Raw genomic sequence first — 72,089 nt, 5'->3', positions numbered from 1 at the left:
TCACTTCACGGTAGAGAGTAGTCAGGATCTGTTGCAATGCCACACGTCAAAATACCCCAGAGGTGAAGACAGCAGCTGGATGTCACCCTTCATACAGATACCACATTATAAACAGGAAAGGTAATGGATACGCTTACCCAAAGGTGTGGACCCACACACCTTGGTGGTGAGTCATTCAGACATCAAATTGCGATAGACAGCAATTCCTCCATCCAGGTGATGTAAACCTCAGCTATGCCAATACACCATCCAATCTCGGGGTATCCAATCCGGGACGTTTTTTCGGCTCCAAGGTGGTAAAAAGGACAATCACAACCCAAATAGGTGCGTAAAAAATGCAAACATAAAAAGAGGGAAAAAAACAAAAAGCCTCTTCATAGAGCAGATTAATCCGATAGGAAATGTTTTATTAAAACAAATTTAAAAAAACAAGATACATGTATGTACAAACCCTCAATGAAGAAGGGTACAAAAATACAGATATCAATAAAAAAAAGCGTAGAAAGTCTGCAGGCTATGTACCCGACATGTTTCGCAATAAACTTGCTTCAACTGGGGCATAACCTGCTGTGAAATCCCACGCTCATATATACTGCTCTATCATCACCTCAAAATTAACATCAGCTGCTGTTCAAAGACTGGGGTGGCAAAACTAATACAAAAAAGTTACTCCTACACACCTTTGCTGACACTGACAGGGATAAGCCAATCAATGAAGGGGCAGTATCACATCTAGCCTCTGTCCCTCCCATTCAAAACCAATCTACCGACCAATCAAGGGGGGATGGACATGGACCCAATAAAATCGGGCATAAGGGGAGGGGTGGAGCGAACCCCCAGTCAAAACCGCCCACCACTCTACTATCACAGGGGTACATAGAGGCAGACATCATAACAATCATTTCCGCCTCTAATCTAATCTACATGGCAGAACACGTCTCTCCTCCTCACATAGGGGAGAATCGGCGGTCAGCGTGAGGATGTCTACGTCCGAGTTGCCACAGCGTTGCCCTATACAGGCATCAGATATCGTGACACCTACGAACATCACTGCGTCACGCGCATTACATCATCACGCATCGCCTTACGAAAGGCGATGCGCTTCAAGCCTCCCTGTGAATCATTCTCTACCAATGGAGTGACTGACTCGCTCCTGGGAAGCTAGACAACACAGGGGAAAGAAATATATATATAAAACCATAGCATAATACACCATGGTTTCGAATATCTAACAATAGTACTCAACCTCCCCTCTAGTGGCCAAAGAAGGAAAAGCACCTGTCTTTGAACATACCAGCCAGTGCATATACAAAAAAGAAAGGAAACAACCTGAAAAAACTAAACACTAAAAAAATAAAAATAAAAAAATATTTTTTCCTCATTAATAAATAGTATTCACCACTCCTATATCAGCAGATAGGGAATATATAACCTAAATAATTTCATATATATAATTGCTGTAAATTATACTGACCCAAGACCAAAAAAAATTATTTCAAAGTATATCCAACAAGCCATGAAATAGCCCCCAATACCTAATATCCCTTACTTCTATGATTTATTAATAAAGGCGTTTATGTCCAAATCAAGATTCAACCCAAACGAAAAAATAACATTTTAACTGATAAATCCAAAAAGTTTTCAATTGGGAAACACCCCTTACTTTAGATTCGCCCCTCCAATGTGGAGAAAACGCATCAATAACTTGAAATTTAGTCCCAAAGGGATTTTTATTATGACAGTGTAAATAATGTTTAGGGACACTGTGATTGGTCAATCAATCAATTTTTTACGCACCTATTTGGGGTGTGATTGTCCTTTTTACCACCTTGGAACCGAAAAAACATCCCGGATTGGATACCCCGAGATTGGATGGTGTATTGGCATAGCTGAGGTTTACATCACCTGGATGGAGGAATTGCTGTCTATCGCAATTTGATGTCTGAATGACTCACCACCAAGGTGTGTGGGTCCACACCTTCGGGTAAGCGTATCCATTACCTTTCCTGTTTATAACGTGGTATCTGTATGAAGGGTGACATCCAGCTGCTGTCTTCACCTCTGGGGTATTTTGACGTGTGGCATTGCAACAGATCCTGACTACTCTCTACCGTGAAGTGATCATCTAGGATTATAGAGACTATTGGGTCTTGGTATAGTCCCAGGCCACTTGGTACATCCATTATTTGAACTTTTTTTGTTTTTTCATGTCACGAGTCACAAAGACTTTTTCATACTTGTGTAGTTATACTAAGTGCACTTGCCTTTATTTGGTGTAGCTTGGCTACGCTATCTATTACATTTATATTTTTTGTGTCTTATAATAACACTTGTTATTCACCTGGCTTCAATGGCAAGTATGCACCTATACGTTAATGGATGCAGAAAAAGGTTGTATCATTGATTTTCAAGTTGAGCAACTAGAACCAGGTCGGTCCTCAGTGTCTCTTGAAAAGTTGGCATTTGTTGAGGCCTTGGAGCGTGTTTTAGGGGATCAATTTAAAGTCAAAATTATAGCAATCGACAGACATGTCTCCATCAGAAAAACAATAAAGGAGCAATATCCTAAAATAAAGCACGAATTTGACATATGGCCAAATCTATTGGAGCAAAACTTGTTGCTGTTAGTAAAAAAAAAGTAATTGTAGAGAACTTGCAAGCTGGGTTCCTTTAGCAAAAAATCATTTGCGGTGGTCATTCAGTACTTGCCAAGATAATGCAATGCTACTTATAGAAAAATGGCTTTCCATGAGTTATCATGCAGCAAATGTCCATGAATCGACAGGAAATTGTCTATACCATCACTGTTCTCATCCACCACTAACAAATGATGAAGAAAGGTAATATGAGTGGCTAAAACATGGATCTCCATCTCTACATAACCTTAATGCCATAATACAAGATTCAAGACTCCTAAAGGACCTTGATCATCTTTCTGGTTTTTACATACTGGAGAAGTGGAAGTATTTCATGGTATGGTTTTAAAATATCGATCCAAGCCCCATCACTTCTATATGGATGCCATGGTTGCAAGAACACAACTGGCTGCCATGGTCCATAAACATAACATTAGACTGCAATCAGTTGTTAGGAAAAAAAAAAAATCACAACCCAAGGGGTCCTTGCTTTACCGCTATGGCTTCAGCAAGGCAAAAAAAGACTGGGTTGTCAGAAAATTATATGAACCTACGTCTCAGGAATTCATGAAAGACATCATCTGTGATGTTATTGACCTTGCTGCAGGAATAAAACATTTCCATGGAAATCTAGACAGGACACTGTGCAAACATTGCTGTCTTTCCACGGCCTAAAAAAAAAGATCTAATCTCCAAGTATCTCGCTTGCTTTACTTAAAAAAACTATTTATTTAGAAAATATTTGTAAAGTCCCATATACACTATCAGATTTTCTGCTGATTTTTTTCCCTTCAGATTTACCAAAACAATATAATATGAGGTCAAACCTTAGGAGTTTCAATTTGTATGCAATCAGGCAGGCCCTTGTACTACATGGTTTTGATAAATCTCAAGACAAAAATCTGCAGAAAAACTGATAAAAATGAATTACATTTTTAAATTTTAAATTTAAATTTTGTTTAAATAAATAAAAAAAGTGGTTGAATTTTTATTTGTTAAACATTTCCTTATTTTAATTGTTTCAATAGTGTTGAAATTAAATGTAATTTAAAGTGAATAATTTATAGAATATTTCTATATTCAGTCTTGCTTCCTCATAGGGTTAAATAAGTTCTCTGTACAGGGGCTACAAATAAGATGGGGGGGGGGGGGGGGCAGGGATGGGCAAACACTGTGCACTCTCACATTTACTACAAGTCAATTGTTTTATCGTTTTTTAAATTAGTATATCAGATCAAGCAATGTGCATAAATGCAGCTGCCCATCATGCTTTCTTGATCCAAATTATGCATATTGATACCAGTGGCAGCCATTGGCTCACGTTGCTGTCAATCAAATGCTATGACACATGATTAGGGCTATGCAGCTAGCACACAAGGCTGCCCCCCTGTAAAGCATCTCAGCATGTTTGGCAACCACCAAAAAGGAGTAGAATTAAGAGACCCCAAAAAAATATTATTAGGGACAATGCAAAATTTGAATATAGATCAATACATCAAGCTGCTTGTAATGGGGACACCAAGCTAAGTCACACCTCTCTGTGTCCACTCAAACACAAAGTTGCGATCCAGCCCTGCCCCATCTCTCCCTTCATTGGCTAAATGCCTTTCATTGACAATAACATTAGCCAATGGTGACGCTGCTGTGTCTCAGACTATCGTGAAGGAGAATCTCAGATGGCTGAGACACTAGTGGACATCGCTGGACAGAGAGGGACCTCAGGTAAGTATTAGGGGGCTGAGGGTTGTCTGCTGCACACAGAATTCTTTTGTCAGGGAAGAAACCGGAGAAGAACTGGTAGATATGCCAATATCCATTATGGGAGTGCAAACCCGCCCATGCACATTAGCAATTGGCACGTAACGGCGAATGCACGTTAGAGACAGCTAACGTGCGTACGCAAAACATGCTAGTTACTAGTGTTTTGCTGGCCTATATAAGGACTCTAATTGCTCTCATAAATCACTGGATTATCATCAGCTCTGTATCCTGTGTTCCTGTGTTTCTTACTCCTGTTTGATTACCTGTTACCAACCTGGTTTACCCTGACCTGCTCTGGCTTCTCTCCTGGCTCTGAACCCGGTTTGTTTTGCGGACCTGATCTTGCCTGTTCCAGATTGGCTTCCTGTGTTTGACCCCGGCTTGATCACAACTACTACTCCTGCCTCTGTTGATGACTGCCTTCTTGTGCTTGACCCTCTGCCTGGCTAAGATTTGCCAGTACCTCCAGGGAAACATTGGCTGAGACCACCTTCTCTGCTCCTGGGTGTCCACTTCTGGAACCATCAGACAGCTTCACTGGCAGGCAACCCGTGCATCTCTGGGCATAGCAACTCCAGAGGTACTCTGCACTCAGGCGCAAGGGGGGAGCCCTCTTGTCACCTCAGCATCCAGCCTGGTACGTGGCAGCTTTTTATCTTAGTGCACACACTGCATTAAGATTAAAATCATTCTGCCTTTACAACCTATTTAAAAACTTGAAATTATGTCAAACTCACTTTATCCTTTTTTTTTATAATCAACATTTTTTTTTATAAAAGACCATAGAAATTATAGAAAGAATACACCCCCCCCCCCCCCCCAACTAAAAATTAAAACTCAACAGCCACAAATACTTATGTAGCACTGCCTACTAATGCAATGTTAATGTGAATACAATGTAAACCTATGGACAATGTTATTCGTTAGTATTTGGCGCCATCTAGTGACCAAAACTGGAAATGGACTTTAGTTATTTTCCTTTTCATGGTGTTGGAAAGATAACAGGAAGTGACTGTGTTTACTTTTGTTATTTGACCTTATCTACCCAGAATGCCAGGTGACCTACCCATGATCACCCTCTACTGAACTGCATGCTGGGTAGGTTATAAATTGGCCCGCGCGGCCATTTTCTTTCTCTTCTGGACACATGGCCTACCTGTGAGGACCTGTGAGGAGGTCTCCAGAGAACTGCAGCCTGCAGAGCAGCAATCTAAAGCCATGGGAGGACTTCACACCACAGCGTGCTGGGACAGCAGTGTGGTCGGATTGGGAAGGATCCAGAGGCACCCTGACGAAGATAACTGAGAGCTCCTGGTGACCTTGTGAAGCTGAACAGCGTGACGGCGTGGCCGCAGAAAATGGACTGAGACCAGCAGAGTGAAGCTGACTTATTCTTCAGACCCAGTTTGGTATGAGGGCTGTTGCCCACAGTTTCTTACGCACTTGCATACACCTAGACTTTAACACAGTGTTGCTGGGACTTGTAGTCCCACGGAGGAGAATCTAATAGACAGACTAAGTTTAAGCAGGCCTCAAGCCTATTCATCACAATACTATTAGCACTGTGTTACACCAGAGGCAATTACAAGTGTATCACACTACAGAACAGTTATTATATTCATCTCACGTTAACCTTTGTTGTTCCACTGTTGGATTACTGTTGGATTACAATTGTTACAACAACTATAGCTAGCAGAAGAAAAGAAGATCAAAGACTGCATCCTTTATTGCAAGGCCTTGCACCTTATTAAAGTAAGGGGAGCTCCCTAGGTGATTGAGTTGTAATTCATTATTGATCCTGCATTTCTATAGCTACTAGGGTGTGCTGGAAGTGGGAAGGTGCCCAGAGTAAGGTGTAGTCCCTCTGAGCACTAGTTCCAATTGGAGCCGCATTCTAAGGGGTCATGTAAGACAACTGTACAGGTATAATCAGAGGTATAATCTGTTGTGTATACTTACTGTGCTGTTACATTATGTTTATGTGACAGTGCAAATATTGTACTTACCATTTTACTTTACTCAATACAAGTTCCAGTAAATATATGTTTCTGGTCAAGTACTTTCGTGTGGAGTGTTGTTCCTTTTTCTCCAGCAGGTGGAGACATTGGATACCCAGGTGAAAACAGGTATACTGTTATTATATTGTATATTGTGGGGTTGTCTTTCACCATTAGCTCCACACCAACATTGTACCACAGCTGTGTAAAGGGGACTGAGCCAAGTCAGTGGGGGTTCACTAGCAGAGTACAGGCCCAAACAAATTCAGCAGCTCCTTCGGGGGTCAGTGCTACACTTAGAACACCGACCTGTCCATGGATCATGCAATGTCATTAACCCATGCAAAATTTTCAAAAGACTCTCAAATGCTGCCGTTGGCATTTTTTGTAATATTAACTGGCAGGGAAGCCTTGCTTTTTCACACCATTTATCTACTGCGTGTGTGCAAATTACACAGTGCTCTGGAAATGGCCCGGTGGAGGGTGGCTGAACTTCTGGGGTGATCACACTGCATCAAATTTGCCCTGAAGTGGTGATGGGTAACTTTCAAAAACCGGCAAACGCTACCCCACATCCCAAACATGCTCAATGTTGGTTGATTGGCTGGTGATAAACTTCTTCATACCTACTTAGAACAGAAAAAAAGGTTTATAGCACACCAAGTACTTTTTAAAGAGTAACTTCACTTTTGTTGAGAAAAAAAACATTCCCCTCTGGGTGATCTATGTACATTGTGGCTAACTTTGCCTGTGTCATCTTGGGACATTCTATAACACCGGCTGCAGTAAGCCTGTTTTTCTCTAGTGCTCAGCCTCGACACTGTATCAACATCTTCTGAATGCAGAGCAAGCAGAGACCACAGCTGAGAGCAAGGGATCATGGGATATGTGGTCTGAGGAGCCAGGATTTGCACTGGGTCCAGACTGCTGTAGACTACAAGTTCCAGCTGACAGGGAGGGAGAGAAGAATGCTGGGTGAGGACATAAATGGCCTGGTCCGAGGAGGAGTCTTTCTCTTGGGACTATGGCCTTCAGCTGAGAGAAAGAACAGGGCTGCTCTGGGGGATTTTTACAGAGAATCACAGTGCTCTAAATTGAAAAGGAAAGGCAATTTTTAATAGCTTTGTATTACAATATGGCTTGTGACAAAAATGTATATGCTATATTATTATTTTTTTCATTTGCTATTTTTTTTCCCATGAAAAAGGAATTATCCTTTAGAACTTTTTTATTGGTACCTATTTTTATAGCCAGGAGTTACCCCACCAAACCCCCAGCATGAGGAAAATTGACTATCTCGGCACCCAAGAAGTTGCACAAATTATGTAATAAAAAGGTTTTTACATTTTATTGATACAAAAATAGATAAAAAAAAGGGATACACTCATTACATGCAAAGCAAGATAGTTCAAGCCGTGATTTGTCATAATTGTGATGATTATGGCTTGCAGCTCATGAAAACCCCAAATCCACAATCTCAGAAAATTAGAATATTACATGCAATCAATAAAACAAGGATTGTACATAGATAAATATCAGACCTCTGAAAAGTATAAGCATGCATATGTACTCAGTACTTAGTTTGGGCCCCTTTTGCAGCAATTACTGCCTAAATGCCACGTGACGTGACATGGAAGCTGTCAGCCTGTGGCACTGCTGAGGTGTTATGGAAGACCAGGATGCTTCAATAGCGGCATTCAGCTCTTCTGCATTGTTTGGTATCATGTCTCATCTTTCTCTTGGCAATGCCCCATAGATTCTCTATGGGGTTCAGGTCAGGCAACTTTTCTGGCCAATCAAGCACAGTAATCCCACGGTCGTTGAACCAGGTTTTGGTGCTTTTGGCAGTGTGGGCAGGTGCCAAGTCCTGCTGGAAAATTAAGTCAGCATCCCCATGGAGCTCATCTGCAGAAGGAAGCATGAAGTGCTCCAAAATCTCCTGATAGATGGCTGCGTTGACCCTGGACTTAATGAAGCACAGTGGACCAACACTAGCAAATTACATGGCTCCCCAAATCAACACAGAGTGTGGTAACTTCACACTGGACTTCAAGCATCTTGCAGTGTGTGCCTCTCCATTCTTCCTCCATACTCTGGGTCCTTGTTTTCCAAATAAGATGCACAATTTGCTCTCATCAGAAAAAAGGACTTTAGACCACTGAGCAACAGACCATGTCTGTTTTTCTTTAGCCCAGGTAAGACGGTTCTGACGTTTGTTGTTCAGGAGTGGCTTGACAAGAGGAATACAACATTTGAAGCCCATGCCCATAATCTGTGTGTGGTGGCTGTTGATGCACTGACTTCAGCCTCAGTCCACTCCTTGTGAAAGTCCCCAACACTTTTGAATGGCCCTTTCCTGACAATCCTCTCCAGGCTGTGGTCATTCCTGCTGTTTGTGTACCTTTTTATTTCACACTTTTCCCTTCCACATAACTTTCTATTAATTTGCTTTGATACAGCACTTTGGGAACATCCAACTTCTTTTGCAATTACCTTTTTGAGGCTTTGCCTACTTATGAAGGGTGTCAATGATGGTTTTCTGCACAACTGTCAGGTCAGCAGTCTTTCCCATGATTGTGATTTCTACTGAACCAGACTGAGAGACCATTTAAAGGCTCAGAAACCCTTTGCAGGTGTTGATGTCATAAATAGCTGATTAGAGTGGGACACTTTGAGCCTAAGATATTGCACTTTTTCATGATATTCTAATTTTCTGAGATTGTGGATTTGGGGTTTTCATGAACTGTAAGCCATAATCATCACAATTATGACAAATCACTGCTTGAACTCTCTTGCTTTGCTTGCAATGATTCTATCTCATGTATTAGTTTCATCTTTTAAGTTGCATTAGTGAAATAAATTAACTTTTGCACATTATTCAAATTTTTCGAGTATCACCTGTAACAGCAAAATGGTCTTATAGATCAACCTGGAGGAAGGGGTATTTGCCCACAGCCACTGTGCACCTCACCAGAGTAGATAACCACATTAAGGTAGTTCTTGCAGTATATTAAGGATATCCTGTACCTTGCAATCCACTGGCCTGTGCCCCGGCTTTTCAAATTCGCCCTGAGACCCCAATGGTGGCAAAAATTCCCACAAGTTGGCAGCCTCTATTTTGTCCTAACCTTTTTGAGGCATACGCTCATTTATTGGTACTTATATTGAACCCAATAGAGTGCAGTACAATATATGTAATAGGAAGACCATGCCAATGTATCCTAAATCGATAAAACATGGCAATCTTGTCAGTGTCTAAGCTAATATGCTAGAAGTTTACTCCAATACACAGATGGTATTCAGTTAGTGTGGCCTCAACTGGGGGACATGTTTATGCCTACAACGAATTGCAACATCTTGCATTACTTTTCTGTCATTTGTATTGTAAAGCAAAATAAAGTAAAAGAAAAAACAGCAATTTTGTAAATAAAAGCAAAACATGTCTTACTAATGAATATAAGACAATTTCCTATCAACATGCAGAGCTGTATAGTGCTGTGATTTATAATGGAAGAGGGGAAGGTCCACTTTAATGATCCCATTAGCAGGTGGGTAAAGGTTAAAGAAATAACAGTGTCTTATAATTCATGAGAATGTATTGTATTCCCAAAACAAAAACAACATGGAAGGAAGAATTAACCACGGAATCTTTTATACATATTTTCCAAACCATTCACTTTAGCCACATAAAATTACTGACTGCTTATGCCAAGCATGAGTCATAAAGTGTGCAGGTCATATTGTGATACATCCTGACTGGAATTCAGTTGTGTCATATAGGACGCTCGTAGAAAGTTTTCATTCCTTCACAGTTTATATAGTGATTCTGAAAATTACAAAAGGCTATTTCTACAGAAAATATAAATAGAGGGGGGAATTCTTAATATCTTCCTAAAATAGAAATGGTGTACTTTTTGTGAACAATAGTTAAACTGTTTCTGAATTAAGTGCTTCTTACACTTCATATACAGTACATGAAAACACAGTTGGGCATTTGTTAACATTTGCAACACATTTCTGGTAGTGTGGATGTAGTCTCCAACCTTGCTCCAAATTCATGAAAACCGTGCAATATTTTAACGCAGTAGTAAAGTCTGCTTTGCTTTTTTTACCTACAGCTAAGCTTATAATAAAACTTACCTGTAGGTAATATCTTCTAAATGTGAACCGTTTAGGAGATGCTCGCTCTTTTGGCAGCCAGTGACATCACCAGCGCATGCACTCTAAAGGAACGGCATAGTCGTGTCATTCCTTCAGAGCACTGTGCCATGTGCATGACGTCATCACAGCTCGGCCACTCAAGCTGTCACAGCCCGCAAACCCGGAAGAAAGACCAGGTAAAGATGGAAGTCCTGTCAGCGGTGACAGCTCACCGCTGGAGGGCTTTGTTCTAAGGTAAGTATTTCATTATGTCATTGCCTTGCAGAGGATTTTTTTTTTAAATGCTGCAGTTTACTACCGCTTTAACCACTTAAACCCTGTAAGGTTACCCCCCTTCATGACCGGGCCATTTTTTGTAATACGGCACTGCGCTACTTTAACTGACAATTCAGTCATGTGACGCTGTACCCAAATACAATGTACCATATTTTTCGCACCATAAGACGCACCTGACCATAAGACACACCTAGGAAAACAAGAAAAAAAAGATTCTGAACCAAATAATGTCCTAAAATTTTAATATTATACTAACTACTACTATAGGTGGGTGGTGGAGACACAGTAATACCATCCCCCTATCAAATCAGCTCAGCTACACTTTAGCTGGGTGGTGGTGGTGGACACAACAACCCCCCCCCCTTCCCAGATCAGCTCAGGGTCGCAAATATCCCTTCAGCCTCTTCTATCACAACAGTTCAGGTGACTGGGCGGTGGATACCATGCCAGCCCACACCTCCCACCCCCTTTTAACCAGCTCACCTTAGGCAGTGAAGGACACTGCCATTACAATCCACAACCTCCTCTGGCTTTCTGGTTGGCTTGCTGGCTGGCTGCCTTGCATGTATGTTTGCAGCGCCACTGACACCCCCCATGTTTTGGCACCCAGGGCAGACCGCCTCCCCCTGCTCCCCCTTGGTATGCCCCTGCAATGATCCGCCTCACATTCTGGCCTCTCTCCTCCACAGAGAAGCTAAGTGCCAATATTCTGATGAGGCAGCGGCAACAGGGGGGAGGGGGGTTCGGTGCCTGGTCAGTATTCCCTCCATAAGACGCAGGGACATTTTCCCTTACTTTTTGGGAGGAAAAAAGTGCGTCTTATGGTGCAAAACATACAGTATGTTATTTTTTTCCCACAAATAGAACTTTCTTTGGGTGGTATTTCATCACCTCTGGGGTTTTTATCTTTTGCGCTATGAACAAAAAAAGACAGACAATTAAAAAAAAAAAAAACAATATTTTTTACATTCTGCTATAAAACATATGCAATAAAAAAATGTAAAAAAAATAATAATTTATTCATAAATTTAGGCTTATACAGTGGTGTGAAAAAGTGTTTGCCCCCTTCCTCATTTCCTGTTCCTTTGCATGTTTGTCACACTTAAGTGTTTCGGGAACATCAAACCAATTTAAACAATAGTCAAGGACAACACAAGTAAACACAAAATGCAATTTGTAAATGAAGGTGTTTATTATTAAAGGTGAAAAAAAATCCAAACCATCATGGCCCTGTGTGAAAAAGTGATTGCCCCCCTTGTTAAAACATACTATAACTGTGGTTGTCCACACCTGAGTTCAATTTCTCTAGCCACATCCAGGCCTGATTATTGCCACACCTGTTCACAATCAAGGCATCACTTAAATAGGAGCTGCTTGACACAGTAAGGTCCACCAGAAGATCCTTAAAAGCTACAAATCATGCCGAGACCCAAAGAAATTCAGGAACAATTGAGAAAGAAAGTAATTGAGATCTATCAGTCTGGAAAGGGTTATAAAGCCATTTCCAAAGCTTTGGGAATCCAGCGAACCACAGTGAGAGCCATTATCCACAAATGGCGAAGACATGGAACAGTGGTGAACCTTCCCAGGAGTGGCCGGCCGCCCAAAATTACCCCAAGAGCGCAGCGACGACTCATCCAAGAGGTCACAAAAGACCCCACAACAACTTCCAAGGAACTGCAGGCCTCACTTGCCTCAGTTAAGGTCAGCGTTCATGCCTCCACCATCAGGAAAAGACTGGGCAAAAATGGCCTGCATGGCAGAGTTCCAAGGAGAAAACCACTGCTGAGCAAAAAGAACATCAAAGCTCGTCTCAATTTCTCCACAACACATCTTGATGATCCCCAAGACTTTTGGGACAACATTCTGTGGACCGATGAGACAAAAGTGGAACTCTTTGGAAGGTGTGTGTCCAAGTATATCTGGCGTAGAAGGAACACTGCATTTCATAAAAAGAACATTATACCAACAGTAAAATATGGTGGTGGTAGTGTGATGGTCTGGGGCTGTTTTGCTGCTTCAGGACCTGGAAGACTTGCCGTGATAAAAGGAACTATGAATTCTGCTGTCTACCAAGAGATCCTGAAGGAGAATGTCCGACCATCTGTTCGTGTACTCAAGCTGAAACGAACTTGGGTTCTGCAGCAGGACAATGATCCTAAACACACCAGCAAGTCCACCACCGAATGGCTGAAGAAAAACAAAATGAAGACTTTGGAGTGGCCTAGCCAAAGTCCTGACCTGAATCCTATTGAGATGTTGTGGTATGACCTTAAAAAGGCCGTTCATGCTCGAAAACCCTCTAATGTAACTGAATTAGGACAATTCTGCAAAGATGAGTGGGCCAAAATTCCTCCAGGACGCTGTAAAAGCCTCATTGCACGTTATCGCAAACGCTTGGTTGCAGTTGTTGCTGCTAAGGGTGGCCCAACCAGTTATTAGGTTTAGGGGGCAATCACTTTTTCACACAGGGCCATGATGGTTTGGATTTTTTTTCACCTTTAATAATAAACACCTTCATTTACAAATTGCATTTTGTGTTTACTTGTGTTGTCCTTGACTATTGTTTAAATTGGTTTGATGTTCCGAAACACTTAAGTGTGACAAACATGCAAAGGAACAGGAAATGAGGAAGGGGGCAAACACTTTTTCACACCACTGTATGTATTCTGCTATGTATTTTTGTCAAAAAATAAAAATAAAAAATAAAAATTTGCGTATATTGATTGTGCAAAAGTTATAGCATCTGCAAACTATGGGATAGATTTATGGAATTATTTTTTCTTTTTACAGCCAATTTCAGTGGGACTGCAACATTGAGGCAGACCAATCGGACACTAAGTGACACTTTTTGGGGACCAGTGACATTAATACAGTGATCAGTGCTAAAAAAAAGCAATCTCACTGAACTAATGACACTGGCAGGGAAGGAGTTAACATCAGGGGCGATCAAAGGGTTAAGTGTGCGCCTATGGAGTGCTTTCTAACTGTGTGGGGGATGGCTTAACAGAAACACAAGATCTCTATCTTCCTCTCTAAAATAACAGTGGTCTGCCTTGTTTACATAGGCAGGCCACCGTTCTGCCTCTCCTGTCAACGATCTGCGGGTCCCAGCAGACATCACACCCATCAGACCTGCTGATTGGCTCCCGCTGTGTCCAATTACAGCAGGAGTGGGTCGCTGGTGATGGCCGTGTGCGCCCCAGACTCTGTTCACGAAATCACGTACAGGTATGGGGGTTTCACACCGGAGGGCTGCCCTGCCCCAGTGGGGGTGGTCCTTAAGTGGTTAATTATTATTGACACATGTGACAGATTCAAGTAGTTCTGACACTTTTACTGTATAGTGCTATTGTTGTATTTGTATTGACAAATTCCGCCATGTTGGTTATAAGGAAAAGCGGAGGTAAAATCTGTGACAAAATGTATCTTTAACCACTTGCCGCCCGCCCTATAGCAAATAGACGGCGGCAAAGTGGTTGCATAATCCTGACTGGACTTCATATGACGTGATCAGGATTATGAGCCGCTTCGCGCCCCCGGGGGCGCGCATTGCGACGATCGTTGTTGCGGGGCGTCAGTCTGACACCCGGCAACTACGATCTCTGTAAAGAGTCTCCGACGGAGACTCTTTACCACGTGATCAGCCGTGTCCAGTCACGGCTGATCACAGTGTAAATAGGAAAAGCCGGTGATCGGCTTTTCCTCACTCGCGTCTGTCAGACGCGAGTAGAGGAGAGCCGATCGGCTTCTCATCTGACGGGGGGTCTGTGCTGATCGATTATCAGCACAGCCCCCCCGAGGATGCCCACACTGGACCACCAGGGATGCCACCAGACCACCAGGGATGCCAAGGACAAGGTATGCCACCCTAGACCACCAGGGATTCCAGTCAGTGCCACAATGGATGCCAATCAGTGCCCATAATGGATGCCAATCAGTGCCCACAATGGGCATCACTGATTGGCATGCATTATTGATTGGCACTGATTGGCATCCATTAGTACAATATATTATAATACAATGCCGCCTATCAGTTCCCATCTGTGCCGCCTATCAGTGCCTACCCATGCCCACCTGTGCCGCCTACCCATGCCCACCTGTGCCGCCTACCCATGCCCATCTGTGCCACCTAACCCATGCCCACCTGTGCCACCTATCCATGCCAATCCGTGCCAATCCGTGCCACCTATCAGTGCCCATCCGTGTCGCCCATCAGTGCCACCCATCAGTGCCGCCTATCAGTGCCACATATCGGTGTCCATCAATGCCACCTCATCAGTGCCACTTCATTGGTGCCACCTCATCGGTGCCCATCAGTGCTGCCTTATCATTGCCCATCAGTGTAACCCCATCAGTGCCCATCAGTGAAGGAGAAAACTTACTTATTTGCAACGTTTTGAAACTGAAACAAAAAAAAAACATTTTTTTTTCAAAATTTTCGTTATTTTTTTATTTGTTTAGCAAAAAATAAAAACCGCAGAGGTGATCAAATACCCCCAAAAGAAAGCTCTATTTGTGGGAAAAAAATGATAAAAATGTTATTTGGGTACAGTGTAGCATGACCGCGCAATTGTCATTCAAAGTGCGACAGCGCTGAAAGCTCAAAATTGGTCTGGGCAGGAAGGTGTTTAAGTGCCCGGTATTGAAGTGGTTAAGCACTTCTGGAACTGATATTTACATTTCCATTACTTTCCTAACTTCTGCAAACATCTTATCTGCCTGTAAAACTCTGAAGAGGGAATGCTTGCGACAGTTCTGTTATAAATGGATTCATATATACCTTACGAGATGTACATGAATCCATCACCAGTTCCACCATTTGTCACACTACTACAAAACAGATTTCCATGCCACTTTTTGACAATTTTAATAATTATTTATTAAAGTGGCATTAAACCCAAAAGAAAACATTTTATATTGCAGCTTACCATTTCTTAGATGTGATGGCTGCATTCATTTTCTTTTTTAGGCTTTCTTTCTTCTACTTTCATCTAATGATCTAGCCAGTAAGTCTGTTGTTTTTCAAAAGAACAAGCACTTCAGCAGAGTGTATTGGTTATGAAGATAAGACAAACAATTTGCCACTAGTAGGGGTGTTTACAATGATCAGCTTTCATTTATTTATGTAACAACTTTATCCCAAACTGACAAAACTGCTGTAACTGCTTATAACGTGTTAGCTGGTGTGTGGCTTCAATTTGTTATTGTATTTAAATCTGTTAGTATATCTACTACCGTGTTTGCCCAAAAATAAGCCTGGGCCTTATATTCATTTTGGCAACAAAAGAGACAATAGGGATAATTTTCAGGATAGATCTTATCATGCCATGTGCTGTCCGTGTCTTGCAAGAAAGAATGTATCAGGATCAGGAAGAGAGTATGTCTATGTGGTGAAGTTACAAGGCAAAGCTATTTGTATTCCATGGTGTCCCTGAATAGGTTTATATCAGGTGGGATGGAGCAGAGAGAGTGAAAGTTGAAGCATGCACCAAGGTCCCCATTGTTGGACAAATAGTGTTAGGATGTGGTTGTATGTGAAGAGTTTACCATCTGAGGACCTGAGGTAAAGTGTGTGACATGAAAGTTACCTTTCATGTACATGTTCATGAAACAGGTACCTTACCTGTTAAACGGGGCAGAAAAATTGGGACTTTGGTTTTGGTGGAGCCAGAACATTGTAACCCCTCACAGTTGTATCCTGTTGGGCGCAGAAACGGCCCTGCTTAACTATTTTTTCAAAAATAGTAATTACATGCCCCTGTTAAACAGGGGCAGAAAATGTGGGCCTTTGGTGGTGGTGCCACAACACTAACCCGTCACAGATACCCTTGTTGGGCGTAGGAACGGGCCCTGCTGTGAAATATTAGATCAAAAATTGTAATGACATGCCCTTTGTTAAACAGGGGCAGAAAAAATGGGCCTTGGGGGGTGGTGGTGTTGCCACAACACTATAACCCCTCACAGATACTCTTCTTGTTGGGTGCAGGAACAGGCCCTGCTGTGAAATATTAGATCAAAAATTGTAATTACATGCCCCTGTTAAACAGGGGCAGAAAAATGGGCCTTGGGTGGTGGTGGTTGTGCCCTAAACCAAAAATATTGTTGGAAGCTAGCAACATCAAGATTGAGGAGGAATAGGATAGTCAGCACAGGCAGTCTTCAAGGGATCCCAGATCCATAGAAAATTCAATTGGTTACATTAGCATCAAGATTAGCATCAGGTGCCTGATAGCTGCTGATCCAAGACTGATTAATTTTTATGAATGTGAGCCTATCAACGTGAATCTGTGGACAGGCACACTCTTTGATCAGTTACAAACCCTCCAGCAGCACTGAATGTTTGTTCAGAAAGCATGCTGGATGCAGGACAGGCCAGTTGCTCAATTGCATATTGAGCAAGTTCTGGCCAGTGGTCCATCCTCAAGACCCAGTAACCCAGTGGATGCTCTGCTGGAAAGGTCTCCATGTCTGCTCTTGCCCCTAGATATTCCTGCACCATATAATGCAGATGCTGGCAATGGTTGCTTGGACCAATCAGACCTGGGCGCTGAGGACTGAAAAATAGTTTACTGGTATCAGTCAGCCGGCCACCTTCTCCACCGCTCTTCCTCTGACTGAACAAAGCCACAGAAACACGTTGTCTAGCACCAGGAAACGGTAACCTCCCAGGGTCTGGAAAAGCATTACACAAACCTTTCTTCAAAGCCTCCTGAAGATATTTCATCCTCTGCTCCCTCTGCAAAGGCAGGATGAGTTCTGCAACTTTACCCTTGTAACGTGGATCAAGAAGGGTTGCCAGGCTTTGCAGAATCAGGGAGGCCATGCAGTGTAAGTTTGAAGAGGCATTCGATTCTGAGTCCTCTGGGTCACTAAGGATCACATTATCCATAACTACCTCCTTCCAGCCACATACAACTCCTTGGGTTTCTGGGGATTGAAAACCATGCCTTAAAGACTGCTGCTGAATGTTATACTTTACATCCATGCTGACACAATCCTCCTCCTCTTCTTCCTTTGTGTTTGGCGGGCCTGCAGGAATGCTATCTGGATCAAAGGGGCACTGAGACTGCCTCAAGTGCACTGTCCATTATTCCACGAAGCATGTGCTCCAGCAGGAAGACTAGAGGGACAGTGTCACTGATGCATGCATTGTCGCTGCTCACCATCCTTGTGACCTCCACAAATGGTAACAAGCCAGTGCATGCATCCTTGATCAGTAGCCACTGGCGCTTTGAAAAGAAGCCAAGCTCCCCTGACCCTGTCCTGGTGCCACACTCACACAGGTACTCATTAATGGCCCTCTGCTGTGTGTACAGCCACTGCAGCATTGCCAACATTGAGTTCCACCTAGTGGGCATGTCACAAATGAGGCGGTTGGTGGGCAGGTTGCATTCCCTTTGAATGTCAGCCAGACGAGCTGGCATTGTATGACCATAGGAGAATGAACACCTCCACCACAACTGAATCCTGCTGCATCAATGACAGAGCTATACCTACAGCCGAAGGTATCGCTGTAGGTATAGCTCTGTCATTGATGCAGCAGGATTCAGTTATGGTGGAGGTGTTCACTCTCCTTCAGGAGATTGCAATTTAGCGGGTGATACTTTGGTCTGGCCATTTGATCTAAGTGTCCAGTATATACTATCTTTTGCAATATTCAGCAATACCTTTGGTACTTTATCTGTGGTTAAAGACGCACTCGATTGTGAAGGGTATATACAAAGTGACTCTCAGCCATCAACATTTCCACAGCATCTTTTGCTTGCTTACCAGCAAGCTGAAAAATATTTATACTTAGAGTTTTTCAAATCCTACGCCCGAATCGCTCATGAAGAAGCGCTAAACTAGCGCGGAACATGCCGAGCTAACTAAAAATACGGACCCACATACCTGACACCACTCTCTGGGACTCTGAATATTTTTCTACTACTGGAGACCAAACCAATGGCTTTGTATTGTTAACTATTGTATTATATACTTTACTGGAGAATATCAGTGGTCAGGCAATATGGGTCAAGCAACACTATCTGTTATTCAAATAATTGCTGTACTTATGTGACTGTTTTATGTGTGTGACATTTTTGATAATTAAATAATAAAATATTTCTAATACTTTTAGATTGAATACTCATGTGCCGCATAAAGTCCACCCAATATTAGTCTTTTTTCCTTATGTAACCCATATCGGGATGCTGGCACATTAATACTGGTATGTACGTAGTGTCACCCTACGATACATACTATCTCCTCTAGACACTTCCTCATTCTCAAGGCCAAAACATTGCCTTCCACGTGTCGGTAGAGACCTGGAATGGCCTTCCGTGAAAAGAAATGGTGTTTTGGAACCTGCGACTGAGGTAAAGCACATTTCACAAATTCATGAAAGGGGCAGAGTTTACCAGCTGAATAGGCAGCAGTTGCAGTGCTAGCAATTTGGCCAAGCTAGCATTTAGACGCTGAGCATGTAGATGGCTGTGACTGAATTTCTATTTACGGTTCAGCAACTGGATAGGGAAATTTGCCTGCTAAAATCAATTGGTGGTGTACTGCTAGCAGATTGGCTACACTTGGGACACCTATTGCTATACCTTCATTCCTCTCAGTGCAGGTTTTTGAGAGGACTGGAGGTATAGTAGGGTTGGAGATCCCAGATGAGGAACAAGGAGAAGTCTACCTTTTTCTTTGATGTGGGTCTTTCAAGTGCTGTTGCCAATGGACTGCATTGCAGGTCATTATATGTCTGGTCAAGCATGTGGTGCCCAAGTGGCAGCTGTTTTTGGCCATGCTTGATCCGCTTCAGACATAAGTTGCAAACAGTAACAGTGCAATCTGTTACACAGGTGTCTAAAAAGGCCCACACCAAGGAACTTTTAAAAGTCAGCGGGAAGTCAGCAGTGACTTGCACCTGCTGATCTCTGCGGTGTGATGCAATAGGGTGGATGCCCTTAAGCTGCCCCCTAGAGGACATCCTGCCTCATTGGATTTGTGCCTCCTCCTCCTCCCTTCTCTCAGGAACCCAAGTACAGTCAGTGACCTCATCATTCCCTTCCTCCTTGTCACTGGAGAAAACTTGGTAGTATGCTGCAGCTGGGGGAACATGACTGCCATTTTCTTGTCCTTCTGTGGCACCCCTCTCTCTAGGCTTATGTTACTCCCTTTCTCAACCTGGGAACCAACATTGGAGCCTTCCAATCGCTGCACATTCTCCAGCAGCATGTACCCGACACTGTGGTCGAATAATTCTTGAGACTCCTTCGTGCATGATGGTGGGGCTATGGAAGGAGTGACTGTGAAGGAGCCGGTGGAATAGGCTGCTTTGGCAGCTGCGTTGGAAGGCAAACTACAGAGTGACAGAGGATGAAGAGGAGGAGGACGGCATTATCCCCTCCACCAACTCTTCTGCATTTTGTGGCTCAATAACACATCCAGCAGCAGCAATAAAGGACAAATGTGCCCCACGGCCACCTTCAGAGGATGCACATGTCCACAGCCACCACTGTTGACTATAGACACAGAGGCTGCTTGCCTTCTATTAGTGGCCTGTGAGTGTCTGCCTCTCCTTGGTGGCCTTCCGGACATTAAGTATTTTTTGTTTTGCAACACCACACTACACTGTATTATATACTGTGTTCACCACCTTACATGTATTAGAATATATACACCATTGAATGCACTGTATGAATGGGCTACACTGAATACAGAGTATATATACTGTATATACACCCCTCCCATTTTTATTATATTTTTTCATGTGAAAACACTGAAGAAATTACACTTTTCTACAATCTAAAGTAGTGAGTGTACATATTGTATTACAGTGTAAATTCGCCATCCCCTCAAAATAACTCAACACACAGCCATTAATGTCTAAACTGCTGCCAACAAAAGTGAGTACACCCCTAAGTGAATATGTCCATTTTGCGTGGCCTCCATTATTTTCCAGCATTGCCTTAACCCTCTTGGGCATGGAGTTCACCAGATCTTCACAGGTTGCCACTGGAGTCCTCTTCCACTCCTCCATGATGACATCACAAAGCTGGTGGATGTTAGAGACCTTGCGCTCCTCTACCTTCCATTTGAAGATGCCCCGCAGATGTCTGGAGACATGCTGGGACCAGTCTACTTTAGCTTCTTTAGCAAGGAAGTGGTCATCTTGGAGGTGTGTTTGGGGCCATTATCATGTTGGAATGCTGCCCTGTGACCCAGTCTCCGAAGGGAGGGGATCATGCTCAGCTTCAGTATGTCACATTACATGTTAGAATTCATGGTTCCTTCAATGAACTGTAGCTCCCCAGTGTCGGCAGCACTCATGCAGCCCCAGACCATGGCACTTCCACCACCATGTTTGACTGTAGGCAAGACACACTTGTCTTTGCACTCCTCACTCAGTTGCCGCCACACACGCTTGACACTATCTGAACCAAATACGTTTATCTTGTTCTCATCAGACCGCAGGACATGGCTCCAGTAATCCATGTCCTTAGTCTGCTTGTCTTCAGCAAACTGTTTGTGGGCTTTCTTGTGCATCATCTTTAGAAGAGGCTTCCTTCTACGATGACAGCCATGCAGACAAATTTGATGCCGTATGCAGCGTATAGTCTGAGCACTGACAGGCTGACCCCCCACCCCTTCAACCTCTGCAGCAATGCTGGCAGCACTCATACATCTATTTCCCAAAAGTCAACCTCTGGATATGATGCTGAGCAAGGGCACTCAACTTCTTTGGTCGACCATGGTAAGGCCTGTTCTGAGTGGAACCTGTCTTGGTAAACCACTGTATGGTCTTGGCCACCATGCTGCAGCTCAGTGTCAAGGTATTGGCAACCTTTTATATCTTAAGCCATCTTTATGTAGAGCCTCAGAGAGTTCTTTGCCATGGGGTGCCATGTTGAACTTCCAGTGACCAGTATGAGAGAGTGAGAGCAATAACACCAAATTGAACACACCTACTCCACATTCACACCTGAGACCTTGTAACACTAATGAGTCACATGACACCAGGGAGTGGAAATGGCTAATTGACCTAATTTGGACTTTTTCACTTAGGGGTGTACTCACTTTTGTTGCCAGTGGTTTAGACATTAATGGCTGTGTGTTGAGTAATTTTGAGGGGATGGCGAATTTACACTGTAATACAATATGTACACTCACTACTTTAGATTGTAGAAAAGTGTAATTTCTTCAGTGTTGTCACATGAAAAGTTATAATAAAATTTTTCACAAAAATGCGAGGGGTGTATTCACTTTTGTTTACTGTATATACAAGACTGCATACACATATATATATATATATATATATATATATATATATATATATACACTGCCTGAAGTGTATTACAAACCGTACACACTGTATTAGATACTGTGTACACCACTAGAAGTGTAGTAGAAACTGTGCACTCTGTATTAGATAATGTGTACACCACCTGAAGTGTTTTAGAAACAGAACACCACCTAATGCACTGAAGATATAGGCTACACTGGATGCAGAGTATGCTTGGGACAGATATTGATAAAACAAGATACATTTTATTGCATTTTACAACAACATATTTAAAACATACAATTTAAAAAAACTCTGTCAAATCTGAAAAAAGGGATACAACTTAGAGGAGTGGTGATAACAACATGCTTGACATGTTTCGCAGACAGTACTCCGCTTCTTCAGGAGCTTTGTTTGCATGTATATGATGTTTATAGGACAGAGATCATTTATAATACTACAAAATAGAAGAAAAAATACATAATTAAGCATAATAACAAGAAAAAAACACATTTAAGTCCATTAAATTGGCAAAGCAACCATAAAGTAAGTTTGGCAGTGTGAAAGGGGTCTAAAGCATCCTGAAAAAAATATGTAATTCTTGACAACACAGCAACAGAACATTATTTTATGTTCCTCACCATTTCCAAAGCCAAGAATACAAATGCAACACTACTCAAACAAATGCATTTGGGATCAGGAGCTGCGTTTGACCTGCTTTGCCTGCAGCATGATTGGATCTCAATAAGAACTACTGCATCCAAAGAAAACTGTTATCCATGTTACATATTTGAAATAAATAGCAATCTATATGAGCCCTTAAAGAGAATGTAAAGGTTTGTGTTTTTTCACCTTAATGCATGCTATGCGTTAAGGTGAAAAAACACCTGTCAGTGACCGGCCCCCCAGCCCCCCCATTTTACTTACCTAAACCCTCGAACTTGTCCCACGGGGACGTGACGTCTCTCTGCTAGGGGGTTCTCGACTGTTGGTTGGATAGATTGATAGCAGCGCAGCCATTGGCTCCTGCTGCTGTCAATCAAATCCAATGACGCGGCCACCGGGGGCGGGGCCGAGTCCTGCATTCGGCGTCTATGAACGCCAAATTCTGGACTCGGGAGCATGCCCGCAAGTTGATCTGATGTGGGGAGGAGTCGAGAGAGCCACCAAGGGACCCCAGAAGAGCAAGATCAGGGCCAAAACAAGCTGCACAGTGGAGGAAAGTATGATATGTTTGTTATTTAAAAAAAAAAAAACACAAAGCCTTAGTGTCCCTTTAAGCATCATGTAAAAAATTATTTACAGGTTCTAACTTTGATGGGTGATAGATAATTTAGCCCAGTAGGTGTCAGTGTTTAGCTGTTTTTGGAATCTTTAGTCTATCCAGTACTTTCAAGAAAAAGGATACTTGCTGTGAACTGTCTTCAGTCATAGACACTGCCAGCAACTCCTTATTTTTGTCAAATTCCTCTCCTTTAACTTTCCAAAGTCTACAGCTATTGCAACACACTGATTTTTTCCACTACCATATTTAACCTCAGAGTAACCTCACAAAATCCAAAGACATTTTGTTTGAAATTATGCAAACTTCGAAAGTGTGTCATTATTTGTTATATAAAACCTAGCAACTAAAGAATTTAAGTTGCACCTTTAATAATGTAAATAAACATAACTAAGTTTAGATTGTAAGGCATTTTTGGAGGAATAGTTCATTGAGGTCTGAAGTATTAGGGTTCGTGTACACAGGCTCTTCCGTGTCTGAATTGTTTTTCTTTCCCATACATGTAAAAAAAAAAAAAAAAGGCAAAGTACCCAAAAGCAACTTAAAGTGATATTAACTCAAAATCAAAAATCGATTATATTGCAGTTTTCCAACCATTGGATGTGGTGGTTGTATTTGTTTTCTTATTTTAGACTTTTTTCCCACAGGGGCACAGCAGGCAGCAGCATTGTCTGTTTGGGGGAGGGCAGTGTTAGATGTACTCACAGAATTAGATATACTTTCAGCAAGGTATTTTATACAGTTCCACATAGTGATCTAAAACAAAAGTTGTACATGCTAGGACTTAACCCTTGGGTAGTTCAGTTAATATGTAGTTGGCTAAAGGACGGATACCAGAGTGTGGTTGTAAATGGGATTCATTCAGAACAGAAACCAGTCACTAGTGGTGTACCACAAGGCTCTGTACTAGGTCCTGTTCTATTTCATCTATATGTAAGTGATATAACTAAAGGTTTGTTGGGCAAGGTATGTCTTGTCGCTGATGATTGATACACAGGTGTGTAATAGGGTTGATATCCCTGGAGGTGTCTGTAACATGGAACATGATTTCAAAACCAATCTTAAAAACTATTATTTTACTGAAAGGGTAGTTGATGATTGGAATAAACAGAGGTAGTAAGGCAGTCAACAGTAAATGGCTTCAAACATGCTTGGTATAAGCATAGATCTATAGTCAGGCAACAAGGTTAATGGAAAAAAAATAAAAAAATAAAAAACAAAAAACACAAAACAAAAAACAGAGAAAATAAAATCGGCAGACTCGATGGACTCCTCAGTCTCTTTCTGCCATCGCTTTTCTATGTCTCTATGTTACTGTTTAAGATTCTTTCTTTAGTAATTTCCAGGTATTTACTCTGCTGGAAATGTTGTCACCGTGACCTTTTTTAACCTGCAATTTTTTTTCATTATTTTTTATTTCATTATTTTGAATGTTTACAAATCTATTTATGTCTAAAAACTAGTTTTCTTATTGTAATACTAAAAGTGGCATTTTTTGCTGAATCAGGTTCCAGAGCTTGACTTTGACAAACTGAAAAATCACATTGCACTTCTGGGTTCCATTGCAGTGGTATTGCCAAATAAAATGAAAGCAATATTGTAAGAACTTTATCCACAAAAGATCAGACCATGCCTGACTCATGAGCTGGGATAGCAGCAGGGGCAGTATACTTTGATTTAGGCCCGGTTCACACCGCTGCGGGGGGAGATCCGGATGTGATTCGCACAGCAAATCACATCCGATCTCCGTAGCGATGCGAGTTCAGCCATACAGATAGTATGGCTGAATTCGCATCGCTCCTGCAGCAAACTCGCACGGGGCCCTTTTTTGGGTCCGCAACAGAATCGGATCGCATGGGGGTTCACACCATGCGATCCTATTCCTGTGCGAGTCGGAAGATCGCACTGCGATATGCCGACGGATCTGGGGGTGTCATTAACATAACATTGACACCCCCAGCCGTCCGCATAGGGCAGTGTGAACTGCCGGCGGGAGGTGTGCGATGCGGGTAAACGCCGCGGATTCGCGGCGTTCCCGCATCGCTATAGTGTGAACCCGGCCTAAAGGCCAATCCTTTACAAATAATACTAAAGTAAACTACACCTGTGCCTCTCCCAAAGTCTGTTCTTGTTATCCAGTCTATTGTTCTCACTTTGCACTGTAACTAAATACTGTTGCTTCTTTAGTTTGAAAAGTGTGATGTCATTGTTTTTAAAAGCACAGGTCTTATTAATATTCTGATCTGTCCAAAACTCTACCGTACTTAAAACATGCCTAGGTCTGCTTTAAAGCAAACCTGTTTGAAGGGAATATGTAGGTTAGCAGTGCTTTCCTCTCCTACAAAATCTGCTGATTGCCTGGTTTCCATGCTGATTAAATAGCTAAAGCACTTCTCGAGCTGATGGTCTGAAACAAGTAGGTATCAGGAGATCCGATCTTCCTCTGATGTCATGTACTCTATGTTTGTTCTAAGTTAGAGTATTAAAGACACAAACACCCAAACAGCTAATATTATCAAAAGGAGGCCAAAAATGGCACCTTACATGTCTCTCTCTCTCTCACTCTGCAAGTTTACCATTGTAAATTAATTTGCACTTTTCCAACAAATTGTGTCTTCAGAGAGTGTCTTCCACTTGACTTAAAGTAAGTCTGGAAAGATTATCGTAATTGTATATTTTTTAACTTAACCAAGGATAGCAAAGCCGATCTCTAGGCCAATTACCGACCCAACCCACTCCATTTAATTCTCCGCCTAATTTTTATTTATCTGCCTGCAAATCGCAAATGCTTTCCTGATTTGTTAGTTACTTGATGCTCTGGGTTCTGAGCCTTGTTTATTGTGGACTGTGGGGTCCTTCTTCTAGAGCCCACATTTCTGCTTGGTGATGGGGCACTTCCTGTTCCACTGGCCTGGTCCTGAAGACAACGGCAGCGGTGTGAGGATATCATAACAAGAAGCAGAAATAAGCCTTACATGAACTTTCAGGATGAATTGCTCAAAGAGGTAAACATACAGCGCCTTGAAAAAGTATTCATACCCCTTGACATTTTCCACATTTTGTTGTGTTACAACCAAAAACGTAAACATATTTTATTGGGATTTGATGTGATAGACCCACACAAAGTGGCACATAATTGTGACGTGGAAGGAAAATGATAAATAGTTTTCAAAAACATTTATTTTACAAATAAATATCTGAAAAGTGCAGCATACATTTGTATTCAGCCCCCCTGTGTCAATACTTTATAGAACCACCTTTTGTTGAAATTACAGCTGCAAGTCTTTTTGGGGATGTCTCTACCAGCGTTGCACATCTAGAGAGTGACATTTTTGCCAATTCTTCTGCAAAATAGCTCAAGCTCTGTCAGGTTGGATGAAGAACATCCGTGAACAGCAATTTTCAAGTCTTGCCACAGATTTTCAATTGGATTTAGGTCTGGACTTTGACTGGGCCAGTCTAACACATGAATATGCTTTGATCTAAACCATTCCATTGTAGCTCTGGCTGTATGTTTAGGGTAATTTTCCTACTGGAAGGCGAACTGCTGCCTCGATCTCTAACAGGTTTTCTTCTAAGATTGCCCTGTATTTGGTTCCATCCATCTTCCCATCAACTCTGACCAGCTTCCCTGTCCCTGCTGAAGAAAAGCATCCCCACAACATGATGCTGCCACCACCATTGGGGATGGTGTGTTTAGGGTGATGTGTAGTGTTAGTTTTCTGCCACACATAGTGTTTTGCTTTTAGGCCAAAGAGTTCAATGTTGGTCTCATCTGACCAGAGCACCTTCTTCCACATGTTTGCTGTGTCCCCCGCATGGCTTCTCACAAACTGCAAACTTCCTATTGCATTCTTTCAGCAATGGCTTTCTTCTTGCCACTCTTCCATAAAGGCCAGATTTGCGGAGTGCCAGACTAATAGTTGTCCTGTGGACAGATTCTCCCACTTGAGCTGTGGATCTCTGCAGCTCCTCCATAGTTACCATGAGCCTCTTGGCTGCTTTTCTAATTAATTCTCTCCTTGCCCAGCCTGTCACTTTAGGTGGATGGCCATGTATTGGTAGGTTTGCAGTTGTGTTATACTCTTTCTATTTTCAGATGATGGATTGAACAGTGTTCCGTGAGATGTTCAAAAGCTTGGGATTTTTTTAAAATCCAGTCCTGCTTTAAAATTCTCCACAACAGTATTGCTGACCTGTCTGGTGTTGTCCTTGGCCTTCATGATGTTGTTTATTCACTAAGGTTATCTAACAAACCTCTGAGGCTTCACAGAACAGCTGTATTTATACTGAAATTAAACTACACACGGGTGGACTCTATTTACTAATTAGGTGACTTCTGAAGGCAATTGATTCCAGTAGATTTTTGTTAGGGGTATCAGAGTAAAGGGGGCTGAGTACAAATGCACAATGCACAGATATTTAGTTGTAAAAAAGTTTGAAAACCATTTATAATTTTCCTTCCACCTTACAATTATGTGCCACTTTGCGTTGGTCTATGACATAAAATCCCCCAAAAATACATTTTACGTTTTTGGTTGTAATGTGACAAAAGGGTTATGAATACTTTATCAAGGCACTATGCACTTTAAGGATTAATTGCTCAAAAGAGGTATAACAAAACGTGTTTTGATGGTATATTTAGTAGACCAAAAGGAAGCAAAAAAATTCCAAGCTAGGTTTTACATACACTTTAAGGATGACTTGCTTCACAGGGGTTTATTTACTAAAACTGGAAAGTGCACAATCTGGTGCAGCTGTGTATGGTAGCCAATCAGCTTCTAACTTCCGCTTGTTCAAGTAAGTTTTGATAAAAAAAAAACTGGAAGCTGATTGGTTTCTATGCAGACCTGCATCCGATTTTGCACTCTCCAGTTTTGGTAAATCAACCCCATAGTTCCTAAAACTACAGAGGTTAATAGGGACTTTCAAAGCTCAATTATTGTTAAAATTATATAAATATGTGAATGTCAATAGCCTGACCACAGGTTCACTTGAACTTGAACTCAGGTCAAATGACTTTGTCTAGGTTGAGATAATTTCCTTATTCTAGTCCCCCCAGTGATCAGACTGTAACGCTGTAACTCTGTAGCAAATCACATGATAATAGGCAGCAACAGGGAAAAAAAATATATAATGATTTATTAGTCTAAACTGTTTCTACTGAACATATGTGTTGCTAAATTTAGTGGTGGGTGTAGAGAGTAAATATCAATTTATTACTACATAAATGATGAAATAAGCAGCATACAATCAATATAGTATACTAAAATAAAAAATACACAGAAGTGGAAGAAATAGGCAGCTTAGAGAACACTCATATCTAGCACCTAATTTTTTTCTGCTTCTCTTTCCTAGAATTTGGGACAGGAAGAACAACAGCATTAATAAATCAGACAAAAATTCCACAGACTGTTAAATATCAGACTCCACTGTGCATTTTATTTGACTTTTGCCAAGATATTCCAATAACAGTATATGAACATTTCCACTGAGCAAAGTGCGAGGACAGGGAAAAATGACTATTCCCGACTCCAGACGTCACCATCTGCTGTAAATGGGGAACATGCATTTCACACACATTTGTCTTTCATTTACAATCCTTTCTTTTGCGTATACAAGAGCTGTCTCAGAGGTGCATTACATCTCAGTGATAATTAAACAATGGCACATCGCTCTAACAACCCAAATCTATTGCATTTGCTAGCTATAACTCAAATTTTGTTAGTTCCATTATTATTAGTCACATTTTGGGTGCAGACAGTACTTCAAATGATAATGGAAGAAGTCAGAATTAGCAGAGAAGAAGGGCTCTGAGGTTCGAAACCAAGAATTCAAATGGTGGCATTGGTCTAGCACCCACACATGCTCAGTCAGCAGCAACCAATTTCTGCCTGCAGCAGGAGTATGTTGAAAGCATCCAATCAGCTTCTTTAATGCCCATCTTTGCAAGCATTGAACTTCATTTTCTCGGCTCGTCATAGTGTTGTATGTCACCACATTCTTGACGGTCGAAAGTTCAGCGAACTTTCATGTGACAGTGTGTATGCAAGCCAAGCTTGAGCGGAATTCCGTTGGAAAAAACAAGTTTTTCTGCAATATTTACCTGTTTGTGTTACATTATTTGTCACAGTAGTATCCATCAGTACATAGTGTGTGCTGTCACAGGTTCTTTATCTGTACCTCTGTCTCAGAGGTGTAGCTTGAAGCTTGTGTTCCCCAATTCAAAAGTTGACTTGGGGCCCCCCACCCACACCACCCACCGCTTTCACTGCATGCTTGCCCCATCACCCTGTGTAGGTGAAACAGGAAACTCTGCGGGCTCGGGAAAGGCCTGGATGGACCCCTGCCTGGCTGTCCCGGGCCCTCTGAGTTTACGGAATGACCTAAACACTGTGGCAGTAGAGCGGAGGACGGGTTCAGTAGGGCAGTGGAGAGTGTCAATAGGGCAGAGGGCGGTGTCAGTAGGGCAGTAGACTTTTTTGATATTTTTTTAAACTTTCTTTGTATTATTGTTTACAAATAAATGTTTTGTTATTTTAACAGCCCTGTTCTGGGGTTTGGATAAATATCAGGGGTCTAAAGAGACCTCTGATGTCTCATGTTTGAGACAATAAGAGGGACTTAGGACAGAAATTCCCCAGTCCCTTTCTCTGCAGCCCCAACTGCACTGGACAGTGAATTAAAAGCAAAAAACCTTAATGTAGTAATTGCTCAAGACCAACCTACCCTGGGTGAACAGTAAGATTAACAATATGCATATAAGGATCAATCCCACTGTGATGGAGTAGCAGAATCGTAAGGCAGATAATTCCGGCAGTCATTATTCGTCAGTGCATGGGACTGATCCAGTCAAGGCACAACTGAATAAGCACTGCAGGTTCCCAAACCTCTTAGGGAAGAGGAACACTGGCAAAGGACCAATAGAAACAAGACACAAAATCAAGAAGCAAAACAAGAAGCAAAACCATACTGAAGTGAAATTTTACTGACAGGACACCACAAAATAAAAAACTGCACCAATTTTTACTGACACAGCAAATTATATTTACTGACAGAGTCATTTTTTTACTAACACTTTAAAAAACGACATAAGCTGTCCATTTTCAGTGCAAAACAGTGCAAATGTCAATATTTTTGCTATTAGCATTGTGTTTAAGGTATAACTAAAGGCAAAAAACATATATCTCCATTCACCCAGCACAGAGTTCCCCCTTACATCAGAGTCTGCAGGGTTCACCTTTACAGTGCAAGGGAGAACTCTGCGGACTCTGGTGTAAAAGGGAACACTGTGGACGCTGATGTAATGGAAAACTCTGAGGGTTCTGACAGTAAAGACTCTGATGTAAAGTGGAACTCTGAGGACACTGCCTTAAAGAGGGACATTGGGAACTCTAAATGGGGGGGTATCTGGTGACCATTCCTGCAGCAGCTGAGTGCTTGCAGGAGGTGAAGGGGAGAAGCAGGCTTTCAGTTGCTGCAGGAACATGATTGGGTCAGTAAATGCCACCGCCGTCCCTCCTATCCCTGTTCCTTTTGCTGCCCGGGCCCCCTAGAGCATGAGTGGGGTTGCTGCTGTGATCCCTGTGACCCCTGCGACCCCTATTTCTACTCCCACGAGTCTGTCTAAAAAGGGAGTTACCAATAATGAAGGCAAACGACAGAAATTGGTGTAGCCCAGTCTAAAATCACTACCAACTCAAATTCCTATATCTATTTCTATATCCCATCTGCCTTTTTTTATTAAAGTAGAGCTTCAGTCATTTGTGTGTTTATTAAAAGTCAGCAGCTACAAAATGTATAGCTGCTGAATTTTAATAAACACACACTCACCAGTCCCAGGATCCAGCGTTGTGGTTGTCCAAACCATCGTATCTCTCCCTCTCCTCTCCTGGGTGCCGGCATTTTAACGGTGGGCACACAGCATTGAGAGCTTGAGGCTTCATAGCCAGGTGAGCCCCGCACATGCACAAGTCCTGCTGCTCCTGCTTAATGATTGGGCAATCTTCTGGGACCTGTGATGTGTCTCATAAGACTGCATGGAGGGGGGGAGAGAAAACATACTGCTTGGATTGCCTAGGCGATACAAACGAAAGTGTGTGTGGGTACCTATCAAAAATAAAGGTTCCTGCTCCCCCTCCAAAAAAACAACATGCCAAATGTGGCAGGGGAGGGGGGGAAGAGTGTTTAAAGTAGAACTTCTCATTTTGTGTGGAGCTCCACTTTAATTCCTATATATTCCTGTATATATGCAAAACCTGAGTGTATGTGGCCCTTGTTTTTCCAGCAAAAGGTTTGAGATGCTAGAGATATGGAATCTAAAGAGTGACAATTAGAAGCTGGTGTTTATGAAGAAAACACACTAGGTTTAGGTTTGGGTACAGTATCTCAAAAAAAGTGAGTACACCCCTTTTTGTAAATATTTTATTATATCTTTTCATATGCATATGACAACACTGAAGAAATTACACTTTGCTACAATGTAAAGTAGTGAGTGTACAGCTTGTATAACAGTTTAAATTTAATGTCCCCTCAAAATAACTCAACACACAGCCATTAATGTCTAATTGGCAACAAAAGTGAGTACACCCCTAAGTGAAAATGTCCAAATTGGTCCCAAAGTGTCAATATTTTGTGTGACCACCATTATTTGCCAGCACTGCCTTAACCCTCTTGGGCATGGAGTTCCCCAGAGCTTCACAAGTTGCCACTGGAGTCCTCTTCCACTCCTCGATGACGACATCACAGAGCTGGTGGATGTTAGAGACGTTACGATCTTCCACCTACCATTTGAGGATACTCCACAGATGCTCAATATGGTTTTGGTCTGGAGGCATGCTTGGCCAGTCCATCACCTTTTACCCTCAGCTTCTTTAGCAAGGCAGTGGTCACCTTGAAGGTTTGTTTTGGGTCGTTATCATGTTGTGTTGTGGAAAATTTGATTGTATAACATTTTATTCTAGGATGTGTGTTTTATAGATTGTCATCTGTCTCCCTGTGTCTGGTTTAATCGAGGAGTGCTCTAGCAGAGCGCACTTGGGTCAAATCGAGACCAGTGGTAAAAACGTCAGTATGGAAACCATCTCATCGGATTTGAGACGTGTTCTCTGTGTCTGTGGATGTTTGTTGGTTTGTAGGTACCAAGCGCAATGCGCTGGGCTTCTTGCCTTCAAATGAATATGGGCATTAGAGAAGCGAAGTCTACATAGCAAAATAGACATATTATTTTATCTGTGTGTGGCTACGTTATCCCTTTTTTGGATACATATCTGCTTTAATAAGAGGACATTGGTATCTGCCTTGTTAATATACTAGTACCGTATGTCAACAACACCAGTAGCAATGTCCCCGCAGATTGTCTCAAGCTTTTAAGAACCATCAGAATGAGCTCACTCCATACTGTTTACTTTGAAAACACTATGGTCTGTGCTCCATGCTGACTAAAAGGGGGTGTGTGCACTTCCTCTTGTGAATGCCCTGCACTTCCTGTTTGTCAGTCTTTGGGAGATAATAAAAGACGATGTTGAGCCCCCGGGGGGGGGGGGGGGGCATAAGCATGGAACTGAGAACGTAGGTAGGATGGTCGTGTCTGTTCATTGGGATATTTGGGATGGATGGGTTGGAAGGTAAGCTAAAGTATTATATCATTAAGATGGAAATGGGTGCTTATATGAGCACAGCAGCAGATGTGGCTGTGTGCATAGCATACAGCCAAATTGCTATTACAGTTGGAATACTGCCCTGCGGCCCAGTCTCCAAAGGGAGGGGATCATGCTCTGCTTCAGTATGTCACAGTACATGTTTGCATTCATGATTCCCTCAATAAACTGTAGTTTCCCAGTGCAAGCAACACTCATGCGGCCCCAGACCATGACATTCCCACCACCATGCTTGACTGTAGGCAAGACACGCTTGTCTTTGTACTTCTTACCTGGTTGCCTTCACACATGCTTAACACTATCTGAACCAATTAAGTTTCTCATCAGACCACGGGACATGGCTCCAGTATCCATGTCCTTAGTCTGCTTGTCTTCAGGAAACTGTTTGGCTTTCTTGTGCATCATCTTTAGAAGAGGCTTCCTTCTGGGGCGACAGCCATGCAGACCAATTTTATGCAATATGCGGTATATAGTGTGAGCACTGACAGGCTGGCCCCCCACCCCTTTAACCTCTGCAGCAATGCTGGCAGCACTCATAAGTCTATTTACCTCTGGATATGACACTGAGCATGTGCACTCAACTTCTTTTGTCGACCCTGACAAGGTCCTGTTAAACCACTGTATGGTCTTGGCCACCAGGCTGCAACTCAATTTTAGTTTCTTTTTTTTCAGATCCTCAGAAAGTTCTTTGCCATGAGGTGCCATGTTGAACTTCCAGTGACCAGTATGAGAGAATGAGAGCGATAACACCCTATTTAACACACCTGCCCCCCATTCACACCTAAGACCTTGTAACATTAATGTGTCACATGACACCGGTGAGGGAAAAAGGCTAATTGGGTCCAATTTGGACATTTTCACTTAGGGGTGTACTCACTTTTGTTGCCAGTGGTTTAGACATTAATGGTTGTGTGTTGCGTTATTTTGAGGGGACAGCAACTTTAAACTGTTATACAAGCCGTACACTCACTACTGTACATTGTTGTCAAATGAAAATATTTACAAAAACGTGAGGGGGGGGGGGGTAATCACTTTTGTGAGATACTGTATATGTTGCTCCAGGGTTGTAGCCATTGAGCTTGCTCTAATGATACCTGATGGTCTAGATAGTAGACAGAAACAAATTTCAATCTGTCAGCACAAGGCAAAACCTGTGCATAAAGTAAAGGCTGAGGCATAACTTGAAGCTGGCAGCAAGCAACCATAGATGGGTAACTGACTAAAGTCAGAGAAGGTGGCAAATTAATAGACTGGACAAGATAAGAAACAGAATGTCAATATTCTCTGTATAAACTATCACCAAAGGACTAGAAGGAAAATATTTGCTCACTGTCTAAATACACTGGACAGAATTCATTTTTGGAGCTTGGTAATGCAGTCCCTGAAATACTACTGGATACAATGGGCATTTGCCTAATAAGAAAATACCTGATCAGGTTAAGAAGCATTCAATACCTCCAGACAACCATAAAGAGAGAGAACCACTGGTTTGAGGTAAATGGAATCCAGATATTTCCATTTTCATAGTATCTGTTTATAGTTGCATCTAAAAACTAGTCTAATAATACTGTCTCTTTTGTCATAACCTTGTACTTCTTACTAAAGCCTGCTTTCAAGATAAATGTGGCTGTATCTGAAGACAGAGTGTAACATCTGTCCTGCATTAGAGGGGTAAGTGACTGTGGTCATCCTAGGACTGAAAGTGTTTTAATGGCAGGATCAGGTGTAAATAAAGAGTCTAAGGACTGGTAAGCTCTAAGATCTAACAATTTTTGAGAAGTTTAGATGTGCTTAAATATGAGACAACAGTAGCATTTTTTTTTTTTAATGTCTATAGTATCAAGTCTGTCCCAGAAGTGACATTTTGCAGTTCTTTCTAGTCAAAATGCTTTAGATTACATGGCAATTTTACATTTTAAATCTGTAAAAGGGGATTCTGGGAGGTCCAGTTTGCAATTTGATCATGGTACCTATCATTTAGCACTGAAAAGATCAAGTGATGGTATTTTTTTTTAGTTCTGGGAGGAAGCGGTTGGAATGCAGCCTGAGAAAATCAAGGTTAGGGACCTTAAAGATCCAGGGCCAAGCACAGCTCACTGCTGTCACAGAAAAGATTAGAATAAGCAGTTGTACCAACAAATATGCATTCATTAAATGTCAAGAACACTTTGTTCCTTTGATAAAGAAAATTAAAGTTTGCACTTTCAAATGAATAAGATAATACATCACTGGTTTCATTAATACATTAGGAATAGTAATTTGAGCTGAAACATGACAGACAATATGTTTAATGCCCCATACACATGATCGTAAATTCCGCCAGCAGAAGTCAGATGAGAGCTTTTGGACGGAAAATGCGATCGTGTGTTTGCTCCATCTGACTTTTGCTGGTGAAATTTTGACCAGTAAAAGATTGAGAGCATGTTCTCAAAATCGTCTGTAAAAATTTGACTCACAAAATTCCTACGCATGCTTGGAAACAATTTGACGCATGCTCGGAAGCATTGAACTTAATTTTCTCGGCTAGTCATAGTGTTGTAAGTCACCGCGTTCTTGATGGTCGAAAGTTCAGAGAACTTTTGTGTTACTGTGTGTATGCAAGACAAAATTCCAATCGTGTGTACATGGCATAATACATTTGTTACAAGTATATATATATATATATATATATATATATATATATATAAAATCAGGAATCATTTGCCACTTTAACACCAAGAAACACCGGAAGATGGGCCGTATTTACAGAACACTTTTGCTATCTGTATTCTCCTCCTGTTTCCACCTGTTGAGCAATATTTTCAATATTATATATTATCATTCAACCAATACCTGGATTTCTTGTTCTTCAATGGGAAATCCATACTTAGGTCAATTGCATTGTGTTAATAATATCCCCAATGTTACATTTGCATGCAACAATTGCTTTGAATCTTTCACCATTTGCCATTCACTTGTTTTCTCAATGATTCCCTTTTGATTCCTATGGTGCTTCAGTGCACTTATAAAATTCACATTTCTTGATCATACATCACGGGACACAGGATATTCATTACATAGTGGGTTATATAGGCACCTCTGGTGATTGGACACTGGTTAACCCCCAATTAAGGAGAATTCCTCCCCTATATAACCCCTCCCATATGGGAGGCACCTCAGTTTTTTCGCCAGTGTCTATGGTGGTTGGTCACGTAAAACATGTGCTATGAAGAAAGCTCTGTGCAGGTCCCTGCGAGGGCCTAAGGGCTACAACTAACCGGATCCATATCTCGGGTCGATATTTTGACTCCCAAGATGATATGGTACCCGGGCCTCGTCATCCGAAGAAACGAGTCTGTAAGTCCTCTCCTATTGGAAGACTGGGCTCTGGGAAAACAGACTTGGTGTACTATTTACATAGTGGCACGAAAGTTTCTGGCAGAGTCTTTTACAAGGTCCAGGTAAGAGGTTCTTCTGAGAAAGAACCCCAAAAAAACCTGAAGGTTGGCACAACTCTGCCCGCCGTGATGGGTGAAGGCTGGAATCTGTCTGTTTTCAGCAATTCCTGCGGCGAGGACAGGTAAGGGAAGTTAATCCTATATAAATTATATTATGGATTTCTTCATTGAGTAGTAGTATGTCTTACCTGGTTTCCACCACTAGAGGGAGTAAGAGCAGCCTGATGCATACTTACATGCCTTTCAGTACACACACTCAGTGAAGCCTGGTTCTCCAGATGCCTCACGTCTCCATTGCAATCCCTGCCACAATAAAGGTAATACAGGTGTCCCACGTAGTCTGGGGGTCCCACGCAGCTCCGATGGCGATTCCCTTCCCCCCTGGATACTGGCGGTCCTCGTGCACGTGCTCGGCGTGCGTGCACGTGCGGCGAGCGCGCTCCTGGGCTGATGGAGAAGGGGGAGTGTAGTTGCGAGCCGTTCACGTCGGTGTGCACGGCGCTGTACTGTGCAGGCGCCAGGCGGCAGTTTTAAAAAGCCCAGAGCGTTAAGGGGCTGTCAGTGGAGACACAGGAGCTGTGGGCAGTAAGCATCCCAAGGGATTGGATCCAGGCAAACCTTAGATACCTACTCAGCATCAGGTTGTGCAGTTTAAGCATATATATTTATTGTGAGACTTTAAGCACAACAGTGATTACACTTTGTACTAGTACCTCTGCTTTGTAGCTTAGGACTATGTCTCCCCATAAGAGGATCTCAGGGGGAGGTAACAAGGGCATTGGTAAATCACCGCCTAGGTCCAGGGGTTCTAAAAATGCCTGTAAGTTACCACCCCCCCTGCAAGACTGGAGCCAGCCTCACAGGATGAGTCAGTGCCCCTGTCAGGTTTTGCAGCCTCTCCTAATGTCTCAGCCCCGGTATACGTCACTGAGGACTCCCTTAGGGCTACATTGGAGGGTTTTGAAGGGAGAATCATGAATTTTATTTCAGCTCCCCTGAAAGATAGCAGGAAAAGGGGTAGATCCCCTCCCTCTGCTGAGATTCCTCTTTGAGATGACCCTTCTGACAATGAGGAGATATCCCTATCTTGGGACAGGGATCTTGAGCAGTCAGAGGAATCAGAGGAAGAGGAGAGAGTCCCCTCCTCCCAGGCGCTCAGAAAACAGGTACAGTATTATACGGAATTGGTGCGTACCACATTCAGAATGCTGCTGCTGAGGTCGCTACATCCTCTGTTTCTTCCCTGGGAGTCAGGAAAGTCCCACAGACTGCCTTTTCCTTTCCAATTCATCCCTTAATGGATAAATTGTTGTATGAGGATTGGGGACATCCCGATAAACTGTTTGCTTCTCCTAAAAGGTTTTCTATGCTTTATCCTCTGGAGGAAAGTTTCTCCAAGAAATGGGGGGTCCCATCTGTCAATGCGGCTGTTTCTTGCATGAATAGAAACCTGACCTGTCCTTTGGATAATGCTCAGGTACTTAAAGATCCAACTGATAAGAAGTTGGAAACATTATTAAAAACCTCCTTTTCCATGACTGGTGCTGTAGTGCAACCTACAGTCGCAGCCGTGGGGTTGTGTCAGTTCCTCAAGGAACAGGTTAAGCAGATGCTTGGCCTCCTTCCCAGTGAGGAAGTGGAGAATTATGCAGAAATACCTCAAATTCTGTGTTTCATGATTGATGCGATTTTGGATTCTGTCCAACAAGCATCTCGTTTGTCTCTCCTGTTGGTACACATGCGGTGTGCCCTATGGCTAAAGAATTGGGCAGCTGAGCTGTCATGCAAGAAGCATTTGATTGGGTTCCCGTTTAAAGGGGAACGTTTGTTTGGAGAAGAATTAGACAAATTCGTCCAAAAAATTTCAGGGGGTAAATCTACTCTCCTTCCAGTCAAGAGGAGCAAACGTCCATCTTTTAGGCGTTCTCTCTCTCCCAGAGCATCAAACTCTAAGCAGTGGCGACGGCCTTCTCAACCCTCCTCTACAGGAAAGGTTCAAGGCCAGGCCCAGGTGCAGAAGAAATCCTGGGGGCGAAAGCCTGCCAAGCAGAGCCCAAAAGCTTCCTTGTGAAGGGGCGCCCCCGCTCGGCCGAGTGGGGGGAAGGCTCCTGCAGTTTGCGGAAGCCTGGCAGGAAGAGATCCAGGACAAGTGGGTGGTCTCTTCAGTATCTCTGGGCTACAAACTAGAGTTTCAGGAGATTCCACCTTCTCGCTTTCTAAGGTCAAGGATCCCCAGGGACCCAGTAAAGCAAAGACCGCTATTTCTGGCCTTAGATCACTTACTATCCCAGGGGGTGATAGTAGAAGTGGACCCAAAATAACAGGGTTCAGGGTTTTACTCGAATCTCTTCACCGTTCCAAAACCAAATGGAAGTGTCAGACCTATCCTGGATCTGAAGCATCTGAACCGGTTTTTACACATCCGGTCCTTCCGAATGCAGTCAATTCGCACTGTGGTCTCCTCCCTGCAAGGGGGAGAGTTTATGGCATCAATAGACATCAAGGATGCATATCTCCATGTGCTAATTTTTCCCGCACACAAAAAATATCTAAGGTTCACGGTAGAGCAGCACCATTTTCAATTTGTGGCCTTGTCATTCGGGCTCGCTACGGCCCCTCGAGTCTTCACAAAGATTCTGGACCCTCTCTTGGCAAACCTAAGAGCTCAGGGTATAGCCGTCATGGCTTATCTAGACGATTTGCTTCTCATAGAGAAAACACCTAGGTTGGATTATAAACCTAGAAAAGTCGTCCCTACAGCCTGCTACCAGGTTGGAATACCTGGGTATGCTTATCGACACCGCTCAGGGCAAGGTGTTTCTTCCAAGGCCAAAAGCTTTGGCCATTGGGGATCTGGTGCGCCTAATTCTGGGCAGAAGATCTTCCATCATTCGGTTGGGCATGAGACTGTTAGGGGAAATGGTCGCCTCCTTCGAAGCCATTCCATTCGCCCAGGTCCACTCAAGGCCTCTGCAAAAATGCATCCTTGCGGCTTGGAACAGGAAGCCCCAGTCCTTGGATCTTTCTATGAATCTATCCCCCGCGACACGCAAGAGTCTCGTCTGGTGGTTACAAACCGAGAATTTGCTGAAAGGCAAAACTTTTCTTCCTCTTCCATGGAAGATTATTACGACAGATGCCAGCCTGACAGGCTGGGGAGCAGTGTTGGAGGAGACGTGCTCGCAGGGGAAATGGTCTGCGATCGAGAAGCTATTGCCTATAAATGTCTTGGAGATACGGGCAGTTTATATGGCTCTCATAAACTGGTCTTTCAGACTACGGGGTCTCCCTGTTCGGGTTTAGTCCGACAATGCCACAGCAGTGGCCTATATCAATCACCAGGGCGGTACCAGGAGTCTGGTTGCGCAAAAAGAGGTGAATCGCATACTTGTCTGGGCAGAAAGGCATGTTCCATGCCTTTCTGCAGTCTTCATTCCAGGAGTGGAAAATTGGCAGGCGGATTTTCTGAGCCGCCAGCAGTTGTGCCCAAGAGAATGGGCTCTGCACCCCGACGTGTTTTGGAACATATGTCGCAGGTGGGGTACTCCAGACGTAGATCTGTTTGCGTCCAGGTTCAACAGAAAACTGGACAAATTTGTGTCAAGGACAAGAGATGCACTTGCTCAGGGGTCAGATGCTCTGACAGTTCCCTGGGATCAGTACAATCTGATTTATGCCTTCCCCCTGTGCCCGCTTCTGTCGCGGTTCCTGGGAAGAATCAAGAGGGAGACAAAGTCGGTTCTTTTGGTAGCCCCGGCTTGGCCCAGGTGACCGTGGTATGCAGAGATCATGAAGTTGGGAGTAGGCAGGCCGTGGATCCTCCCTCTCTGGCCAGATCTGCTCTCACAGGGTCCAATTTACCATCCTGCTTTACACAGTCTGAATTTGACGGTTTGGCTGCTGAGACCCACATTCTGAGAGACCGTGGGCTTTCAGGGCCAGTCCTTTCTACTCTGGTCAATGCCAGAAAGCCGGCCTCCAGGCTTATTTACTACAAAACCTGGAGGGCATATGTTTCCTGGTGTGAAGGGAATGGCATCCCAGAAAGTACGTCATTAGCAGGATCTTGGCCTTCCTCCAGTCAGGCCTAGAAATGAATTTGGCTGTAAGCACTATCAAGGTGCAGATTTCGGCCTTGTCAGTGTTTTTTCCGAAGCCACTTGCATCGCATTCCCTGGTGCGGGCTTTCATCCAGGGGGCTATGCGGATAAGGCTGCCAGTCAAACCTCCAGTATGCCCATGGGATCTGAATTTGGTTCTCTCAGCTTTGCAGGGGCAACCTTTTGAACCTTTGCATCTGGCTTCGTTAGTTCTTTTAACTAAAAAATTGGTTTTCTTGGTAGCCATGTCCACGGCTAGAAGAGTGTCAGAACTAGCAGCTCTCTCCAGCAAAGAGCCATATCTAATTATTCATAAGGACTGGGTGGTAATACGTCCCAACAGGTCCTTTCTGCTTGAAGTGGTTTCAGGATTCCATTTGAATTAAGATCTAATCCTACCATCCTTTTTTCCGGACCCACAGTCCGCAGAAAAAGAGTCTTTGCACACTTTGGATGTGGTAAGGGCAATCAGATAAGGAAAACTGATTGCTTATTTATTTTGCCGGAAGGCCCTAGGCGGCATCAAAATCCACTCTCTCAAGGTGGATTAGACAGATAATTTCTCAGGCCTATAGCGTTAAAGGGAAAATCCCTCCTTTTCAAGTGAAAGCGCACTCAACTAGGGCTGTAAGTGCTTCTTGAGCAGTGCATCACCAGGCCTCCCTGGCTCAGATCTGTAAGGCTGCAACTTGGTCATCAGTCCATACATTCACCAGATTCTTTTAGGTGGATGTCAGAGGGCAAGAGGATATCGCCTTTGGGCGCAGTGTACTGCAGGCTGCAGTTTAGGTCCTCCGGTCCATGGCGGTCTATAATTATGATCTGTGTCTCCCTCCCCTCAATCTGAGCATTTCTTTGGGACATCCCACTATGTAATGAAGCTCCTGTGTCCCGTGATGTATGATCAAGAAAATAGGATTTTTATATACAGCTTACCTGTAAAATCTTTTTCTTGAGAGTACATCACGGGACACAGGGCTCCCGCCCCTCTTGGGTTTTATGTGGTTTCCTATTGCTTTGCTACAAAACTGAGGTGCCTCCCATATGGGAGGGGTTATATAGGGGAGGAATTCTCCTTAATTGGGGGTTAACCAGTGTCCAATCACCAGAGGTGCCTATATAACCCACTATGTAATGAATAACCTGTGTCCCGTGATGTACTCTCAAGAAAAGGATTTTACAGGTAAGCTGTATATAAAAATCCTATTTTACTACACATTCAATTCTTTGCAAATTCTAATAAAAACTTTAGCTTTAAATCCCATTTTGCATATGTTGGAATTCCATGATCCCGTTGCCTATTCCACAAACTACTGTCATTTCAGTGAATAGTGAAGCCAACCGCCATCAAATGAGCTGTAAATGTGCATTGACTCTACCATTTTTTTCAAAATATGCGGTCCGTTTTTTTTATTGCTAAGTTCCAAGGCAATGGATACTTGTTATGATTTCCTGAACATATTTTTACGATTGTTCTTTGATGTACAGTATTTAGAAGTATTATGTTTTGTTAATAAAAGTAGTATGCTATATTCTATTTTTATACTTTAGCTCTCGTTATTACCATATCTCTGAGTGTTTACTACCAATTCACTTAATTTGTGAAGACACATCCATATGTATCTTATCAGTGTAACAGAGAATTGGAAAGATTTCATTCTCTCACATTTCTTTGTAGGCAGATACTCTAGGGAGAAATGGATCGAAATATTGTGCAACCAATATCATAGCTGCTTCATACCTGTGCATTTTAAAGACCTGTAAAAATGTCTTTTATGTCAGTGCAATTCATCATTTTACATAATATGAAACAAAACTAAAACAGTATATGCACATACATTTTTGTAAAAATGCACTTTTTTTCCTAAGCACATACATTTGTAATGATGAAGTCCAAAATGTTTCAGTCATTTATATATATGTAGTATATGTTTGCACAATAATGAATTGCAGATCACAGATCAGTATGTACATTTTTATGCTCAAGTGACTTTATGCCCAGGAAGCTCCCAATTTACATACAAAAGGATGACTGTGGACTACAGCATCATGAAGTCATTACCCTAAGCCATGTAACATTACCCATTTTGAGTTTCATCTGCAACACAGTACTCTCCTGCTGCTCAATGTTTTCCTATAGACATTGTAGTGATAATAAAAATGTAAAATTATTGACGCTGCCATAGAGGAAAAGGCTATTTAGGGTCCAGTTGCACTGAAAACCCCAGTGACTTACCTCTCTGGCAGCTGTCCATTCTGACTGCGGTAGGGGGTGGTGTGGTGCGAGATTTAGTGAATCACACAGCACCCCTTTTTTTGTAGAATCTTTATTTGTAGTGCATAAAAGTGACACTTCATTCATGTCGGTGTATAGCAGCTTGATGCACTGAGCTGCTGTATAGTAAGATGCAGTCATGTAGGATGTGCCGCAACTCCAGGTTGTGTTGTAGAGTGAATAGGACACACAGAAAACAATTGTTTTCTGTGTGTCCTGGTGGTTACTGACATTTGAAAGTGACGTAAATGCCCAGTCACCACATGTAGTGTGAATTAGTCCTAAAAGTACTGTATAACTAAAGCCAAAATGTTTCTTTTTAAGTTTTGAAAACAGTTGGTAAAAATTAAAACTTCAGTTACGTTTTTACTGTCGCTGTTCCGATGGAGAAATTTCAATACACTTCCCATAGACACAACAGGAAGAAAGAGGAAATCTCTCCAAAAGTGAGGGACCTCTTGTAGACAATTGTTACTGCAAAATGTTTTCCATTGGAAGACTCCCCTTCTATATCTGTTTTGATGACAACTTGAATTTTAAATTTCCCTGCACCCCCAGGGGCAATTGTTACTACACAAATAGAGAGAGTGGATCTCCCTACTGGGGAAACAGACAATGATAAAAAAATGACAAGGTTGCTTACCCCTCCACCCCAACCAAAGCTAACAAAAACAGATTTGACTTTAGATATACTTTAGAGAGAAGTGCAGGATTAAAAATAAAAATAAAAAATTACACTCACCTGCTGTCTCTACATTGAGAACTGAGCAATCAAAGACTGCTGATAGCTCAGTTTTTGGTCTCCAGTGAGCAGAGAGCCGGTGACTATTAGTCACTGCTCTCTGCTCTGCCCCTTTAGGGCTCACTGGAGTTCCAGGCTGAGTAAGAGGCAGATGTGTCTGGCTCAGACTCTAGGCAGAATGCTGGGAAGCTGAGCCAGCTTCAGGTCAGGCATCTGGGTGAATCCAGACATTAAAGTTGAGATACCTCCAGAGTCTGGACCAGCTGAGTGACATCAGTCGACAGTGGACTTTAGACTGCTGTTGGCTGAATATGAGTCATAGAGGTGCAGAACTAAGTGCATTCCTCTGGCCTACCGAAGAAGTAAGGCCAAAAGAGCCTTGGCCCTACCTCTCCTTGAACAATGATCCTTATATTGTTTGGCCAAGTCCTGTAACTCTAAAATGGTGTTTATGGTCTTACATTATGATCACATGAACAAGCTTTTGGTAAATAATGTCCCACTTTAGGACTGGTGCCCAGAACTGGACAGCATACTCCAGGTGAGGCCGGACCAAAGTCTTGTAGAGTGGGAGAATTGTCGCTTTACCCCTGAAGTTAAAGAGGGATTCCACCAAAAAAAAAAAATATTAAAAGCCAGCAGCTATAAATACTACAGCTGCTGACTTTTAATAAATGGACACTCACCTGTCCCGGGTTCCAGCAATGCCGGCAGCCGAGGCCGATCGATCGCTCGGCCCTCAGCTGCTGCCGCCACCATTCTAGGTGAGGGAATCAGGAAGTGAAGCGAAACGGCTTCACTTCCCGGTTCCCTACTGCGCATGCGCGAGTAGCGCAGCGCAATAGGAATTCTCTGCGCTGTCACTGGGACCCGTGTGTGTCCCAGCAGACAGCGCGTCAGGACAGGAAATGGCATAGACTCCCACGGGAGTCTATGCCCGGAAGTGGGTGTAAATACCTGTCTTTGACAGGTATCTCCACCCCCCTCCCCCCTGGAAAGGTGCCAATTGTGACACCGGAAGGGGGGAGGGATCCGATCAGCGGAGGTTCCACTTTAGGGTGGAACCTAGCTTTAATCACCTTTTTAATGCATGCCAATATTCTGTTTGCTTTGTTAGCAGTAGATTGCCATTGCCGAGCCTATCATCTACTAGGACCCACAGGTCCTTTTGAATCCTAGATTCCCCCAGAGGTTCACCCTCTAGTGAGTAGATTGCATTCATATTTTTGCCACTCAAATGCATTGTTTTATATTTTTCTACATTGAACCTCATTTGCCATGTAGTTGCCCACCCCATAATTTATTCAGATCTTCTTGCAAGGTTTCCACATCCTGTGGAGAAGTTATTGCCTTGCTTAGCTTAGTGTCGTCTGCAAATACAGAGATTGAACTGTTTAACCCATCCTCTAGGTTGTTTATGAATAAATTAAACAGGATTGGTCCCAGCACAGAACCATGTGGAACCCCACTACCCACCCCTGACCATTCTGAGTATTCCCCATTTATCACCAACCTCTGAACTCACCTTTGTAGTCAGTTTTCAATCCATGTACTCACCCTATGCTCCATGCCAATGGACCTTACTTTGTACAGTAAACGTTTATAGGGAACTGTGTCAAATACTTTTGCAAAGTCCAGATACACCACGTCTATGGGCCTTCCTTTATCTAGATGGCAGCTCACCTCCTCATAGAAGGTTAATAGATTGGTTTGGCAAAAACGATTCTTCAAGAATCCATGCTAATTACTGCTAATTATATTGTTCTCATTACTAAAATCTTGTATATAGTCCTTTATCATCCCCTCCGAGAGCTTGCATACTGTTGATGTTAGGCTAACTGGTCTGTAATTCCCAGGGATGTATTTTGGCTCTTTTTTAAATATTGGTGCTACATTGTCTAATACCATTTCAGTCAGTAGACTGTCAGTAAAAATTAGGAACAAGGGTCTGGCAATTACTTAACTGAGTTCCCTAAGTACCCTCGGGTGCAAACCATCTTGTCCCGGTGATTTATTAATGTTAAGTTTCCCAAGTCTATTTCTAATTCTGTCCTCTGTTAGCCATGAGGGTGCTTCCTGTGATGTGTGATGAGGACAAACACTGCAGTTTTAGTTACTGAAGCCCCCCCTATTCTCTCGTGAAGACTGAAGAGAAGAATAAATTCAATACCTTCACCATTTCCCCATCCTTTGTAGCCAGATGTCCTTACTCATTCTTTATGGGGCCAATATGGTCTGTCTTCCCTATTTTACTGTTTATATACTTAAAGAATTTCTTGGGGTATTTTTTGCTATCCTCCGCTATGTGTCTTTTCGTGTTCTACCTTAACCACCCTAATTGCACCCTTACATATCATGTTGCATTCTTTGTAAAGTCTGAATGCTGATGATGATCTCTCAGCCTTGTATTTTTTGAAGGTCTTCTCCTTTGATTTTATATGCATTTTTACATTAAGTTAAGCCATCCAGGTTCTTCGCTGAACTCCTGCTCTCTGGTCCTTGATAAACGCAAACACACACACAGGCAACAGGTCTGTGCTACCCTGGTCCCTGGCAGCAAGAGACTTCCTACAGCTCAATCTCCAACACTTTGGCTGTCGCAAGGCTCAGTCCAATGAAGGCAGGCATAGCAACATGTCTGTCCACGTTGATTTCCACCACTGTCTGTCCAGACCTCCCCACATTTGCCTGGAAAACTCTCAGTTTTCTCCTCCTTTGTGTGCATGGACCTCTGAATGTTAAAGTCCATGCCTCGTCCACTGTACTGTGCAATGCCCCTTCACAGAACAACATGTCCCATTATCTCACTCTGTGCAGTGTCACCAGTCCTCTCCCTCTATATCTTTATTACTGCCACTGCTAAAACTAAATGATGAATCTCAGCACAGTAGAATGTTTTAATGAGATACTGTAAAGGCAGAATTTGCCGTGCTGTGCTCTTACATAATATATACAATGTATATGTACTGTATATAAAAGTGTCCATAAAGTTTATACAATTTCACAGCCATTTTAGACTTTCAGGGGAACAATATGTTATATCATGTTAAGTACACGCTAAGCAATGTGTAGGTGTAACATGTATAGGTATTTTACCTCTCACAAAGATCACAGTACTTCCCCTAACACTGCTTTTATCTGGTTTTCTCTTTATAAGAATGAAGACATCTTTATTGGGGCATTATCCAGGGCAACTACTGCTTTTTATTCAAAAAATGTATTCAATTTATTCAAAAAATGTAAATCTATATTAAAAATTATACTGTTACTCTGTATTGTGACATGTCAGAAATGTATGGTAAAGTTACTGTGATGAGTACTTAAATAGCACACAGAATAATGTTTCAATATATTCTAATTCTATATGACATTTGCAGAATATTCAACTGAACCGTTAAAGATAACATGTTTAAGAGTATCCCTGTAGGTTATTGGCAACCAAATATCATCTTACATTATATTCACAGACAAACCTGTATATGAATTTGCATTATATTCTGCTTTCTTCAATAAGACAGTGAGTCTTCCCATGCAGATACACTCCAGATGAGCCTTCAGAAAATGTTTTGTCCATCTGTCTTTCTGCTTCTTTTGACATTTAAATTAACAAAAACAATATGAAAAATCTTTCTGTAATACTGGATCACATCCAGCAAGCCTGTTCTACTTGAACTGACTGGTCCAATAATACTAAATTAAAGATCTGGATGGGGTGTGAAAAATCCACTTTATAAATGACACTGTTAATGAAGTTATTAAATTAGAGTGTGTTATGCAAGAAAGGAAAAACAAACAAATGATTTTCTGACATGACAATACACTATATCAATTAATTTTGCTGGAGATTATCTAAGGTGATTTGCACTGATCTGATTTGTTTTTCTTTTGTTCTATGTAAGTGTAATTTAACTCAGTACTTAAGAGCTATGACCATCCTACAGATAAATGATTTAGTTAAAGGAAAAAAAATAAGATTGCTTTCACACTGATCCACTGTGGGGTGCAAGGCTGTGTACCAGCAGTTATTTCATGCATGTTACCTGTACTTTGCCATTGTTTTCCTTTACATTGGGTGGTTTTTCTGAAATCCCACCAAAAGTCCTCAATGCAAGACTTGTGGATCAGTGTGAAAGGGCTCTAATTAATTATGGTATAACTTAATTCGCAAACTATTGACCCTAGAACCAGGCCCTTTGCGTCTTTCAAAGACTGGAATTGGAAAAGTTAGCTTTGTTTTTGTTTAACATTTAATAATGTGGAAAGTTCATCCGGACATCTCTTCCCCGTCATTAACCCTTAGGTTTTACTGTTACTATTTCATGTTTTATATCCATACGGTGCTTTGCCTTTCTTTTAGTATCTATTGAATATACTAGCGATGCGACAAGGTTTGACATCATTGCTGCCCTTCACACGGGAGTATTCCCTTGCTCCTGTGTACAGAGTGTTCCCATTTGGGGTACACGGAGCAAAGAGATGACCTCCCTTAATTTCTCTGTTCTGTCATGTTGATCCTACGATTTTAATGACATCGTACTCTGTTTATCATATGTTTTATGGCAATTTGTACTTCTGTTATCATATATTGTATTGTTACGGATACTTTGCGAATGTAACCTTCTTATTCTGTAATTTGCATATTTCCGTCAAATAAAAATTATTGAAAGTAATAATGTGGAAAGTTTTTTTTGGAGCTGATCTTTGTACTGTAAACCAGCACATGCATTATTGTACAAAAATCACATTCCCCACCTTGAAGATTGGTACTTTATATGAGGCACATTGTTTCAAATGAGTAAATTGCTGAATATAAAAAGATGTTTATTAGTTCATATACATGACGTACAGACATAGTCTTAATGTCAGGTTCTGAAACAGGATAATAACCTTGGTATCAAATAGTATCACAAGGTTAAAATCCCACAATTCACCAAAATGAATATAAGTACACACATATACAAATTACATGATACCTATGGTCTCACTAATCCCTATCATATTTGGTAGGGGTTTATGCTAAATAACATGAAAATCTGATAAGCACATGATAATTATAACACAACATCTGCTAGCTCCAAGCGCTTTGTGGCTTTTGAGACACTCTTCAGGAGCAAGCATGTGATGTACCTAAAATTAAAAATGATCTAAATGATCTAAAATGTATCAATAAATAAGGGGGTGAGATAAGAACACCCCAGTCCCCAGATGGTAACTTACAGGAATCCATGCATAAATGGTGTAGTGCTGAAGACTATGAGCTATCTGAAACATCATGACCGGGAGCTGTGGCGGCAAGCTCGGTTATAGCAGCCCACACCGACAACATTCAAGATGGGTATGGGCACACAGGGCACTACTGGTATGTGATGGGAATGATAAATGAGCCATTCAAGTGAAACCTCTGTGAAAAAATGTGTGGAAAAAAAAGAAATAAATTGATAAACATATATCTATATATATATATATATATAGATATCTATCTATCTATAGATAGATATATCTATATATATATATATATATATATATATATATATATATATATATATATATATATATATATATATATATATATATATCTTCTATAGTTGGGAAGATACTGGAGGGACTAATAAAAGACCACATAGACGAGTTCTTGCAGGAAAAAAATATTTTGAGCAACAGACAGCATGGATTCATGAAAGACAGAAGTTGTCAGACAAACCTGATTTCTTTTTATGAGGAGGTAAGTAAAACCTTGGACAGAGGGGTGGCGGTGGACGTGATACATTTGGATTTTGCAAAAGCGTTCGATACAGTTCCGCACACGCGGCTCATGTGTAAGGTAAAGTCTACAGGTTTGGAAATATCAGTTTGTAAATGGATAAAAAACTGGCTAAAAGACAGAATTCAGAGAGTCGTGGTTAATGATTCTTACTCTGAATGGTCTAAGGTTATCAGTGGTGTACCCCAAGGTTCAGTGTTGGGACCCTTACTTTTTAATATCTTTATAAATGATATTGGGTCTGGGATCAAAAGTAACATTTCCGTGTTTGCAGATGACACCAAGCTATGCAGTGGAATAACGTCCTTACAGAATGTCTCCAATTTACAAGCCGACCTCAATGCTCTGTCTATTTGGGCGACTATGTGGCAGATGAGGTTTAATGTTGAGAAATGTAAAGTTATGCACTTGGGGGCTAAGAATATGCATGCATCATATATGCTAGGGGGAGTACAACTGGGGGAATCCATAGTGGAGAAGGATCTGGGGGTTTTGGTAGATCATAAGCTCAATAATAGCATGCAATGCCAAGCTGCGGTTTCCAAAGCGAGCAAAGTCCTTTCCTGTATTAAGAGAGGTATGTACTTCAGAGAGAGAGATATCATTTTGCCCCTGTTCAAATCATTAGTAAGACCTCATCTGGAATATGCAGTTCAGTTTTGGGCACCAGTTCTCAAAAAGGATATCGGTGAACTGGAGAAAGTGCAGAGAAGGGCAACCAAACTGATAAGAGGCATGGAGGAACTCAGCTATGAGGAAAGATTAGAGGAACTGAATTGTTTCACTCTTGATAAGAGGAGATTAAGGGGGGATATGATCAACATGTACAAATATATAAGGGGTCCATATAGGGAACCTGGTGTCAAGTTATTCACTTTACAGTCAACAAAGAGGACAAGGGGGCACTCTAGAGGAAAAGAGATTTCATCTCCAAATACGGAAAGGTTTCTTCACAGTAAGAGCTGTGAAAATGTGGAATAGACTCCCTGCAGAGGTGGTTCTGGCCAGCTCAGTGGATTGCTTTAAGAAAGGCCTGGATTATTTCCTAAGTGTACATAATATAACTGGGTACTAACATTTTATAGGTATAGTTGATCCGGGGAAAATACGATTGCCTCTCGGGGGATCAGGAAGGAATTTTTTCCCCTGCTTTAGCAAATTGGATCATGCTCTGCTGGGGTTTTTTGCTTTCCTCTGGATCAACTGTGGGTATAGAATTGGGTATATGGGCTGGTATGATATTTATTATATATATATATATATATATATATATATATTTTTTTTTTTTTTTTTTTGTGGTTGAACTGGATGGACTTGTGTCTTTTTTCAACCTGATCAACTATGTAACTAACTATGTAACTATATATCATGGTTGGCAGAAAACCGGTGCTCACGATGAAAGTGATGGGTGCAAGAGTAAAAGCTAACTGAAAATGGGCTAGATTCTTTCTCACAGATTTTTTCACAAAGGTTTCACTTGGTTGGCTCATTTATCATTCCCATCTTACACCAGTAGTGTCCTGTGTGCCCATACCCACCTTGGATGTTGTCAGTGTGGGCTTCTATCGCCACTGTTTGACTGTTTCAGAACATGACATTAAGACCTTGTCTGTACATCATGTATTTGAACTAATAAACATCTTGTTATATTCACCAATTTACTCACTTGCAACCACGTGCTTCATATAAAGTCCCAACCTTCCTGTTTCTTTATCAAATTGATAGGAATGGAGGCAGACGGCCTTACCAGGCCATGGCTTCATATAAAGTCCCAAATCCTCTTTCCTCTTTTTTCTAGTAAATTCGCTACCATGAATGAATTCATGAACCAAGCTGTTGTTGACCTAATTACTAGACATGCTACACATTGCCATTAGGGATGAGCCCGATGTTCAAGTGGAACATAAGTTTGACTTGAATATCGGGTGTTCCCCTGTTCGCCGAAAAGCAAACAATATTCAGTGTTTACGGCAAATTCGAAAGCTGCCAGAACACCGTTAAAGTCTATGGGACATCAACATGAAAAATCAAAAATAAAATGCTAATTTTAAAGGCCGATATGTAAGTTATTATCATAAAAAGTGTTTGGGGACTCAGGTCTTGTCCCAGGGGACATATATATATCAATGAAAATTCTTTTTTTAAAAAGTCAGTTTTTTTGGAAGCAGTGATTTTTTTTAATGCTTAAAGTGAAACAATAAAAATTAAATATTCTTTTAAATATTGTGCCTGGGGGTGTCTATAGTATGCCTGTAAAGTGGCGCATTTTTCCCATGTTTAGAACAGTACCGCAGAAAAATGACATTTCTATCATTTATCACGGCTGTAATGTATTGTCGGGTCTCCATAATCTAGATACAGATAATTGAAAAAAAGTAATCTATTATCTAGTAATCTATTACCTTTCACACAAATGAAAACAACTATTCACCCTCTGAGGCTCAGGGAGGGCACACATGAGTCAGAAGAAGCTGGGCAAGTGATCTGCAGCCAGGTGGGAGGCTCTCTACTGTCAGAACTGGGATCTGTGCAGCCAGGCCAGAGCACAATAAAATGCTGCTTCTCCAGAGGACCAGCTACTGTGGGGAACCTCTCACTAATTTCTAGAAGAGTACTCCAGTTTCAATAGGGGGGTTCTGTGCATTTGCATGTCCTTGAAGATCATCACAAGTAGCTGTGTTCTGTACTGTTTTACCTAAGTAGTGATTCTCAGCATGACTTGTTGCTATAAAGACACATTACATAATTGAATTACAGAGACATTTGTGTGAAGAGTTCATGTTTTTGCAGCTTTTCTAATCTGTTTTGTATTATTCTGCAGTGTTTGCACCTGTTTAGTAAACTACAAGTTACTCTCTGTTCTGGTGTATCACTCAGCCACTTACTCATTTTGTTACATTATTCAATTCAGCAGCGCCTCATGCTAAATTAACTGGTGGACACCAAATAAACCAATCCTACCATTTCTCAGGTATGCAGAATTACCAAAAGCTACAGCAAAACAATTCGGTGTAAGGCCTGGTAGAAAATCTGAAAAATTCTGTACACATCCCTTAATATCTCTGAAGCTCAGTAAAGTAATTGAAGTGCATACTGTTGTCTGTGTCATTGTTTGAAATTTTAGGTCCTGGTGTCAGTGTACAGGCTGGTTTTCAAAATTCTGTTTGAATGGAAGTAGAGCAAAAGTACATTTTATTCCATTCACTGTGTGTCTGCAGAATACTGTGTGTCTTCTAAGATTGTAATAGATATGTAGTAGCAAATTCCTACAATGTCCTCATAATTCATTTATTCAAATGTAATGAATTTTTATGTATCTTGCTTTTAATTCTGATCACAATTTGGATGATCTTATTCCCTACAGTGCACTGTGAAAAATAATGATTAGCAAACATCACATTTCATTTTCCTATGTCTTCGAAGTTTTACATGGATATGATAATTTTGGATATCCGTTTTGGAAACACAGTGTTCTATGGAGAAATTTGGAAAAAGTGAATATGCTTCTGCAACCTAAATCCTAGGAATAGCACTGTGTATTTCAAAATATATTTTTTTCCTAGTTCATTAAAGGTTTTTGTACAAACATGAGCTATATCTGTGGTCTGCAAAAACCGTATGCCCTAAAAAGGAAGTAAAATGGTTGGAGCTTTTTATTAGAACTTTTATGTCTTTAACACATTCTTGTAGCTACTGTACTGGCTGTCTGAATTTTTTCAAATTCTCTTCTTCTTATATCTAAAAGTCACTTCACTTTTTTTTTCCTGTGTTAAAAAAATGATAGAGGCACCAAAATCTTCAGGCTTCAAAGACGTTTTCTTACTGGGAATACTTATATGTACAAAAACACTATAGAATATGTCTATACAAAATGTTTGAAACAGAGCAAACACAATCAAAGCACAATACTATAGCGAAGTGACATATTTTTTTATTAAAAAACATGTTAAAATAAATGCACTCACATTTAGGAAAAAGGAAAACTGCATGTTACATCCACTACAATTCCAGTCTGTCCCAGAATACAGATAAGGACTAAAGACCGAATCCTTCAACAGGAGGAGTCCACAGGAAAATAGCCCTCCGAGGGTTTAGAATCCCCAACAATGCCCGTGGGTTGCACTAAACACTGACAGATCACACAAAGCCATCCACAGTAGACAGGGAGCCTGATTAAGCCTCAAGAGTGAGTAGCACCCGCTGCACCTGAAATAAAACACGTTGGAGAAACGCTGCCTCACAACCAAGATACCAACCTCGGTGAATGGAAGTTGATAGCAGTGCTATGATGATGCATGGAGGTGGGTCCCTCTTTTGTCATGTTACAGGATACATCATGCATATAAAGCCGGTACAGTGTAATTACATATTAATTATTCTGTAATCACATAATAATTGTTCCGTACCATAAACTGGCAATGGGGATTTGGAGTACTGTCAAATAAACATTAAAAAGACAAATAGTTAAAAATAAAAATGTGTGCAATATATAAAAGTGTATAATAATAGGAATAAGAAGGACAATGCAGATATATAAAAAAAATTATTGTGTAAACATGTTTACTAAATTGTATATCGTAAAATACCTAAACAATGCTGTAATAAAAACTACTATAATTAAAGACAAAGGAGAAATTCTTGTTTTGTAAATTCTATTCTTCTAGAAATAATGTGAAGTCTGGGGGTGAAGTCTGGGGGGATCTCTGAACTTGTCCCCTCATCTGAGCTCCACAGATATCTTCAACAAATGATAACTACTTTCCTTCTTGATACCCCCACTCACAAAGGAATTGTTGACCGAGCTCGTCAGCTCCCCAAACCTCCATTTCTGCCTAATACTGTTCAACGCAATGTTTTATTATTATCGCATCAAGGACAATTTGATGCAATGTGCATGGAAGAATTTCCCTCTCTTGGACCCTTACGCAGGCATCACGTTATTCACGGATCTCTCTCGGCATACTATTTTATACTCGCCAACAGCTGGTGTCATTGACCAAGATGCTGAGAAATCATAATGTGCCTTATAGATGGGGTTTCCTTGCAAAATTACTGATTACGTGGGATCATAGATCCTACGTAGTGGGTACTGTGTCTGAGGGTCTTAAACTGGGCAAGAAATGGGGCCTTCTTTCTAAAGAGGAACATTATCGCCCTGTTAAGTCTTCGCCTCAAAAGTAGACAAGGATCAGCTGAACTTTCTTTATATTACCCTAAGCCTATGGACATCTACATTTATTGCTTTTTTTTATAAACGACTGTATATTGGGGCCTGTGCCTTAGGTTTCACTGTGAAGAACCGAAGAGTGAATACGCCCTGTACTAGTTGCATTTTTATCTGCTCATTGAGAAGAATCTTGTGTTGTTTAGTTTTGTCTCTACTAGTATTTTCGTTGTTATTTTTTGTTTTCCTTTTTGCACCATTACGTCAGATGCTGACTTCTATTCTCCATCCCTCGACTGGCAGTTTGAGACAAAAATACAATGCATTACATGATACTTTTTTATCTGTGATGAGACTTGAGTGGATGAAAATATCATATGAGATCTGAAGTCTTTTTGACCCCAGATCTCATATTTAAGAGGTCCTGTCATGCTTCTTTTCTATTACAAGTGGTGTTTACATTCCTTGTAATAGGAATAAAAGTGACACATTTTTTTAAAAGAACAGGGTAAAATTTAAAAATAAAAGGTAAAATAAATAAGAAAAAAATGTATAAATGCACTCCGTCCCGCTGAGCTTGCGTGCAGAAACGAATGCATATGTGAGTAGCGCCCGCATATGCAAACGGTGTTCAAAGCACACATGTGAGCCATCGTTAGAGTGAGAGCAATAATTCTGGCATTAGACTTCCTCTGTAACGCAAAACATGTAACCTGTAGAATTTTTTAAACGTGGCATATGGAGATTTTTAAGGCTAAAAGTTTGTCACCATTCCACAAGGGGGCACAACTTTGAAGTGTGACATGTTGGGTATCAATTTACTTGGTGTAAGATCATTTTTCACAATATAAAAAAAATTGGGCTAGCTTTACTGATGTCTTATTTTTTAATTCAAAATGTATTTTTTTCAAAAAAAGTGCGCATGTAAGAACACTGCGCAAATACGGTGTGACAAAAAGTATTGCAATGACCGTCATTTTATTCTCTAGGGTATTAGAAAAATATATATATAATGTTTGGGGGTTCTAAGTAATTTTCTAGCAAAAAAAATTATTTTAATTTGTAAACAACAAGTTTGAAAAATAGGCCCGGTCTTAAAGTGGTTAAATGTTTCACGATAGCGGATTATAAAAAAGCCCTGAGATGCCCTAATACTCTCCACTATTCTCAGGGGAATAACGCTAGTAAACTGCTAGGAAACTATCTTAAAAATAGGCAAGCTTATTCCAAGTTGGCCTCTTTGAAAAGATCCAGATACTAAGACCAAAGGGTCTTAAGATCTTAAGACCATCGCTAACGCCTTCTAAAAATGCCATGACCATGAAATCCCCCAACCCATGGATCATCTTAAAAAAAAAATAGATTTAGTGCAAGAGCCTGTTTGATTTTCTATAATTTTAATTAATTGTTCAAGTGCATCTTTCTATTACCTAATTTGCTAAAACATTGCGTTGTACAGCGATTGGAGGATCAGATTGCATAGTGCCAAATTTGGAATGTAGATGTACCATGACCCACTTGTATTTTACTAATAATATTTCTTGGGCATTATACAAGGCACATGAGAAACCACCTTTTTTTCAAGACATGCTAGAGTGATCAGGAATCTTCAAACTATGGCTCTCCAGTTGTTGCTGAACTACACATTCCATGAGGCATTGTAAAACTCTGACATTCACAGACATGACAATGCATGATGGAAATTGTAGTTCCTGAACAACTGGAGGACCGTAGTTTGTAGACCCTCAGCCTAGTTAAGCTGCAGCTGGGAAATCTGTTGCATGAAAATTAACAAAGCACGTAAAACATAAAAATTTGCTACACATTTTATTGGTCAACAAAACAGGTCTTGGAAAAGAGCAAGGCAAGTAAAATAACACATGTATGTTATTTTGAGCCACTAACAGAATATGGTTTTGAGGAAATTAAGCACATCATCCAGCATGCTACAAAATTAGATAGGACAAACACCCCCTGGTCCAGGGGGGCAAAGAGCCTAACATGGGCAACAGTTATACAACAAATACCATTGCAGTCTATGGGAACTGACTTGTTAATTTAGCTAGTCCACACTTGGCTGGTTTATCTTCTAGTTATTGGCCTTAAAATGGGTATGGGGTCCAGGTCCCACCCTAAGGGATATATATCAATGTCACCAGTTTGGACAACCCCAAAAACGAAACAGGGAAAAGTGTCTTTAAAAATGCAAACTCTGCCTGTAAAGTGGTGCATCTGTAGCATATATCCAAAATGCTGCTTCAAAGATGTACATCTTTAGAGAAAACTTACAAATATACATTGCAGCTGAAAAATAAAAAATAGCCTGCCCCCAATACCCCCAATAAATACAAGTGCATTTGAATCTGTTAAGGCTTAAAATGGGAACCCCCACATGAAAATACCAACTAAAAAAGATCGTGCCCCCTCCTACACACTAACAAACCCCTAGTCAAGCACACAGTAAGCCAGCCCATGAAAGGGGGGTGGATGCTTGGGGGTAAGAGGGGCTTGGGCACCCCAAAAGTCAACCACCTTGTTCCCATATTTAGGAGGACAAGGGTCTCTTCCACACAACCCTTGGCTGGAGTTGTGGGGGGGGGCTGCAGACAGGGGGCTTTACAGAATGTGGAAATCCCCTTTAAACTAGTGGGTACAAGGTGCTTTATGGTTGGTATTGGGCTAAGCCCAACATGCCCCAAACACGGCCAGCTATGTTGTGTGCATGTGGCTTTGTGTGGTTCAGGAGGGGGTTGGGTGATCGCTCTTCTCACCCCTTTCCTAGCTGGCCCTGTTGTATGCTCAGAAAAAGGATGTGGTTTGGATTGGTGAAGGCAGCTCACAGCTTTTTGAGAATGGAGTGGAGTGTGGAATTTCCCTTTGAAAGCAAAAGTTAGCCCATGGAAATCCAAGGGGTTAGAGGGGAAGACAAGAGCATTTGAGAATGGGGATTCACGCTCTGTTTCCGGTGCACCGTTTTGTAAATATGAAAATGTGTGTTGCGCCTCGCCATGCACTTCTACTGATGGTGCACGGCTTTTGTAAATCAGACCCAATACCCCTAAACTCTGGCTATATATAATTGAATTATGCTGTGAAGTACTTGTACATTGAACAGTACTTGTACATTGAACTGTAATTTACTTTACTTTACTTATTTACTTTACAGGTTTTTATTTTTAAAAATTGCACTGACTTTCAACAAACTTTTCTTTTTTTATAAAATTGAAGTCTAAATCAAACCAAAAGATTAACATTAACATTTTCTGTTTGAAATTGGCAGATTATTGAAACCATGGGTATATATTTCTGTGTACAGTTTGATTCTATACAATTGTATGCTCACAGTCAAAAGTTGATGGAAAGAATTCAGATTTCTGCATAAATGAAGAAAGTGAAGTAAAGTTTTTCATCATACTAGAGGTTTTAGTCCATTTGTTACATACAGTAAATTCGCAGCTCGTTTATCTGGTACGACTCCTCTCCTTTCAGGAATAAAAAACTGCACAGAAGAGTCCAACCAGTTCATTGCTTACACATCATTTAGATGGCTTACTTGCCATTGACTGTTTCCATGGGAACTGCCACGTAAAGGAAAAACAGATTCCCAAAACCTTCCATGTCACTTACACCCAGAGGAGCTGGTTTAAGAACCTCAACCACAGTTGCTATTACAGAGTCAACTGGCAAATGGATCTTCAAGCATCAACTATTCTTCTTTTATAATATATGAGTGGTCTTCAAAATGTTTTCGTACTTTTATATTTACATTGGAAATGGTAAGGATAGGAGAAGTAGAAATTGGTCATGTCTGAGAGTGTCATATGACTATTCTGTCTGGCAAGTCAGCTGACCTTGCAGTTTAGCATAAGACTTGTCATGCTGTGGTGAAGATGGCTGCGAAACAAATAAAGAAAGTGTGGAAACTTTTTGAAGAACCCTCGTATATATTTTTTTCCTCTAGTAACTTTACACAGGCAATACAGTGCCTGTTAGGTATTCTTCTTAAAAAGACATTACAGTGATACACAGAGTGCCTATTAAAAAAGACATTTCAGTGATAGTCTACTAAATATTCCTGCTGAACAGCATCACTGGAATGTGAATTTTGATAATCTGGAGCTTTGCTCATCTGTTTGAAATTCCTGAGATCTTAAAGCAAACATATGCATTTTAAATTTGGGGCAAAGCAATGGCTTGCCTTAATCCATTACAGCTCAACAACCCAACAAATTATATGTATATATGTAGTAGTGCTGCGCCGTATATAGATAAGGGGAGTTAAGGGGAGGGGAAGGAGGATAATATAGAATAGAAATGAATAAAGAGAAAGAATAGTATAAGTGAGACAAAAAATGATATTAGGTAAGAGGTAGATAGATGCTGAAAAGTGGGTCACCGTTTCAAACTATTAGTTATTATTCACTTTATATGTCACTGTAGGACATGCTTGCTCAAATAGAATAGTGCCAAATAATAATCAGAACCAAAAAACAGAAAAACAAAGTGCATATGTGCTGAAGGGTTAACTTCCCTATATGAATCTATAGCCCATAAGCGTTACAAATAAAGTGCCACGTGCCAAAACTTAATGGTGCAAAATCCTCATAAACATTAAAGTGGCTAGTGCAAAACTTCACTGTAAACCTAAAAAAACATATAAGTATACATAGCAGCTATTAGGCATACATAAATAAGCTGTGCAATTCATATATTGAAATTGTGCAAACAGGCAAAAGTATCATAGAGTAAGGTGCCAGTGCTTTTAAAAAATCAAACAATTAAACAGTCCATATAATGGTGAATGTGCCAATGCTGCTGGTGCAACCTTCAAACACAAAGCATTCCAGGATTGTTAGTGCTGTAAAAACCATGCAGGCAAATTGGTGCAATAATCCTTCCTTTCCCTCCATTGCGTGAATAGGTGGGTGTCCCCTTACCTTACAGCTGTAAGGCTACAGCATGTATATCAAACGCAACAGGGGTTTCCTCATATCCCACAACGGAGTATCTCAACCCAACAAATGAATACCCAATACTTACAGGTATGGAGGAGCATGTGAAGCACTCCATGTAATAATGCAAAAATGTCACACAATAATGCAATAATTCATAGATCTGTGTAAGCTATGACCCCAGCAACTAGCTTTACACAAGAATGTCTTGTGGCAGCTGAGCAGAGTGGTGAAAAGTGTATATACAGATGGGGATTGCTAAAATTAAGTGAACATGTTGCTTTGTGTTGTGTGGGCAACCATGGGTTCAATTTGAAGGATGCTTTAGTCTTTGCCTGCCTAAATATTGGTAGCCCATCACAGGCTTCTTCAGTACAAAAAAACACAATATCCTATAGAAAGCTGGTGGAATTGTACTTGGTTGACTTCAGTACATAGAAGTCCGATTGCTTGCCAATTGTTATTTTATTTTGAACATCAGCATGCTCTTTTAACTGTCTCACTGAATAAGACTAATGGTGTCAGTTTCTGATAGCCTAGTGGAATTTTTACTGACAGCACCAGTTACCCTCTTGGAATATTATTTGGAACACTTTAATAGCTTAACAGAATTTCTTTTCTATTTCCATTGCATAAAAATATACCCTGGTAACCTTGCAGATTTCTTATTGCCAGTACCTTGTAGCTTATAGGAAAATATTACGGGACAAGCCCCAGTAGCCTAATGGGAAAATTATAGTGTCACTCTCTCTCTCTCTAGTAACTAAGTGGAAAAAGTCCACTGCAATTAATAATGATATATTTTATATAAAAATAATCAAATTAATAGCATAGTAAAGATTTTCCATGCTGGAGCAAATATCAGAACATACTAATATACAGTGAACTAATCATGTTACAGTATTCAGTTAATATCCTCATTGCAAATCTTTTTGTGTAAACACATCTTTCAACACTTCAGCTGTATTATTCCTTGTGTTGATATGTGTAGCTTTAAAGCATAGGAAAAGGCAAGGCAAAGATCATACATAGAAAATACATTTGGTAAATGTCTAACCTTTCATCCGTTTGACAAGAATTATCAAAATAAATGTAAACTTACAATACAGCTTTATGACTCAGATTCCAAGTACTAGCCAAAATTAACTTGTTAGTTGAATAAAAATTAAAAAAATGTTTCTTGTAGCTCACCACTCCTTAAGCCTTAAGATTTTTTCCTTCAAATTTACCAAACCCACATAATATGAGGTCAAACCTTAGGAGTATTAATGTGTATGTAATCAAGCAGACCCTTGCACTACATGGTTTTAGTAAATCTGAAGACAAAAATTCAGATTTTTGTCTTCAGCTGTATGAGGCTTAAGGGATGGTGGCTGATTTGTTTTATTTTCTTCAGACTTTTTCCTTCAGACTCTTTTTCTTTTATTTGTACCTGGTAATCCTGCAAGTAACACCACTTCCTTTCCCTGAAAGACTACGCTCACTCCCCCATGTATTCCTGGAGGGCATCATGGTTGCTACCCAGACTGGGCTGGGCAAACATATGCCTTTGTTCATGTCCATTACATAGGGGATGACAGGAATAGTAGCATACAAATAAAACAAATTATTGTTTTGTTCTCTCTTCAGCTCATAGGAAGTTACAATGACACTGTATTTCTAGTAAGATCAACAGGTTTTTTTTTGTACTTGTTGAAAATATTCATAGCCTGAAAAATAATAGGTATTATTATATAACCTAATAATAGATTCCTTTACATTGCCTTGAAAAAGTATTCACACCCCTTGAAATTCTCCACATTTGGTCATGTTACAACCAAAAACATAATTGTATTTCATTGGGATTTTATGTGATAGACTAACACAAGGTGGCACATAATTGTGGAAGGAAATGATAAATGTTTTTCCAAATGTTTTACAAATAAATATCTTAAAGGTGTGGCATGCATTTGTTTTCAGCCCCCTCCCCCCCCCCCTTCCCCGAGTCAATACTATGTAGAACCACCTTTCACTGCAATTACAGCTGCAAGTCTTTTTTTGGGATGTATCTACCATCCAGGGAGTGACATTTTTGCCCATTCTAATTTGCAAAATAGCTCAAGCTCTGTCAGATTGGACGGAGAACATCTGTGAACAGATTCGCAATTGGATTTAAGTCTGGACTTTGATTGGGCCATTTTAACACACATGAATATGCTTTGATCTTAATCATTCCATTTTAGCTCTGGCTGTATGTTTAGGGTCGTTGTCCTGCTGGAAGGTGAACCTCTGCCCCAGTCTCAAGTCAGGTTTTTGGCTCCATCCATCTTCCCATGAACTCTGACCAGCTTCCCTGTCCCTGCTGAAGAAAAACATCCCCAAAACATAATGCTGCCACCACCATGTTTCATGGTGGGGATGGAGTGTTCAGGGTGATGTGCAGTGTTAGTTTTCTGCCACACATAAAGCTTTGCTTTTATGCCAAAAGGTAAAATTTTGGTCTCATCTGAGCAGAGCACCTTCTTCTACATGTTTGCTGTGTCCCCCACATGACTTCTTGCAAACTGCAAAGAGGACTTCTTATGGCTTTCTTTCATCAACGGCTTTCTTCTTGCCTCTCTTCCATAAAAAGCAGATTTGTGGAGTGCATGACTAATAGTTGTCCTGTGGACAGATTCTCCCACCTGAGCTGTGGATCTCTGCAGCTCCTCCAGAGTTACCATGGGCCTCTTGGCTGCTTCTCTGATTAATGCTCTCTTTGTCCGGCCTATCAGTTTAGGTAGACAGCCATGTCTTGGTAGCCTTGCAGTTGTGCCATGCTCTTTTCCTTTTTTGGATGATGGATCTAACAGTGCTCTGTGAGATGTTCAAACTTTGAGATATTTATTTATAACCTAACCCTACTGTAAACTTCTCCACAACGTTATCCCTGTCCTGTCTGGTGTGTTCCTTAGCCTTCATGATGCTGTTTGTTCACTAAGGTTCAAACCTCTGAGGGCTTCACAGAACAGCTGTATTTATACTGAGATTAAATTACACACAGGTGGACTGTATTTACTAATTAGGTGACTTCTGAAGGCAATTGATTTCAGTAGATTTTAGTTAGGGGTATCAGAGTAAAGGGGGCTGAATACAAATGCACACCACATTTTTGACATATTTATTTGTAAAACATTTTAAGAAACATTTTTCATTTACTTCCACGTCACAATTATGTGCCACTTTGTGTTGGTCTATCACATAAAATCCCAATAAAATACATTTATGTTTTTGGTTATAACATGACAAAATGTGGAAAATTTCAAGGGGTGTGAATACTTTTTTCAAGGCACTGTATATAGAGCTTTAGTAAGACCTTATTTAGAATACTGTGTCCAGTTCTGGAGACCTCACTTACAAAAATATATTGATAAGATAGAATAGAGTCCAGAGATGGCAACAAATATGGTGAAAGGTCGGATGGATAAAACAAATCAGAAGAGACTTAGGGAATTTAATATGTACTGTCTTGAGGAAAGGGAAATAGGAGACGTTTGGAGTGCTTATTTAAGTATGGCCCCTTGCTTTTCTTGTGGACACGTCAAGTGGACTCATGTCAAACTATCAATATCACATGTCAAAGTCTAATGCCGTACACACGATTGGACTTTCCGACAACAAAACTGTGGATTTTTGTTCGAAGGATGTTGGCTCCAACTTGTCTTGCATACACACGGTCACACAAATGTTGGCCAACAATTACAAACATAGTGACGTACAAAACGTACGTGATATCTCCATTACGAACGCTAGTTATATCACCAGCTTGTACTGGATTCTGAGCATGAGTGGACTTTTGTTCAATGGATTTGTGTACACACAATAGAAAGTCCAACAATAAACATTTGATGGCGGAAAATTTGAGAACCTGATAGTCAACATTTATTGGCGGAAAGTCTGACAACAAATGTTCGATGGAGCTTACACACAATCAAACTTTCCGTCAACAAGCTTACATCCAACATTTGTTGTCGGAAAATCCGATCGTGTGTAGGGGCATTAGTGTTAATTGATGTAAAGTTGCATGTTGAAGGAATATGTGTTCTTAGGGACAAAGTTTTGGCAAGCAGCTAGCTCGGGACAGGAGCAGTGATGGTGGGTCCTGGTGGTGGGGTGGTATGCAAGGGTCCATAGTGCACCTTCAGGGCAGCTGGGCTACTGTAAAGCATTTTTTCAGCCTTGATGCAGGATCACACCCAGGCACCGGGTTCAGCAGCAAGGCCTTGTGTATGGACATATAAATAAAATGGCTCTTTTCCTTAACTCAGGATGAAAGCTTATGTTGGACCTTGTAAAGTCCAGTGCGCAGGGCAACATGCATCAGAGTGTGTAGTTTAGTAGAGACATGCAGGCTGAGGTTGCTCTTTATATTTTATTTGCCTGGGCTGGTTGGGAGTAGTGGTGATCCATTCCTCATTACATTTCCTAGCATTCTGGATTGGTATTAAGATAAGCCTGCATCCCATGCTCTGGTACACAAGAATATGCTTTCACCTCTATTTTGAGCAGCGCCAAAAGCAATATAACAGGTTGCTGTATGTTGGACCTTTTATTGTATAATGAAGAGCTCATAGGAGGCTCAACAGTTCCCCTACTGACATGCACTAAAGTGTGTGAGCCAGAATCCTGCTTTGTACATGGACTTGGGTGTCACAAGTAAATACAATTAATTATTTTCCTTTCCTTTTTAATCCCCTAGCTATGAGTTTCAGCCATTGTATTCAGCCATTACCCCCATCAAATCAATCCCCATATCTATTACCTTTTGTACCACAACCCTTCCTTTAGAATGTAAGCTCTATGAGCAGGGCCCTCCTGTCCCTTCTGTATTGAACTGTACTGTAATTGTGCTGTCCCCCTCTACATTGTCAATTGCTGTGTAAACTGTTGGTGCTACATAAATTGTGTATAATAATAATAATAATAATAATTATGTCCCCCAGTAGCTAAGGGTTGCTTACAGGTTGATATAAGTTCAAAAGCCATGCTGTGCATTGTTTTTACTATGACAAATCCCAGTGATCCCCTAGCTATGAATTTCAGCCATTATGCCTCCCAGTAGCTAAGGGTTGCTTACAAGCTGATCTTCAGTTCAAAAACTCATGCAGTGCATTATTAATACTGTGGCAAATCCCAGTATTATTTTGCCAGGTCCGCTAACCTCGAACATGCAGGATTTGTCATGAACCCATGAATAGCAGCATTATGTTTTTACAAATCACAAAGTGTATGTTTATATCATATAATACCTCTTTTGTTTGCCTCTTTTGTGATTTGCCAATCTGTGGTCCAACACCAGCTGTAGTCAATATTATTTTCTCTATCAAGAACATTGTTTGGAGAATATCATCCTAACGCTTTCATGCCATGACATTTCTTGCATGGAGTAATAGTAGTGCTCTTAGGCCTTGTACACGCGGTCGGAGATTCCGACGGAATGTGTTCGATCGGACCGTTTTGTCAGATATTCCGACTGTGTGTGGTCTACATCGGACTGTTTCCGTCGGAATATCCGACGGACCAAGTTTTCCAACATGTTGGCAAAATTTTCCGACAAAATGCTCCGATCGGACATACTCCGATCATGTGTAGAGAATTCCGATCGGACAAAGTGCCACACATGCTCAGATCAAATTCCTACACCAAAGCTATTGGCTACTAGCGTGAACGTAGTCCCGTCGTAACAAAATAATGTCATCATGTCGGATTTTCCGACAACTTTGTCGGACCGTGTGTATACAACAGTTTGAGACAAAATCTGTTGGACAAAATCCGACGGATAAAATCCAACGGATTTGGTTGTCAGAATCTCCAACCGTGTGTACAAGGGCTTAGGGTCATTCTTGCCCCAATTATTTATATATAATGCTTAAAGCAGGTTTCTGATTATGGGAGATATTGGTCAGGTCATTTCCTTCCTGATAAAGTACAGCCTAAAAACAGATGAGAGAACATTTCTAACTACTGGTGATGGACAACACCATTCTCTTCAATGTGTGTAACTCAGATGTGTCTGACTCATGCTGTTAAAGGCATAGTCAAGCATGTCATTGAGACACTTAAAGTATTGCCTTAGGCCCCTTTCACACAGGGCGGATCAGTAATGATCCGCTCCCTCAGCGGGGATCGCTCCGTTGTCCCCGCTGAGTCGGCGGTGGACAGGGCGGTCTCCGCACACTGTGCAGGGACCGCCCTGTCAGATCTCCATTCTCCTCTATGGGGATCGGATGAGCACGGACCGTCTGTCCGTGTTCATCTGATCCGCTCTGCAGATGGATAGAAAAATAGGATTTTCCTCCGTCTGCAGAATCGGACAGTAGCGGAGGTGGACAATAGTGGGTGTCTGCGGATGTTCATCCGCAGACACCCGCTATCCCATAGGTAAGCTGTAGGTCCGTATTTCATCCGAAAACGGATGGATGAAATACGGACATACTGTCCGCATGTGTGAAAGGGGCCTTATTATATGGACCTCGTTTGGTTGTACATACAGCCAGATTTTTATCTCTTTTTCAGCTTCTGACTCCACTGTACAAATTATACCATAGTAATAGTGCCTTATTCTTGTTGATGGATTCTACGGGTAGTGTGCATTATGGAAAACCAAGAGAGGTAGAGTGACATTCTTTTTATGCCATAGGTGAGAGGCAGAGATAGAAAATAATTACTGAGAATAAAAGAAACTATCAGAGGATTCCAACCATCAATGTCCACCTAAGCCTCAAATGTTTTGGATGGATGTTTCGTTTGTTCTGTATTTTGTCTGTTTCTCCAACTTTTTTTTTTACCTTAAGCTAGCATAGTCATTGAAATGCAGGTATTGTCTCTTTAAGCAGTGATGAATAAAGAACAGTCTGTCTTGTTTCTTTGGCAATGAAGCACATAATCTGTTCCACACTAGTGTTTATTACATATGCATATTTAAAGCAGCTGGGAAGATCATCTCCCAGACAGGAACATGCACCATTCCAGCAAATACAGTTTAGGTCTGTCACATTCCTATCTCAGCAATTTCAGCTTTTTTGGGAAGCCGGGCATTCACTTTTGCCACTATTTTATGGCAGTGATTATAGTAAAGAATGTACCATTCTGGAAACTCCTAGCACATTCAAAAGACAGGAAGAATAGGACATTCAGATAGAAAATACACAATTTCTCTATTTTACAGCCAATATCAAAAGTAATAGCCATTTTTCAGATGTTTGGCCACTGAATATTAACTGATGCTTTGTTGTCAGTAATACAAGTCCAGCTATTTATAAAATCTGTTCTGATTTTTTTGTTTCTATTATTATTATTATTATTATTATACAGGATTTATATAGCGCCAACAGTTTGCGCAGCGGTTTACAACATTGGGAAAGACAGTACAATTACAATACAATTCAATACGGAACGGATCAGAGGGTCCTGCTCATTAGAGCTTACAATCTAGAAGGGAGGGTAAAGTGGAACAAAGGGGAGTAGCTGTGGGGGATGATCAGATGGACAAAATGAAAATACAGTTGTTAAGTTTCGGTAGGATAGGGTTCTCTGAAGGGGAGGGTTTCAGGGATTGTCTAAAAGCTAATAGAGTAGGAGATAGATGGACAGATTGGGGTACGGAGTTTCATAGGCTTGGAGAGGCTCTGGAAAAGTCCTGGAGACAAGCATGGGAGGAGGTGATGAGAGAGCTGGAGAGCAGGAGGTCTTGAGAAGAACGAAGAGAACGATTAAGTTGGTATTTTGAGACTAGGTCAGTGATGTAGCCCGGGGCAGAGTTGGGGATTGCTTTGTAGGTAGTTGTTAGTATTTTGAATGTAATTTGTTGTGTAAGCGGAAGCCAGTGGAGGGATTGACAGAGAGGAATAGCAGAGACAGAGCGGTTGGTAAGGTGGAAGAGTCTGGCAACAGCATTCATGATGGACTGAAGGGGGGATAGAATATGCAGAGGTAGGCCAATGAGGAGGGAGTTGCAATAATCGAGGCAACAGATGACCAGGGAATGAATTAAGAGCTTTGTATGATTACAAGATGGTTCAAGCAGTTGCAAAGCAAGCACTGTACATAAAAAAAAAAAAGGTAATCCTTTTGTAGAAAGCCATATGTAAATCTTGTCGTATACCAGAATGTGCTCTGTCTGTCTTTCTTACTGCCATGGCTCTACTGCTTACCTTAATTTTCACTGCACCATTCAAGCCAGCTTGCCATTAGTACCAATGGTACCTACAAACCTTATTGTTACGTTCTCAGATCCAGTAAACCAACTGTCATGTCTTAGGGCCCCCCAAAGCAGACACTGCCATGTTAGCCTCTATTTGATCTGTAACTGCTGCAAATGTGACCAGCCATTTGATTGCTTGGCAGCTGGGTTGAGAGCATAAGCAACTGTGACCATTTTCATTCATTGAATGTCTTGAATGTAATCATTTTTGGAAACAGTTAAATCAATGGATTTAATTCTGCTTTAATTTATGATTTATGATATTTATGATTGCTCTCCACTATACAGTGCCTTGCAAAAGTATTCACCCCCATGGCATTTTTCATGTTTTTTTTGCCTCACAACCTGTAATTAACAGGGATTGTTTTAGGTTTTGCATCATTTAACTATTCATCCCCCTAAAGTCCATACTTTGTAGAGCCACCTACTATGAGATGCTGCCCCAGGCTTTCCCCACGGACAGAAGCAAAGTAGGTTTTGTGATATCTTTGTTTTCTGAGAGAGCCTTGGCCTGGGGAAACCCTCTATGGGTGACGCAAACACCTGTTGTCTTGAGTTACCCTGAGTTTGTGGCTTTGTTTAAAAGAGTATTTGACGTTCCCGCACGCTCTGCTTCTGCTGCCAAGTGCCTCATGTCCATCAAACAGAGTACAAAAACTGTTGCCGACTACGCCACTGAATTCCGTAATTTGGCAGCGTGGAACAATGAGGCCCTCCTGGCTGCTTTTCCTCATGGTCTCTCGGATACCATCAAAGATGAGATAGCAGCCCGAGATATACCCACTGAGCTGGAAAAGTTGATCACGTTTGCCATACTCATTGACTCTAGACTCAGAGAAAGACTCTCTTTTAAGGAGCGCTTATGGAAGCCTCCTGTACGTTTGTCTCTGAACTTTGCAGTCCAGCCCCTGCCTCCCTCACCCCCCATGCCACCTGGTACCTAGTTGTGCAGTGACGGTGAACCCATACACTTGGGTTTCACGCGTCTCTCTGCGGATGAGATAACCTTTAGAAGGAGGGAGACATTGTGCCTTTTTTGTGGCCAGGCAGGTCACTTTTTAAAGTCTTGTCCTACCCGTTCAGGGAGCACCAGAACCTTGAAGTCCTACCACAGACAGACTTTAGGTGGCGTTGTTTCATCTCCAGTTATCCAGAAGGATAAGCCCCTGGTTTCGGTCACCCTTTCTTGGGCTGAGTTGTCCATCGAGATAAAGGCTCTAATCGACTCATTGATGCTGCCTTTGTATCGAAGCACCCGATTCCACTGCAGCTGTGTGACACTCCACTTTCCATTGAGGCTCTTGATGGGAGACCTCTACAGCCTGCCCATGTGACTCATGAGACGTTCTGTTGTCCATGGCCGTAGGGGCTCTTCACTAGGAGATAATCCAACTCCAAGTTATTTCCTCACCTAAATTTCTGTTGGTTATTGGTTTTCCTTGGTTACAGAGGCACAACCCCTCTTTTGATTGGCTCCATGCTGAGGTTTTCTCCTGGTCACCACAATGCAGTGAGACATGCTTCCAGAAGGTAGCCAAGGTCCTGTGCACCTCTTCACTCTCCTTCCTGGCAGAGGAGCACTGCAATTTTAGCAATGTCTTTTGACAAAGGTCAAGCTGGTAGTTTGCCTCCACACTGGCCATATGATTGCTGAATTGACCTTCAACCTGGTGCCATACCCCCTCATGGCCAGGTTTACCCTTTATCGGCCTTGGAGAATAAGGTCATGGAGAAGTATTGGATGCACTTCCTCAATGTTTCATCTGCAAATCCTCATCTCCTGCTGGGGCTGGTTTCTTCTTTATGAAGGAGAAGAGTGGTAAACTGAGACCTTGTATTGATTATAGGGGTCTCAATAGTGTCACGATTAAGAAGGCCTATGTGATTTAGTTGATTACAGAGTTATTTGACCACCTCAAGGGAGCAATGGTTTTCACAAAGCTTGATTTGAGGGGGGCATACAATCTTGTGAGGATTAAGGAGGGCGACAAGTGGAAAACTGTGTTTAATACCAGAGCAGGTTATTATGAGTACCTCATAATGCCTTCTGGCCTTTGTAACGCCCAGGCAGTTTTCCAGGAATTTATTAACAATGTCCTCCAAGATTTGTTGCAGATATGTGTGGTGGTTTATCTTGATGATATCCTCATATTTTCCAAGTCCCTTGAGAGCTGAAGAAGTGCGAGTTCCATTGTGAACAGGTTAAATTCCTGGGCTATGTCATTTCCACTGCTGGTTTTTCATTGGACCCAGAGAAACTTTCAGCAGTCTTACAGTGGCCTGACACGTGGGTTTTACGTGTTCTGCAGCGTTTCCTGGGCTTTGCCAACTATTATCAGAAGTTTATTCATAACGTCTTATCTCTGGTCAAGCCCCCGACTGATATGACCAGAAAGGACGGTAACCCACACAGTTGGTCTCTGGAGTCCATTAGGGCCTTTGAGAGTCTCAAGGCTGCCTTTGTTTCTGCTCCTGTGTTGGCACATCATGATCCTACGTTACAATTTATCCTTGAGGTTGATGCTTCTGAGACTGGTGTTGGCGTCCTTCTGTCTCAATGTCCTACCTCTGACTATGCATCCTTGTGGCTAATTTTCCAAGATATTGTCACCTGGGCAGTGCAATTATGAGATTGGTGACAGAGAGCTGTTGACGATCATTATATCTCTGAAAGAATGGAGACATCATGTCAAAGGTACCACTGTGCCAGTTCTCATTCTTACTGACCATAGGGATCTCACATTCTTGTCTGAGGCTAACGCCTCTCTCCCAGAAGGGCACGATGAGCTCTTTTCTTGTCAAGTTTCATTTACATTGTCTCATTCTTACCCGGTACTAAGAATGTAAGGGCTGACTCCTTGTCACAACAATTTTCCTCCACTTCCAAGTTGGAGTCGGTTCTGATTCCTGTGATTCCTCCTGATGATATTGTGGCTACGGGTTCGCACCGGTCTCACTTCACCTTTGGGTGCCAAAATTCTTGCTGCTCAGGTCCATTCTCCTCATGAGAAACCTTGTGACCGCTGCTTTGTCTCAGAGAGTCTCTGTACCACCGTGCTCCATACTTACCTTTCTACCAAGGCAGCTGCCACCTTGGGAAGAATCAACTTGTTTGGGCCATTTCCCAATAATTCTGGTGGCCTAGTTGATGTAACGTAGCTGCCTGTTCCATGTGTGCTCAGAGAAAGACTCCATGGCACCTTCCAGTGGGCCTCCTACAACCCATACCCAATGGAGAAAGGACCTGGACCCAGCTGTCTATGGATTTCATTGTGGAGTTACCCAACTCCCAGGGAAACACAGTTATCCTTATGTTGGTTAACCAGTTCTCGAAGATGTGTCATTGTATTCCATTTAAGAAGTTGCCCACTTCTAAGGAACTGGCTTCCATTTTTGCTCTTTCACTTACATGGGCTACCCAAGGTGATTGTTTCAGACAGGGTTAGTCAGTTTGTGTGCCGGTTCTGGCGAGCCTTTTGTGCACAGTTGGGAATTCAGCTTGCTTTCTCCTCTGAGTATCACCCGCACTCTAATGGGGTCACAGAATGAGCCAATCAGTCCTTGGAGCAATTCCTACATTGCTATATTTCTGACCATCATAACAACTGGTCAGACCTATTACTGTAGAGTTTGCTCACAACAGTGCCTTGAATTCTGATTCCCAATTGTCCCTAGTTTATGGCGAATTATGGTTTCCAACCTTCCATGTTGCCTGACTCGTTTGTTCCGCAGTGTATTCCTGCATTAGAGGAGCATCTCCGTAGTCTTCGTTCCGCTTGGGCACAAGTCCAGGAGGCTTTGCATCATGCTAATGATAGGTACAGACTCTATACTGACAGCAGACACTGACTGTGAAGTTTGCACCTCGGTTTATTGGGCTTTTCCGTATTCTTCACAGGATTAACCCAGTGGCTTACGCATTCGACTTTCCTTCTAATATGCGTATTTCAAATGTATTTCATGTCTCCTTATTAAAACCTTTGGTCTGCAACCGCTTTACCACCTCTGTGTCACGTCCTCACCCTGTACAGGTTGAGAACCATGAGGAGTATGAAGTACAGTCCATTGCTGACTCCCGTGGGTTCCGTGGGCGCATACAGTACCTGGTGCATTGGAAAGGGTACGGTCTGGAGGAAAGCTCTTGGGTCTCCTCCTTGGAAGTACATGCCCCTGTCCTCCTCCGTGATTTCCATAGACGTTTTCCCCTCAAGCCTGGTGGTCCTCTGAGGGGGAGGGGTCATTAAGGAAGGGGTACTGTCAAGGCTGGGCTCAGCCCTTCCTTCTCTGAGCTGGCTGCTCAGCTGTTTGCCAGTTCCCATCTCTCTCCACAGTTACTCAGCTGTTGTTGATATCCTGCTCGTCAGTCCTGCCTACTTAAACCGTCCAGTCCAGAGGAGCA

Source organism: Lithobates pipiens, unplaced genomic scaffold (genome assembly GCF_037356315.1).
Source record: "Lithobates pipiens isolate NorthernLeopardFrog02 unplaced genomic scaffold, aLitPip1_a1.2 Scaffold_18, whole genome shotgun sequence".
In the NCBI taxonomy this organism is placed as follows: domain Eukaryota; kingdom Metazoa; phylum Chordata; class Amphibia; order Anura; family Ranidae; genus Lithobates; species Lithobates pipiens.
The sequence above is the reverse complement of the archived record's forward strand: the minus strand, read 5'-3'. Positions refer to the sequence as shown.